This window comes from Bidens hawaiensis, unplaced genomic scaffold, assembly GCF_021521415.1.
Source record: "Bidens hawaiensis isolate Kalapana, Puna unplaced genomic scaffold, B.hawaiensis_p1.1 tig00026057_1, whole genome shotgun sequence".
Taxonomy (NCBI): Eukaryota; Viridiplantae; Streptophyta; class Magnoliopsida; order Asterales; family Asteraceae; genus Bidens; species Bidens hawaiensis.
Window position 1 is genome coordinate 1 of NW_027494198.1, and position 72089 is coordinate 72089.

Below are 72089 nucleotides of genomic sequence, written 5' to 3' on the forward strand. Positions count from 1 at the left end.
AGGCAAGTACTCTGCGCCTCAGCGAGTCGCGCGGCGCGCGCCCAGGCGATTACTCTGCGCCACAGCGGCGCGCTGCGCGCGCCCCAGGCGATTACTCCGCGCCACAGCGGGTCGCGCGCGCCCAGGCAATTACTCTGCGCCTCAGCGGGTCGCGCGCGCGCACGCCCAGGCAATTACTCTGCGCCACAACGGGTCGCGCCGCGCTGCGCACAGGCAATTACTCTGCGCCACAGCGGGTCGCGCGCGCGCCCAGGCGATTACTCTGCGCCTCAGCGGGTCGCGCGCAGCGCGCCCAGGCAACTACTCTGCGCCACAGCGGGTCGCGCGCGCGCCCAGGCAAGTACTCTGCGCCTCAGCGGGTCGCGCGCGCGCGCCCCAGGCACTACTCTGCGCCTCAGCGGGTCGCGCGCGCGCGCCCCAGGCAACTACTCTGCCGCCTCAGCGGGTCGCGCTCGCGCGCGCCCCAGGCAACTACTCTGCGCTCAGCGGGTCGCTGCGTCGCGCGCCCAGGCAATTACTCTGCGCCACAGCGCGCAGCAGTTTTGCATTCGCGCCACCGCATACAAGTTTTCGCATACATGTTTCGCACTTCCTTTTACTAATTTGAGCAATATGACAACATTATATTGACATCAAATAAAAAAGAAAGCGAAGTAAAACATACATGCGTGAGCTCCAAGCTCAAACGCGTTGACGAGTCTTAACTCTAAAACGTCAGGGCCTTAGCCCAAAAATATGAGTCTTAGCTCAAACTTGAAGGCTGGGAATCCTCACAATTTCCCATACGGCTCCGCGCCATAGGCTGGGAATCCTCACAATTTCCCATACGGCTCCGCGCCATACTTAAAGGTTGGGAATCCTCAATTTCCCATACGGCTCCCCGCCATACTTGAAGGTTGGGAATCCTCATAAACCCGTCGGCCACGCGCCAGCTTTTATTATCATTACTTTCATTGCCCGTAAGACGCCCCGCGCGCAGGTTTCCATTATTATTACAGCCCGTAAGACGCCCCGCGCGCAGGTTTACATTATTATTACAACCCGTAAGACGCTTCGCGCACAGGCTACTGTTATTATTACAGCTTGTAAGTCGCCTCACGCGCCAGCTCAGTTATTATTACAGCTCGTAAGTCGCCTCACGCGCCAGCTCAGTTATTATTACAGCTCGTAATTCGCCTCACGCGCCAGCTCAGTTATTATTCTTAGCTCGTAAGACGCCTCTCGCACGCAGGCTTTATTATTTTCAGCTCGTAAGACGCCTCTCGCGCGCAGGCTTTATTATTTTCAGCTCGTAAGACGCCTCTCGCGCGCAGGCTTTATTATTTTCAGCTCGTAAGACGCCTCTCGCGCGCAGGCTTTATTATTTTCAGCTGGTAAGACGCCTCTCGCGCGCAGGCTTTATTATTTTTAGCTCGTAAGACGCCTCTCACGCGCAGGCTTTATTATTCTCATCTCGTAAGACGCCACTTCGCGCGCAGGCTTCATTGCTCAGCTTGTAAGACGCCTCTCGCGCGCATGCTTTATTACCCAGCTTGTAAGACGCCTCTCGCGCGCAGGCTTTATTTCTCAGCTCGTAAGACGCCTCTCGCGCGCAAAGCTTTATTATCCTTATAACTCGACACCACCATTATCTTAAGGATCACAACGCGTCACCATCATGGAGAAAATCTCCCAGACTCAAGACAATAAAGATAAGGCCGAATAAAAGGGAAAAAACCGCCCTAACACCTTATAAAGTCCAACGCTCCACCTAAGCGCTTGCGCGCCCAGGAGCAACGCTGGACTTGGGGGGGCTTGTAGGGGTATGGTATTAAACCCGGTTTACAATCCTAAATTTATTATATTTGGTTTGTTTTATTATGTGGGCTAATACATTTGTTATTGGGCTGAGGAGGTTTGTGGAGGTAGCCCTAATTGGGCTAGGCCCATTAGGGTATCATGATGGTGGCCATGAGACTCTATATAAGGAGGTCTTCACCTCCTTATCATGGGGTCATGCTCAGTAGGTGCCACCACCAGTTTTTGTGTCTGTGAACAAGAGATCTTGAAGATCTCTTAGCGGTCACCTCCACACCCCCAAAACGCTACTGCAGATCGCGAGCAGCCGGAGGAGAGGATCAGCAGACCAGGATGCGGTTCATTCATCTCGAAATCCGTGGAAGCTCCGTCATGAGTCAGGTCAGATTCCATTTCGTGCTTCGACAGCCGGAGATGTCCACACGCCCGAGGTTACATCGGGGTAATTAAAGTGTAGTGTTAGAACTTATGGAAAAATAATAGAATAAAGAAGTAAATGAATCAAGTAGAGAAGCTCATCTCTATAGGTTTGGAAACTCATCTATATTGGTTTCCAACATATGAGTCTTTAAAGATTCTTCTTCACCAATAACTCTTTTTGCATGCATGCATTTTCCTTTGAATTTTCTAGCTTGTATTTTTTCTAGCCTCTTTCAAATAAGGCACATAGCCTATTATATATACAAGAGTTAAGAGTGAGTAAAGTATCACTTAATAAGAAATTTAATAATCTAATAAAAACTAATCAAATGTCATAAAAAGGCTCTACTCAAGAGTTTCATGACTATATGAAGATTTTAATATTAATTATTATAATTAATCTTCGTTCAGAATATTCTATTTTTCCAACATAATCGCCTTAAGAGCCCCAAAGGGACGAATGGAATTGAAATCCCTGGAACAGTTAGTGTTAAAACATATAATCATTTTTTGAGAGTTCAACCGAATTTTAGGGTTTTCGCACGTCACCAAGGTGCGATCTTGATTTCTCGCGTGTCGCTACAAACAAAATATCCGGTCACAATCCTCGCGCGTCGCGAGGCATGACACTTGATTCTTCGTGTCATGCGACGAACCTAGTCATGCCAAATTTATCTAGATTCGTTATGAATCTGGACGCGAATGTTTAACCATACACCCATGCCCCATTTTTAATCTCTTTTCAATCTTTAATCCTACATGTACGCTATTATTCACGTTTAAACACGGAACTAAAATTTCTTCTCGAACTTATTTCATTTCTTGCTTTCTTTCACTTTCTTCCCACGTTCTTTTTCCAGTTTCGTTTATGCTTCAAAATATGAACTTTCACATAAGAAACTTAGCAACATATAATTAAATGTATAATTATCAAATAACAACTAAAAAACGTTATTAAATTTCTGACAATTAAGGAAAATTATAGATAATTTGACGTACATTTTATGACACATTAGAACAATATGAATCATGTTTGTGTATAACCGCTTTCCCTCTCTTGTAGTGTTAGCTATGAGGCAGGGCTGGGTGGTCGACCGATCCTGACCCGACACTCTGACGGGCCAAAACTATTTTTTTAAAACATTATGTATATTTTTTGAAAAAATATGTATTATTAATGTTTAAACCTATTTACTTAACTCACTTAAGACCTAAAATTTTTTTTTCCGCCTTTAGCCTAAAATATTTTAACAATTCTCAAAGACAGGCCTGCTCTATTGCCTCTGGTAACACTAAACATTAAGGCACACTAGCAAATTCAATTATATAACATTTGAGTACAACCAGCTTATATAAGTTTTCACAGATCTCATATAATAGTACAACATTATCATATAACTAAAACTTACTAACTCATTTTTCAGCACAAGCAAACACTACTTTACATATCGATATTCAAGAATTCAAAAAACCCCTAATGTGAAAACCGACAAACAATTGACACCATCACTATCTCTCTTGTTTATCATGGCACTAGAATCCTGAATTCTTTGGGCATTAATACCTCTCAGAACTATCCACTCTTTCCACTTAAATAGTTTTGTAATCCTACTTCTAAATCCATACCTTGTCCGTCATTGAACTAGAACTTAGAATCCTTTGGATAGGAGTACCTTTTTATACGTCTTGTTTCGCTAGGTTATAAAACCCTTTTGTACTTGTGATTAATGTTGTGATTTTTAGAAAAGTGTAGGACTTAACATGTATATTGAAATTATTTTAATATCAAATTCTAACACAAATTAAAGACTAGGGATGAACATCTGGTACCGAGTACCGGTATCATATCAATAGATTCGGTATGGTATTAAGTACAACTTTTTCAGAAACTCGGTATCGGTATCTTCGGGTTCGGCGCTTAACAACACCATATAGGGATGAACATTATGTAATGAGTACCGGTACCATAGCGATATTATACCAAACCAATACAATACCCCAATAGATTCGGTATGGTATTTGATATCCAATTTTTTAGAAATTTAATAATGATATGTTTGATACTGATACAGTACCGATCTTATTGTTAATTTGCATATGAGTATAGGATAGGCAAGAAGCATGGCAATTTTCGGCATAAATTTAGTATTATAAAAAGGACAACTAATATTTATGTCGTCTTCTTGTCTTGTCAACTAGTGGATGATCATTTAGTTGCATAAATTTTTATAATTGTTTAAGAAAAGAGAGGTAATATTGTAATTATATTATAATTATTATTCCTTCGAGGACCAACAAAATCACATCTATTCATAAATAAACGACTAGTAAGGAGCTAAACGCACCCGTACAACAACCATCCAAGAAAACAAATACTAGAGAACAACAACCACATAAACAAACAAACAAAAAAAATAATAATAGAGAACAACCACACAAACAAATATCCAAACAAATTAAGGTTGAACTTACATCAATACTCCCACAAGAGTCGATCTCTATCTACTCTTCACCCACATGCATCCCACGCCTTGACATCTACGAGAAAATAATCAATCGTGTTTCACTATTACAATACAAGATTAAATATAGGTTTACAATCCTACAATTGTGGAATTGATTTATAATAAATAAGGAAAACAATCAAGAAGAAATTTCATCCAAATATAACATTTGATTTAAACGTTTGAGCAGGAGCTTTGTGTATCTTCAATATGCCTCCACAAGATGGATGTTAGAGAGGTAAGATCAGTCTTGGAAAAAAGATTATAAAACTACGGTTTTAGTAACGGTTTTGTAAGAGCTTCAGTAAGCTGATCGTCACCGGAGATGTGTGTGATCCGATATGATGCGTTGTTGAACCTTTTCCCTTACAAAGTGAAAGTCAAGTTCAAGGTGTTTCATTCGTGAGTGGAACACCGGGTTTGCCGAGTAATGTGCAGCACTTAAATTATCACAATATATTGTTGGAGTAACAATAGACTTATAACCAAGTTCAAATAATAATGAGATAATCCATTATACTTCGGTTGTTGTGGAGGCAACGACTCTGAACTCGGATTCAGTGGAGGACTGGGGGAAGGTTGGCTGACGTTTAGACATCCAAGAAACGAGATTAGAACCTAGGTATACTATGTATCTCGTGGTACTACGATAGGTAGACTTGCCACTTGCACAATCGGCATCTATGAAAGCATGGAGATGTAGAGGTGAATTAGGTTTGAAAAATAAATCGTAGTGGAAGGTACCATGAAGGTAACGAAGTAGCCTTTTGAGGGTGGCCCAATGTAAGTTTGTGGGAGAGTGCATGAACTGAGAAAGTTAGTTGACCACAAATGCAACATCGAGTCTAATAAGTGATAAATATTGTAAGGCCCCAACGAAAGTGATATAACACTTAATATATATAAATCCCGTGTACATTTTAATTAATATTTTATTAGTTTTGTTCAGTTTCATGTAAGATTTATATAATACTAACATGTTTTTATATTTTAGGTTCCGCATTTTAATTGTGGTGAAAAGATGACGAAAATTGAGTGAAAACGAGCTGAACCGGAGAACCGGACCATCAGGAAACGTACAGGACCAGTTCAGGAGAGAACCGGGCCGGAGTTGGTCCCCCCCATTACATTGCTGGAGCGCCGCGCGACGGGGAGGTCAAGCTTTCCGCGCGGTGCGGTGGGTCTTGCTTCCAGATTGTTCCACGGATTTTAGGGTTTTGACTTGTAATTTCCTATATAAAGCCCCCTAAACTCAACCTTAAATGTACACTGAAGTTGCCATCCGAATTTGTGGAGTTCAACGCTTAGGATTGCATCTTTTGGTGACTTTAGAGTTGAAGAATCATTCGGTGGTACGCGTATTGGTTGAATACGAAGAACACAGGTTTTATCTTCTGTTTTCTTTCATTTTATTTTATTATCGCCATGAATTGTTATTTGATTGTTTTGTTTAAACTTGAGATGTTAGGCTAAATTGCATGAACTACTTAGGCTTATGATGAACCTACTTTGATGTTTTGATTTGACTTGGGATTATTTATCGTTATGGTTTTTATGATTTAGTAAAAGATTTAATTATATTAAATTGATGCATATGGATGCTTAGGATTGTTTGATGAGTTTTATTCCATAGTTTCCTTGATTATTGTTTGTCATATGATAGGTTGTTATTAGGTCAATTACTTTGTGTTCTTGATTATTTTGTGATTGATTTCATGATAAGATCACAGGAATAATATTGTCAAACAAACCTAAGTGTGCCGCTAACCTAAAATCTGTAAAGTACTAGGTTATTGATAGATCTTTATTATTTAATCTTGCTAGATTTAGTTCTTCGTGAGGAGTCCGTCTAGGTTTGATTATTTATTATTGTCTATTATTATTATTGATAGATCTTTATTATTTAATCTTGCTAAATTGCCTTTGATTTTCGCGCTGTAAGGTAGGATTTCATTATAAAGGAACTAAGTTATAATTAATTAGGTGACCGTAAGAAAACTTGATTTCTAATACTGGTGTGCGTTAAAACTTATTAGAAACCCATAGGTGTTTTCTTGAGAAGGGTTAGGGGTCATTTTCGGGTTTTCTTTTAAGTGTCTATTTTACGATCCAGTCTATAACCAAATATTTTCACGGTTAATCAATAACTAAAATTTAGGGGATTCTAGCCTAGGCAGTTTTTATCATCATCTTATTTAATTAACAAACTCTTGCTTTCGTTTAAATTACTTGTTTCCTTAATCAGTTTTTAATAATAGTCTTAAATTAGTATTTTAAATAAAACCCCCTCAAACAAATATAAATTAATAAGTCGTGTCTGTAGTTAAGTCTAATTAGCTAATAAATGTAAAGTAGAGAGTCTTGCGGGTTCGATATCCGGACTTACTTAGCTTTACTAGAGTCGATCGGTTCACTTGACGGTTAGTAGTTTAGTCGAGTTTTAGAGAATCTAGAGTATTACTTAGTGTTTATTTTTTGTTAATTTAGTTCATAATTATTAAACTACCTTTAGCACATCAAGTTTTTGGCGCCGCTGCCAAGGATTCTTGGCAATTGCGTTATTAGCTTTAATTGGACCTACTTGCTACATTACGTGCTACTTCTTTTGCTTTACGTTTTGTTTGAGACGTTGGAGTCTAATTAAGTCTAGTTTATTTTTAATTGTTGAATTATTTTTTATTTTTAGAATTGTTTTATTAGAATCTACTTACTCGGCCTTGTGCGTTTTGTAGGTATATGCCACATCTTCGTTCGCAAGGACCACCGTTGGATTGCTTTGGACCTATTCCATTGAAGTCTGAGGCAAGTTCGACATCATCATAAAGGCAACCAATCACCATTGATATCTCACAAAATTCATCACCCGCAAGTTCACCACCACCAAGTCCCAGAAACATCCCAATTAACCAAATGGCCAAAAATAATCGAACCGTGTACTAGCAAGGTTTTGAAGGGTTCGATGGAGATCACTCACCCATTGTCACTCCCGAGATTGATAACCCCAACTCATGGCAGATTCCATCCTACATCGTGGCCAACATCATGGCAACCGATCACCATTGATATCTCACAAAATTCATCACCACAAGTTAACCACCACCAAGTCCCAGAAACATCCCAATTAACCAAATGGCCGAAAATAATCGAACCGTGTACAAGCAAGGTTTTGAAGGGTTCGATGGAGATCACTCACTCATTGTCACCCCCGAGATTAATAACCCTAACTCATGGCAGATTCCATCTTACATCATGGCTAACATCACCCAACAACACCAATTCCATGGTCGTGAAGATGAAGATGCACTGGCACAAATCAACAGTCTTACTCATGTGTTCAAAATGTTCAACTTGCAAGGTGCTAATGAGGATGCAATCTTCCTTCACTTGTTCCCGTTTTCACTTTCGGGTCGTGCCACCACTTGGCTCGATTCGCAACCTGCTGGAGCATTCACTACTTGGGAGGCGCTTCGCAATGCATTCATCAAGAAGTACTTTCCACCTGCTAAAGCTTCTCGCCTCCGTGATCAGATCCACTCCTTTCACATGGAGCCGTATGAGCCATACTACCAAGCTTGGGAGCGCTTTTAGAATTTGCTTTCCCGTTGTTCACAACATGGGCTCACACCTTAGGCCCTTGTTGAGAAGTTTTACAATGGGGTTACTTATGAGGCTCAAGCGAGGTTTGATGCCGCTGCTGGGGGTAATTTGATTGATAGAAAGAATGCAATCGAGTGTAACGAGATGTTTGAACCAGGTTACTCTGATTGACAGAAAGAATGCGAAGAAGCCACATAACAGGAATTCCAATCCTATCACCAGTACACCCTCATCTTCTCAAGGTGTGCACCAGGTTACTTTGGATACTGGTGTGGCTGCTGCTTTGGAAAATATTTCCCGAGATTTGAAAGAGTTAAAGGCTAAGGTAGATAAGTGCGAGCTGTATAGGGGTGGCCATGGTACGTTGGAGTGTCCGTTGATGAACAATCAAGAAGTTGATTTCATGGCTGGTCAGAACAAGTTCCAAAATGCTTACAACAACAATCAAAACTGGAAAAACTACAAGAATCAGAACCAGAATCAAGGGCAAGGTAACTCGAATTGGCGTCCGGCCGGTGGACCACCTGGTTTCCAAGCCGCCTATAACCGAAATCAAGGTCAGTATAACAGTGGAGGTTCTAATGGTCAAAGTTTGGGTAGTGGGCAAGATTTGAGTGGTGGTATGGGAAGGTTGGAAGAGATGATGCAGCAAATCCTTACTAGAGATCAAGTTACTCAAAAGACTCTTGCCGATCATGATCTGCTTTTGAAGAATCAACAGTCGTCTCTACTCGACATGCAAAGGTCCATTGGCGATATTGCTCGACGATTGGATGAGAGATCCCGGGACAGTTTTCAAGTTCTACTCAGCAGAATCCGACCGCTCAACTAAAGGCGATTACTACTCGTAGCGGAAGGGTTTTGGGTCCCGAGGTAAGAAGAGGTGAGGTTGAAGCTGAAGATGAGGAGGTGATGGATGAAGAGATCAAGATGGAAGTACCCGGAAAAATGTAGAACACTGCACCAGTTGCACCGCCAGTGGAGAAGAAGCCGGTTGAAGTCCGGCCATCACCTATGATCGATCACTCTTGTGTCCCGTACCCCACTCGCTTCAAATATCAAAAATACACGTGGGTGTACGGGCACTTTCTCGACATGTTCCGAAAATTGAAGATTAATCTCCCGTTCATTGAAGCCCTCTAACACATGCAGAAGCACGTGAAGTTTTTGAAGGACCTGCTGAAGAGGAAGGATAGGTTAGGGGAGGTTTCATCGTTCTCCCTTTGTGGAGATTGTTCGGTGGTGGTGTTGAACCATGTGCCCGAGAAGTTGTCGGATCTTGGAGTGTTTACGATTCCTTGCTTGTTTGGTAGTGATGTGATGAGCCATGCATTGGCGGATTTGGGGCAAAGCATTAATTTGATGCCTTATTCTTTGTACGAGAAGTTGAAGTTGGGCGATCTTACACCGATTCGCATGTTCTTATCTTTGGCAGATCGTTCGGTCAAGTATCCGCAGGGTATTATTGAGAATTTGCTAGTGAAGGTTGATAAGTTTGTGTTCTCTGTGGATTTTGTGATGCTCGACATGGAGGCCGACGAGAAGATTCTTCTTCTTCGTCCATTTTTACGAACCGCAAAGGCGCTTATCGATGTATATGATGGGAAGATCACGCTTCGGGTTGGTGATGAGAATGCTACATATGATGTCGCGAGGTCGATGAGGCATCCGGGTGTTCAAGATGATTTCAGTGGTTCATGCCACTCGGTTTATTTTATTAACTCTTTTATTGCTAGTGTGGATAGTTGTTTTGACTATTTTTGTGGTGCGGATCTCGTGGGAAGTAATGGTTCGGTCGATTGTGATGATTTGGCTGATGTTGAGTCGTGTGAAAATGATTCGGTTTGTGATGAGTTGGTTGAGATTTTGGGATTACCCGAGATTATAAAGGTGAATGAGATAAGTTATGAGAGTGAGGCAGGTTCTGTGGAGAAACCCTCTCCGTTGGAGTTTAAAGTTCTCCCGTCACACTTGGAGTATGTTTATCTCGGTGAGGGCTCAAACTTGCCAGTTATTTTGCCCTCTAAATTAACGGAGGAATAAAAGTCAAAATTGATTGAAGTTTTGAAGTATCATATGGGGGTAATTGCATGGAGACTTTTCGATATTCAAGGTATTAGCTCCGCTTATTGCACACACCAAATTCTAATGGAAGATGAGTACAAACCGGTGGTACAATCACAACGACGTCTTAATCCGAATATGCAAGAGGTGGTAAAGAAGGAGGTGTTGAAGTTGATGGATGCTGGGATGATCTACCCGATTTCCGATTCTCCAGGGGAGAGCCCGACCCAAGTTGTTCCGAAGAAGGGTGGTATAACAGTAGTGATGAACGAGAAGAATGAGCTTATCCCTTCGCGTACGGTTACCGATTGGCGAGTTTGTATTTATTATCAGAGATTGAACGATGCCACCTGGAAGGACCACTTCCCATTGCCGTTTATTGATCAGATGTTGGACCGTTTGGCAGGTTAGCAGTTTTATTGTTTTCTTGATGGTTTTTGGGGATATTTTCAAATCCCCATTGCACCGGCAGACCAAGAGAAGACGGCTTTTACATGTCCCTGTGGCACGTTTGCGTACCGTCGCATGCCGTTTGGACTATGTAAACGCTTCGGCTATGTTTCACCGTTGTATGGTGGCCATCTTTCAAGATATGATGGAAACATCCATGGAGGTGTTTATGGACGATTTTTTGGTTTATGTAATTCTTTCAAACACTGTTTAGCTAATCTTGAGAAGATGTTGAAGAGGTGTATTGAAACGAAGTTGATGCTGAATTGGGAAAAGTGCCATTTTATGTTGACGGAGGGGATCGTGTTGGGTCATAAGATCTCGAGACACTACAAGAAAACGGAGCTTTAGCGACGACAATGTCGTCGCTAATACCCCTATAAATCGTCGGTAAAGGTTTTAGCGACGAAAAATCGCCGCTAAAAGATTGCCGGTAATAAACCGTCGCTGATACCTTGGTGTCGTCGCTAAAGCTCGTAGTATCGTTGCTAAAGATTCTGTGCCACGTCAGATGGATATCGTCGCTAACGGTATGTGCCACGTCACTAACTGACACGTCATCCAGTATTAGTGACGACATAAGTCGTCGCTAAAGCTTGAATTTGTTCAAACGGATACCTTTTTAGCGACAATAGCTGTCGTCGCTAAAAGTCAAAATGTCGTCGCTACATAGTCAAAATGCAGTTTTTCCTGTAATTTCCATTTTTCTACATTCAATAACCTGCATATGTTTTGGTTTTGACATAAAAGAACTAATTTATAAACACACAGCCATTTGTCTATAACATTAAAAACTACACAACATGTCCGCAATCCATAACCCAATTATCTTGTCTAGTTAACATAAAACATAAACAGCTAGTCATCATCCCCATGTTGTCTAGTTAGCATCTAACATCAAACATAAAACATCAAAACCAAAAAACATAAAACATTATAAAACCCCTAATTCATATCATCATCCCCATCGCTATCGCTATCGTCAACACTATCTTCGCCAGCCCGGTTTGATAACTTACTCGAACTCATAAGCTCATGAAAACAATTTCTAAAGGTTGGGTCTTCAAACATCAACCGGATTTGATCCTACAAAATCGATTATACATAATAAGTTAAAACAAAAAATGCTTCACATGTTATACCCGGTTTACCCGATAACATTAACCCATTTACTCGATGATATGCCCGATATACCCGGCATAACTCTCTCTATATAATAATAATAATAATAATAATAATAATAATAATAATAATAATAATAATAATAATAATAATAACGGGATACATGAAACCCGACGGGTAATTACCCGATAAATACCTGACGGGTTTTGGACGGGCTTCAATAATCGGGTATGGCCTTGGGAATACCTAAACCCGTCCCGACCCATTGTCATCCCTATACTCGAGTACAAACATTTTTAAGTGGGTAAAACAAGTGTCAAAATTAACCCATAATTAACTAACTTTAGCATTCTAACATTCATTCATCAAGACTTATCAACAAAATAAGCTAGTTTCACCTGTGTCATTGGCTGACTTGGTGTATTCGCCTCCTTTTCATTAGCCGAACTCGTCGATGTAAATCCCAAAGGAGGTTTGCGCCCAATCCTTCTAATAATCCCGCGTTGGGCACCCATCACCGTTTTAAACACTTCAACGTCATTCAGTTGTGATAGGCCACCTTCTTCGCATGGGGTTTGAGTTTGAATCTCATACTCTCGCTCTAAAGCGTGCTGTATTTCACAAAGTTGAGTTAACAGATTTATAAAATATATATACACACACAAACATATATTGTACTTTAAATAAATACTTACATATTGTTGTTCCGTTTTCTCGTCATAAAAATTCCCGTCTTTATCTGTATTAACATCATGAAACGTCTAAAGTCGGGCCTGATTCTGTTTAACATTAAAAATGAGATTGTAGTTTAATAAATACTTTTATATATGGACGGACAGCATGGTATCTATATATACTACACACACATATCTGATACATATATATATATATACATATATATATATGCATATATATAATATATGTATGTATTTATAATACATATTACCTTTTTGTAGGTAGTGCTAGTGTATGTGCTTGAACCCCCCAGTTCACCTTTCTTTGTTTTTGACGAACCCCTTTGTTTGATTCCGAAATTTTCATATGCTCCTTCGACCTAAAAAACTCGATAGCTTTCAACCAGTTATCGACTTCCATACCCGTGGGGACGTTTCTCCTTGCTTTCTCAATATCATGCACACCACCAAATCGTAAAAAGTGTCTTTTTGCATCGTGTTTTCGACCTTGATATCGGTTTTGGATAACCGCATCGATGCCGCCCTGCAGCTGTCGACTTTCCCTATCTCGCTTAACCGCTTCCAAATCAAACTTTCCCTAGGAATTAAACAAAAGCAATTAGTCATGTAAAAAAACGATTAAATGTGACCATCTAAAAATTACTAAAATAATTCATTTACCTTGAGATACTCTTCCAAAGGCATTCTTCTCTACTGGGGAAACAATATTTCCAAGATTTTTTGTCAAACGCGATAGACTTGCACATATAAATCCCAACCTCCCGCGTGAAGTAATCATTATGATTACCGACCGGTGTGTATGTAGCAATTCTATCAAAAGGAAGATCCGAAGGTCCGCCTTTTTTTTGCAATCTCTTGGGCGAGTTTTAAATTTTTCGCCTTTCCTCTTGTATTTTTTCTTGGAACGACTGCAATTATAAAAATAAATTATTAGTCATGATATTTACAATAATGAACAAATACAATATATAAATAAATAAATTATAGCAATACTTACCATCTTGCTCGTGCAGATCTCGCCCGTTGCCAAAAGGAGGTGGTGGATCCCCAGCGCTATCACCGCCATGCCCAAGGCCCATGACATCAGCTATCATAAAAGCTGAGACAAACACAAACATAAACAAAATCATATCCTATAAAGTTACAAATAATAATTACAAACAGTGTCTCTAAAATACAAATAGAAATTACAAACATTGTCTCTAAGATACAAATCGAAATGACAATAAGCAAAGAGTTACAAAAAGAAATTTCAACAGTTCTTCTACAAATAGAAATTACAATAAGTAAAGAGTTACAAGAAAAAAAATTACAACTATTCTTTTAATCAGACTCTCCATCAGAAAGTTCAATGTCTCTTTCAGACCCCTCGGTGTCATAATCAATATCGTTCTCCTCATAATCAGTCTCAACCTCGGATATTTCGTTGACGATATCCGGCGGCGGATCAACTTCAGTTGCGAGCTCGCCCTCGGTAACATAAGTAGGCATGTTTTGAAAGTATTGGCTGAAATCAATTAAAATTTTACTATTAGATGAAGAGGAGTTGTGAATGACCTCAAGATCTTCGGTTATGTCATTGTCAACACTTTGAACATTCTCGGCGCGACCATCATTTAACGGTATATCCCAAATTTTTCGATGATTAACATTCTCAACGACCCACCGATGGTTATTATTTTGGTTTCCTCGAGAAGGTTCACGGATGTAGAACACTTGCTTGGCTTCTGAGGAAAATATGAGTTGATCTTCTTTGTCCCATTCATGTTCTGTGTTTATACTAGTGATGTTATTCTCACATCTAACACCCCTTTGAGTATCGAACCACTTGCACCGAAATAGGACAGTTGAATACCCATTTCGATAATGCACCTCAATAATTTCTTCTACTTGGCCATAATATTTCTCACTGCCATCTCCCTCCACAAGAACCCCAGAGTTTTGCGTTGTGCTTCACGAGAACGTACCATAAATCTAACACCGTTGACTATGCAAGCAGTGTAAGTAGAGACACTTATTTCCGCACCCATTGAAAGGGCATATAGCTCTGAATGGAGTTCTGGAGAATTTTAAGTTTTCATCAAATAGGCCTAACAAATATAGAGTAGCGCGTGTTATATATGTATCACCTAACAAATATGTGTGATATGTATATTAACTTCTCGAGAAACCACTTTGGAAATTTGGTTTTAACATTATCTTGGGGATGTTCGGATTTGAATTCACTAAATTGATGACAAAAATATACAAGACTTAGGAAAGGAAAAATAATTAACTCATAACAAAAAGTTAAAAGATAGGAAAAATACTTCATATAGTTCCTGACTTCTTGACAGCTATCAAGGACAAACCATTCTATCTTTAGTTTTTCGCTGGGAGAAAGTTGTTTGATCTTTGTTGCGTTAGCCAGACGACATTCAGACTCAAACACCCACAACTTTGTTTTTTCAATGACGACATCCTAGTTTCTGTCGGGTGAGTCTGAACATCTCGAAGGTACATTGAACAAAATGATAGAGCTTCTTCAGCAATATAACCTTCATCTATACAACCTTCTGGCCTTGCCATGTTTCTAACATAGTTTTTTAGTTTTTTCATATATCTTTCAAATGGATACATCCACCTCATACATACCGGACCTCCGCGAATCGCTTCATCGGGTAGATGCAAAACCAAATGAACCATGATGTCAAAAAATGCCGGAGGATAGATCATCTCTAATTTGCACAAGATTGTAAGAATGGAATCCTTCTCTTTTTTCATGTCCTCCACCAATAGTGTTCTAGAGCAAAGTTGCTTAAAGAACATACATAGGTCTATTATCGGTGTATAAGTTTCTTTGGTCAGAAACCCTCTAACACCAATTGGTAGCAAGTGTTGCATAAGAATGTGACAGTCATGAGATTTCAAACCAGAAATGTTAGTATTGTTATCTGTAACTCTTTTGCTGATATTAGACCCAAACCCATCTGGTAGCTTAACATCTTTTATAAATTGACAGAAAAGCTTCCGATCACTGACCTTGAATGAGTATTTTGGATGTGGCTTATAGAACTTATTACCCTTTTTTTTCAACCATTGCGTCTTCCGAATCTTTAGCTTTTCCAAGTCGACCCGTGCATTTGTAGTGTCTTTAGTCTTATCGTTCATTAGAAGAGTACCCAACAAACTGCCGCACACATTTCTCTCAATATGCATTACATCTAAATTGTGCTTCAGATGCAAAGTAGACCAATACTCAAGTTCGAAAAAAATGCTCCGTTTGGACCCGTTCAACTCGAAATCCTCCCGCTTTCTCGTAACACCTCCAAAATCAGCATCATTAAATTGATCGAGTTGAGCTTCTATATCAGCATCACTAAATTGTTTCGTAGGGGCTCTATTCTCGGGTTGCTCGTTAAAGTTCAAACTTGTTCTCCACGGATGGTTAGTATCAAGGAACCGACGATGGCCCACATATACGACTTTATTTGTTACACCTATTGCAGAGTGTCTTCGTTGCAAGTCGGGCATGCTTTGTAGCCCTGTCCACTCCAACCTGATAAACTACTACAAGCTGGAAAGTCGTTTATGGTCCATAAGAACGCTGCCTTCATGGTGAAAAATGTGTTTGTTTCTCTGTCTTTAGTACGTACACCTGACAGCCACAAATGCTTAAGCTCATCCACCAAAGGCCTAAGGAAAACGTCCATGTCCTTCCCGGGTGATTTAGGGCCAGGAATTAACAAAGTCAACATGAATGAAGACTCTTTCATGCATAGCCATAGAGGCAAATTATATGTGGTGAGTACAACCGGCCACGTGCTATGAGCCGAACTCATGTTACCAAATGGATTAAACCATCGGCTGCAAGCCCTAGGCGAACATTTCGAGGTTCACTCGAGAAGTTAGGGTACTTTTTATCAATTTCTTTCCATGTAAATCCATCAACTGGATGACGCATCGTACCCTCCTCTGCTCGCCCGGTACTATGCCAAGTCATATCTTTTGCTGTGTGCCTTGAACAATACAAACGTCGTAGTCTGGGGGTTAAAGGAAAGTATCGTAATACCTTGTGAGGTACCTTCTTTCCTTTTGTGTTTGTATCGACCCAACGACTTTCATTACAAACAGGACAATTTTGCAACGAGTGGTGTTCTTTCCAAAAGAGAGCGCAGTCATTTTTGCACACATCTATCGACTCGTACCCCAAACCAATATTCTTTAATCTCTTTTTGGCTATATAATGCGAAGGGGGAATCGTGTTGCCTTCGGGATGTGAAGATTTCAACAACTCGAGAATCTCATTAAATGAACTATTAGTCCATTTGTTCTTCACCTTGATAAGCATAAGCTTTGCTAAAAAGTCAAGGGAAGAAAACTTAGTACAACCCGGATATAATTCTGTCTCAATTTCCTTTAATAGTTCTTCAAAATCATCACGTACACCCCTAATCTCTGTACCCGAGTTCCGTCGAGGTTGGTATCCTCTTCCGTACGCTCCTCCATAATGTCATTAACAATACCAGCCATATCGTTTCTTGGCAAATCATCATCTACAACTATAGCTGGAGGAACTATTCTTTCACCATGATAGACCCATCTCGTGTACGATGGGCATAAACCAAATGCATACATATGATATTTCATTTTGGTAAAGAATATTAACTGAGTATTGTAACACTTCGCACACGCACATCTAACATTGCCTTTACTATCGACTAGTCCTTCGCATAGTTTGATAAAAGAGTTGAGTCCTTGCTCATACTCAGGTGAGCTACGGTCTGAACTGGTAATCCAGCTTTTATCAACAGGCATGATGCAACTGAAACATAATTTAGATTAGAGTATTCCCAAGGGTAGGCTACTAAACCCACTTTTTGGATACATTATTTCATATATGAATGTGTATTACATGGTTGTTTGTTTAAGAAAACTTCGGCAGCATTTTCCCATAGCACACACACACACACACACACACACACACACACACACCCGACGAGCAAAGAGAAAACATCAACCGAATTTTTCTAAGCAAATAATCATGTAATACACATTCACATCCTAAATGAGATAAAGTATTCAAAAAGCAGTCCCAAAACCGGGACAACCCGAAACTAATTTCTACATTAATTTCGGGCGGGTATTTCGCAGATCGTGAATATTAAGCAAGACATCGTTTAAACGAACAAAAAATGCGGGCTCGGGCTAGGGGTGGGAGTCAGCTACTGCCATTCCATGGTAAAAATATAAATTATTTATAACAATATGAATTATAAAATCTTTACATTATTGTTTTCTTGATTTCGTGCTAGTGGTGACTTATATGTTATGTTGGTTAGAGCCTACCCTTTTGAAGACCCGAAGACCCTCAGAATTTTCGTAAAACAATCGGCATAAGACATTGACTTTCGGGTCAACTTTGATACTTTCAGATCTCGAAAATAAAACAAGTTTAATTAAATATTTTACAAGTAACTTCTGTTTGTTTGCTGTTTTGGTGTTAAAACTGCTCATTAAACTTATCCTAAAAAAATGCCATAATCACAAGCCCGTTTTAGCTATAGTATTATAGAAAAATGTGAGCGTATATAGCTACAGACGATAATGCGAGCTTGGGCTGGGGTTCAGATTAGGCCCGTTTACACACATTGACACCACACATACATACACAGACATAAAGTGCGGGCTCGGGCTCGGGTTCGGATTAGGCTCGTTTATACACCTAGAAACCCACACAAACATACACACAAACACAAAATGCGGGCTCGGGCTCGGGTTCGGATTCGGCTCGTTTACACAAATTGACACCCATATACATACACATATGTATACACATACATGCAATCTCCAAAATTATACCTAAAATGCCCCAATTTCATAGGTATTATACCTAAAACTTCCAGAAATAAAAAGTATTACACCTAAAATTAATATGTATTATACCTAAAAACCTAAAAAATAACATGTATTATACATTAATTGACAGTATGACATAAAATACCCAAGTTTTGTACTTACTTGTAGCCGCGATTCTCGAACGTTAGCTTCGACAGCAGTTGTTGCAGGTGCTCCGATGATGGTTGCAGGTGCTCCGGCAATGGCAGCGATGCGGTGAAAGATTTGGTGTGAGAGAGTGAAATATTAGAGAGTGAAAGATTTGGTGTGAGAATGAGAGGGAAAGAGAAGGATGGAGGGAAATACTCCCGCTATTCAGTCTCTAACCCCAGCCATCTAATGTAACATCCTAAAATATATAATGTTGAATAAAGAAAGTTACGTTTAGTGATTTCGCGTTATTAATTAATTAATATCGAGTAAAGAACGGATCATGGACTTAGATTAATTGAGATGGGTTAAATGAGAATGGGCCTTAGGTCCATGGGCTTTAAGGGATATAAATATCCCCTAAACCAAGCTAAAACCCTAAACCCTCATTTCATTTCCATCATAATCTCTACACACTCCAAACACACATACACACCATAAACGAGCAAGACCCGAGAGAGAGTAAACGTTAGTTGGTATTAGATCTTATTACACGAGATCTAGAGTACATAAGCAAGCTAACCAAGATCGAACGAGCGCTAAAGGTATGTTCTTGACCTTTAAAGTTTACGTAGTATTGAACGTTTTTACTTAAAGGTCCAAGCTTTATAGTATATACGGGATATATATATGACCGAAAACGGTTAGGGAACATAGTGGGTGATGTCGAACCATAACAAGGGTATTAAAATCGCCATAATGCTTGATAAAAAACTAAACCCGTAGCTGAACTGGGTAACTTCGCCTGCAAAAGCTTAACTTCGCCTTCAAAGCTTAACTTCGCCTTCAAGGCTTAACTTCGCCTACGGCCAAGTTCTCCTAACTGGTAACTTCGCCTAAGGCCAAGTTCGCCTAATTGATAACTTCGCCTAAGGCCAAGTTCGCCTAACTGGTAACTTCGCCTAAGGCCAAGTTCGCCTAATTGATAACTTCGCCTAAGGCCAAGTTCGCCTAACTGATAACTTCGCCTAAGGCCAAGTTCGCCTAACTGATAACTTCGCCTAAGGCCAAGTTCGCCTAAGGTTTAACTTCGCCTAAAGTTAAGTTCGCTTAGAAAATAAATTAAAAACCTAATGGAAAATGTGTTAAGACAGTTAATGTAAATAAAAGCTAATGGAAAATGTGTTAAGACAGCTCGACCCCAGCCAGGGGCTCTGCCCCTTGGACCCTGCTTGGGGCTGCCGCCCCTAGACCCCGCTGCCAGGGGCGCTGCCCCCCGGACCCCCGTTCGTTGTGGGTAGTAGTTAAGACTAGAAAGATGATATGAGTAGTGATAGTTAATTGATACGTATACTTGTTATACAGTCAGCCGTGCACAACTGAAGAAAGGGATTACGATTAACGGTGAACGTAACCGTGTTCAGGTGAGTTTCTAGCCCCAATTATGTGTTATGCTTTCAGGGCTGTGTGCATACTCGATATGTTTGTTAATACGCTTATCCTAAGAGATAAGTGTATGCCTTATGTGAATGATGTGATATGTATGAATGATGGCTTGACGGTACGTGAACGATCTTCGGATATTGCACGTACTGTCAGGTTGTAACGCTATCTATAAGGTAAGTATGATATGTATGCTTATGTGTATGAATGTGATAAAGTTAATAAAAGAAGGAAAGGATGGTTGTATGGTTACGAAGAGGGTACCGGGCCCTAATAATACTCGAGGTATGATGTATGGTTGTATGGTAACGAAGAGGGAATCGAACCCTACTAATATTCGAGAACTAGGGAACCGAACCCTACTAATATTCGAGGAAAGAGGGTACCGAGCCCTAATAATACTCGAGGAAAGAGGGTACCGAGCCCTAATAATACTCGAGGAAGGAGGGTACCGAGCCCTAATAATACTCGAGGAAGGAGGGTACCGAGCCCTAATAATACTCGAGGAATGTAGGGCGTAATGCTCTTTATAACGTAAGATATGAAAGTAAGTTAATACAAAAGAAAGTATGAAAGTATGAATGAAAGAATATAAGTTTATGTGTATTGTATAGTGTATGATTAACTAGAACTCACTCAGCGTAGCTGACTTTTAGTATGCACGCAGGTGAGTAGGATGAGGCAGCTCGCTTGAGGAGACACGTGGCACTGAATAAGAGGCTGGCATCGGAAGACTCAAGACGTTTAAGTTTAATGTTTCGTTTATTTTGAAAGACAAAATGATGTTTTAAGACAAGACGTGTTTTGTTATGAAATGTTTTATGAAAGCTTTTATATTCCGCGAATGTTTTAATTAACTCTGATATTTAGAACTGCGTTTATGAGTAAATCCAACACGAAAGTAGGGCTACCGGTAATGGGGCCTTACATCTAATCTTTTTGTTATGAACGGCCAAGATTACAGCCTTTCCTTTTCACACAGATTGTGACATTTAGCGACGAAAATTCATAAGTCGTCGCTAAAAGTGTCGTCACTAATAAGACTTTTTCTTGCAGTGAGAGATGGTATTGAGGTGGATCGGGCAAAGACTGATACTATAAGTAGACTTCCTCCACCGACGAATGTGAAGGAGATTAGGAGTTTCTTGGGTCATGCGGGGTTCTATCAGGGATTTATCAAAGACTTTTCCAAAATTACCCGCCTAATGATCCCACTCCTCGAGAAAGATGTACCGTTTGTTTTTAATGATGAGTGTGTGAAGGTGTTCACGTATTTGAAAGAGAAGCTTGTAAGTGCTCCCATTCGTTGTTCTCCTGATTGGAGCTTGCCGTTTGAGCTCATGTGTGATGCTAGTGACTATGCGGTTGGAGCTGTTTTGCGGCAAAGGCAAGATAAACATTTTCACCCCATCTATTATGCTAGCAAAACGTTGAAAGATGCTCAAGAGAACTGCACCACAACCTAGAAGGAACTTCTAGCAGTTGTTTGCATTTGATAAGTTCCACTCGTATCTCGTACTATCGAAGACCACCGTTTTTACCGATCATGCAGCCTTATGTTTTCTCTTTTAGAAGAAAGAGGTGAAGCCTCGCCTTATACGGTGGATTCTTTTACTTTCCGAATTCGACATTGAGATCAAAGATAAGTGGGATGTGGAAAAAGTAGTGGCCGATCATTTATCCCGTTTAGAGGACCTGAGGAGAGAGGAGTTGCGTGAGGAGGAGATCGGTGATACATTCCCTCATGAGTTAATCGATTTTGTTGCGATGAGAAGCAAGGTATGTCATGGTTCACTGATTTTTCCGATTATTTGGCTACTGGTCATGTGTTGGAGGGTATGACTACGCAACAAAAGAGGAAGTTCTTCCTGGATGTTAATCGGTATGTGTGGGATGACCCGTTTTTGTATAATAACGGTGGTGATCGGATTCTGAGTAGATGTGTGACGAAAGAGGAAGGTGGGATATTCTCAAGCATGTTCATGAAGGGTTGACTAGAGGTCATCATGGTTCGCATGCTACCGCGCAGAAGGTGTTTGATAGTGGGTTCTATTGGCCGATGGTTGTTAAAGATGCTGAAGAGTTTGTGAAGATTTGTGATGCGTGCCAAAGAACAGGTAATATTTCTTCCAATAATGAGATGCCTCAAAACCCTATACAAATTCTTTAAATCTTTGATGTTTGGGGCGTCGACTTCATGGGAACGTTCCCCACGTCGCACGGTCATAAGTATATCTTAATGACGATTGATTATGTGTCGAAGTGGGTGGAAGCCCAAGCGTTGGCTACCAATGATGCATGGGTTGTTGCGAAGTTTCTTAAAAAGTTGCTTACTCGTTTCGGTACTCCGAGAGCTATTATGGGCACCCATTTTTGTAATACCGTCATGGAAAAAGCGTTATCTCGTTATGGGGTTACTCATCGTACCTCTATGGCCTATCACCCTCAAACGAATGGTCAAGCCGAGAATGTAAAGCGAGGGGTGAAGAGGATTTTGGAGAAGACGGTTGGGGTTAGTTGGAAAAATTGGTCGGATAGATGATGCGTTGTGGTGTAACATCCGTATTTTGAGATATATAAATAAAAGAGAAGTTTATTATTAACTGTGTGTCGTTAGTTTAATTGTGTGCGTGTTTATGTTTGGATAAGGTTTGGTTGGAAAAGGGAGTGGGTGGTGGGGCCTTTAGACCCCATATATATACCCCAACCTCTTCTCCATTCCATTTCTTTCCACCATCACACACACTCAAGAACACACACACACTTTCTCTCTATCACCCGAATCCAATCCCGAGCCAAAAGAAGGAAGAACCTCGTGTGTAAACTTTATTAAACACCAAGGAACACGTCCAGATCTTCGGGTTTGTCCAGATCTGAACCGAACCTAGAGCAAAAGGTAAGCTTCGGCCAAAGGGTTAAGTTTTATGGTTAGAATCGCATGCAAGCCGATATAATGATAGATCGGGTGGTGAAATGTAAGAAAAACATAAAATTGGTGAGTTTTAACCTCATGGGTGTGTTTTAGAACAAAAAGGTGTTATCCGGACCTTGAAAACACATGTATACAAAGTTGGTAAAACCCAAAACCCATAAAAAGAGTAGAATCGGGTCCTAAGGAAGAACCTCAGAGGAAAATGGCCTTAAAATGGTAAAAACGAAGTAAAAAGGGTTTTTTCGCATGAAAAAGGGCTTCACATTGCATGTCATGCGAAATCTAAGAATTTTGCATCGCACGCCATGAGAAGCGAAATAAGCATGCGAAGGGAAATGACCATGCGAAGCGAAACCTTCCCATGCGAAGCGAAATTCCATGCGAATTTCCAAGTGAAATTCCATGCGAAATGGCCATGCAAAATTTCATGAAATTCATTTTCTGATGCATTTTTGTTAAAGGACTGTTAATGACTAGTAAGGAGCTAAACGCACTCAGCGTAGCTGACTTTTAGTATGCATGCAAACAAATAGGTTGAGGCAGCTGGCTTGAGGAGGGACACACGGCATGAACTGAAGAGACTGGCATCCACGATGAAGAGTCATGACTGTTTTAATTAATGTTTATGAAAAGACAATTTGTATGTTAAGACAAAAAAAATGAATGTTTTGTAATATGATGTTTGAAGTTTTAAATTATTCCGCGAAGTTTTAATTAACTCTGATATTTAGAACCGTGTTTATGAGTAAATCCAACACCAAAGTAGGGCTTCCGGGAATGGGGCCTTACATGTGGGCATTCCGAACCGCGTACAAGACTCCGTTGGCGTACTACACCGTTTATGGTAAGTCTTGTCATCTTTCGGTTGAATTGGATCATCGTGCTTATTGGGCTTTGAATACGTTGAATGTCGTTCTTACCGAGGCCGCGAGGAAAAGGTACTTTCAGATTCATGAGTTGGAGGAGCTTCAGGATACGGCATATTCTTGATTGTAGCTCTACATGATCGACGGTTAAAAGGCGGAAAGGAGTTCAAGAAAGGTGATAAGGTATTATTATTTAACTCTCTTTTGAAGTTGTTTGTAGGAAAGCTGAGAACAAAGTGGACGGCACCGTACTTGGTGAAAGATGTTTTCCCGTATGGAGTAGTAGAGTTGGAAAATCCGGACAATGGAACATCTTGGAAGGTAAACGGTCATCGCTTAAAGCCTTATCTTGGAGGACCGGAAGAATCAATCGAGATGGAGGAAATTCATCTTGATCCATCGCAGTGAATCATCACATGTGGATCTTGAGTGAAAACTCAAGTGTAGTGTTATATTTTCTTTTGTATTTTTATTTTATTTTTTATTTTTATTTTAATTTTTGTCTTGGCGTCACTAACCATGTTTTGTAGTTTTCGTTTTTGTTTTTGAGTTGTTTCAAGAGATCATTACCGACATCAAGAGAAGAATCACCGAGGTAAGGGGAGGCTCCAGGTAAGTTTTTACACGTAACCTTAATTATATGAAGGTGCCGGAACGCCGGGCGACCGGGGGGTCAGTGCCCGCTGCGTGGCGCGATGGGGTGATCTGCCAGAATATTTTTTTATATTATTATTTAATTTATTATAATCATTCATCTTCCCCAAATTTCAAGTCCTCTTTCACCCTTCTTCCAAACCCATGAAACCCTACCTATCCCACCACCAAATCCACCATTTTTCATCATTTTTTCACCAAATCAAACCTTAAAATCATCAATATAACACCAGATAACCATAACCCACCATTAATTTCCATCCAACCTTCACCATTCAAGCCACACTCACCACTTTGCATTAAAAATTTTTACCTCTTATTTCTTGCATTTTAAAGCTCTAAGGCATAATTTCTTGTCACCATTTGTACTTGTTTTTGTATACTTCGTCTTGTTTTGTAAGTTTTGTTGCTAGTTTCGTGTAAACTAGTTTGTTGGGTTTGTGAGGAATTGTTAGTTTGTTGAAGTAATTTGGTGAGTTTTGATGACCGGGTTGGGTTTAGTTAAAATATATGTTTTGTTTTCCGGGTTGTGTCGGTTTGAATTTATTTGTTGAATGTCGGTTGCGGGTGGTTTGGTTTAGTTTTCCAAAGTTGTTAGTTGGTTGCGGTTCGTTTGGCTTGGGTATTACTAAGTGAAATTTTGTTTGAGATTGTTTGTGAATTGTTGAGGATTGGTACTTTGAGTGTTGAAATCTTATTTTAAAAAAAAATTCTTAATTGTGGTTTTCCGTTGATTTATGACTCAATGTTCGTTTTTTATGACACTTACACTTAATTGGGACAATTAATGTGTCGGGTGGGGGTATTGTACATTGAGTCTTTGTTGTTTTGTCGGTTAGTTTGTTTAACTTTATTTTTGAATTTTTGATTATCCGTTGAACCTTATTAGCTAAAAAAGGCCGCTCGTTCGTACTCAAGATGTCAGGTGAAGGATCATCACATGGGGCGAAAAAGCGAAGATGTTGTCCGACACCGTGCCCACAAGATGATGAGCCGGAAGTGGAGGTTGTGGTTGGAAGAAAAAAAAAGAGGGTTATTAATTACAAAGAAGGAGCGGTACCGTTGAGGCGAAAAAGTAGGGATATGAGCGATTGTACGTTACTTTGGTTTGCGGAAAATTCTAAACAGTATGAGAAGTTGGATGATCTTATCGGTTCGGATATGCTTATCTTTAAAACGATTAATTGGGATACTTTGGATGAGATTGGGCAAAGGGGTCGGATTGAAGAGTTGTTGGGCCCAAAGTTTAGGGCGATGTTGTGTTTAAGGGAATATCAGTATAAAGAATTGACGCTTGAGTTTTTGTGTACGTTTCGATTCAAAGAAGGTAATTTTGATCAACCGAACGTGGTTGCATTTGCGTTGGGACGGAAGACATATGAAATGACGATTGCCGAGTTTGGAGTCGCGAGTGGTTTTATACAGAAGATGAAGTTAATTCGGTCGAGTTTCATACGAGTTTACGAGGGGCATTTAGAAATTCGAAGCCTATGAGTTTGACCGGCATAGATTTGGCCACTTTTTGGGGGAAGATTGCGGTTTCTCCTTTTTCGGGTAGTATGGTGGCGTCGGAAATTCGCAACCCGTTTTTGAGGTACATTCATAAAATTTTGAGTACTACTTTGGTTGGGTGCGCGTTGGGTGAGAATAAAGTGAATTGGTTGGATTTGTTCTGTTTATTGGTAATGGTTGAACAAAGGCCTGTGAATGTGGCAAGCGTTTTGGCGTGGTCGTTTCATCGGATGAGATGAGGAGGTACACAAAAGAGATCAAAGTTAGATATGGGCCCTTATGTTATGTTGTTGGTGAAGAATTTGGGCATTTTTTAGAAATATATACTGGAATATTTAAAGCAAGGGCCGGTGGTTGAGTTTATTGGTGTGAGAGAGTTGAGGTTGTCTGGGATTTTAAAGCCCTTTGATCCATTAGAATGGGAATGTGCTCGCTTGGGTCCTACAGAGCTTCCATCCCCTGATTCTGAGGTTGCCGCAACGGTGCTAGCTAAGCTGCCTACCCGACATTAGAGGCCGTTACAAGGACAAGAGAGACTGGGCTGACAGTTTCCAGTTTAAGAGCCCCACCCTGAGGTACTTACTTTGGATTCTTTATATGACAGGATGGAGTCGGGATTCAACTATATGCGGGGTTACGTGAATGAGCAGTGTGATGGGATTAGACAGCTGATGAGAGAAAGTCAACAGAGGCATGATGATACTATGAGGCATTTGATGATAGGCTTGCATATTGATCTGCCTGATTATTTGAGGCAGCCGCCTGCACCAGGACCTAGTGGGCTGAGTGGGGCGAGTTTGCCGGGTGGTTCGGGAGGTTATGGTTTTGGGCGTGGTTATGGTGCGCCGTTCTATGGGCTAGGTTCTTGTGAGTTTGAGGAAGCTTAACCGTATCAGACATTTGAGCAGAGTGAGGAGGATGATGAAGATTAAGTGTGGGGACGTCCTTGCAAGCTTGGGGAGTTGTACCTTTTATTGTTTTATTTTTTCTTTCTTTTATGCTTTTTTTTTTGTTATCGTTGGTCTGTATAATTATTATCTGACATTGTATGGTTGGTAGGATAGGTTGGTGTGATGTTTTCCAAGACATCTAAGTAGACTTTGTTTTCTAGAAATTCGATTGTGTTATCACTTAGGTATGTTGAGTGGAGAGGATGTGTCCGTTCAAGAGACGAGAGAATGAGATAAATAACCATGGTGAGTGGTCGGTGAGGAGAGCATTCATGGCTACATGACTGGCACTTTGACAGTCTTCCATACTACCAGCTAAGTCTTTTCTTTTTTACTTTGTTTTTTATATTTTCAGTTTTTTAATTATAGCTTTGTTTTGTTTTTATTTATTTTTGTATTTTTAGGTTTTGTTTTTTTTCTCAAAATTTTGAGTCGTGTTTCCGTCCCTGAATTGAGGACAATGCAAATTTTTAGAGTGTGGGGATAGGAACACATGTTTTTAATTTGTTTTGTTTCTTTATTAAAAAAAAAAGTTCTGAAAAATGTCATTTGATTTTGTTTCTTTTTGCATTTAAATGGGAGATGAGGATACTTATCGAGAATCATTTTTTTTAAACTACTAATAATAAAATATAATTAAAGAACACACACTTAACTTGGGATGTGTCGGTAGGCTCAGCATTGAGAATGAACAGGCAGTTTGATAGTTGGTTTTAAACGATAAAATATGTTTTTTAGTGGGATACATGTTACGTCTATATAAATACGAGATAAAAGGTCGGGCCATACTCATGCCTCATTTTTAGTTTGATTGTAGAAAGTTATAAATTTTATAGAAATATGAGTACGTTATCATACGATTTTTGGGTAGGTTTAACGTTAGAGTATCCCGTGTAGCCGGTGATATAAACTTACAACTTGCACTTCTAGTTTTACCGATTAACACTTCATTGGTGTATGGTTTTATAGCCTTAAATCCTAAATTTACAACTTGCACTTCTAGTTATACAGTTGTTCATTTGGGTTTCTTTGGATATTTAAATAAATAAAAGCTTTTAAGCATAAACCTGCAGTTTACAGCAATCATTATACTCACTTACATAAATTACAATGAAGTAAAATCTTGATGATCCAGTGATCATCGCGCTGTTAGTCATATGTGGTCCTCTTACTTGCGTCCCGTACCATTAAGAACATGATCAACTAGAGACACGACATATGTAAACCGAAAGATGGAAACTTGTAAAATCACGGGTGATAATGGATCCGAGGTATTGCTTGATAACGGGGGTATGTCATGTAGTGGGGAACACTACTAAAATCTTTAAAGTGCTAGGTTATTGATAAAGCTTTATTATTTAATCTTGCTAGATTTAGTTCTTCGTGATGATTCCGTCTAGGTTTAATTATTTATTATTGTCAATTAAATCAATTAAATATATTAAATTGCCTTTGATTTCCGCGCTGTAAGGTCGGATTTCATTATAAAGTGTAATATTTTGGGTTTTACCGTTTTCGTATTGCTTTCATTTTTCATTGTATGAACATTATTTGGATCTTTCTCGTTAATAATGTTATGCAACTATTAGTGAAATAATTATTTTTATCTTAGTTTATAATTCCTTAACTTTCATTTGTGCCAAATAGCCCTTAGAAACTCTTAAAATCGCTTAAAATGGCTTAAAAATGCATTTTTGGAACTACAGGGACTAAAACTGCCAAAAATGAAAGTCTGGTGGAATCCCAACTTTCTCACGGCGCGAATGATCCAGTCCCCATACTTAGCACGGCGTGGAGATATCACCAGATCAGCCAAATTAGTTCGTGATTCTCGTTTAATGCTAAATCTTTCCTAAATCAACCCTAAATCACGAAGTTTGAGCCACAAGTTATTGTATTTAGTGTAATGATGTCAAGGTTCATACTCAGTAATTTGGTTAATAGATTGATCATTTAAAGACCCGATTTCGTCTTTAATTGTGTGATTCGGTTACCAAAATCGACCCATTTCTTGTTCAACAAGTTGGTTTAACCCCTATATAAAACACATTATAACTCCAAACTCTAATGGTTACTGCAACTAAGCTTTCTCAGCTGTCACATACCCTCAACCGACGGTTTCTTGCTCGTTTTTGCTCATTTAAGTGAAGATTTATAGCTGTAGTTTGACTTTAAACTTTTGACCTTGATTTCTTGTTCACTCAAGCATGTCCCGGGTAAGTTGTTAACTGATCAAACGTTCATGAATACTCACTTGTTGATAAACCTCTTTCAATTTATGAGATTGAGGGGTATTGGAGGGTTAATTTGAGTCAAACCCGTTTAAGGGCAAAATAGTCAATAAATTTACTTTACGTTTTCTCATACCTCTTGTCAGGACCGTAAATCTGGTGCAAACCTTAAGTAGGTTGACAAGAACACACAGATCTAATAACCTAAAGGCCTATTGAATATTCCGACGGAATCAGAATATTCAATAGATAGGAACGAAGGTAAGAGATAATAACAACGAAACAATAAAATATAGTTGGTAAGAACAATATCAAAGACAAAGATTCACCGCATTTAATATATCATTCAATGAAACAGTGAAAGGAATGTCTAGGGTTTCGTGACGGCGGCGGTGGCTGTACGAGGAGACAAAGGGAATATTCGTTAGAATGTTTTTCTCTCATATTCCGTTCCTATCCACTCACTCCTAAAATGGAAACCTAGGACGCTATTTATAGTCCCTGACATTCCTTCTAGAATCCCCTAATTATTACATAATTAATGACAGATAAAATACAAGTGTAATAGTCTTCGAGCATGATATGTATCTTGCTCGACCAGACTTGATATGCAGTGCATGCTCGACGATGGACTTCGAGCACACTTTAGTTAGAATAATTTCTGATAGAAATTATTCTCCTTTAACATGATTCATCGTTCTTGACTAATCCTTGCTTTGCTCGAATTTGTCCATCAAGCAAGCATATTCTTCTTGATGTCTTCAATCCTGCCTTAACTTATTGAGCAATCTTCAGCATGCTCGGATGTGAAGCTTGCTCGGAAATGAACCATGCTCGAAGTCTATACTTTAAACATATGACATCTTCTTATTGGATCCATGCTCGTAACCAATGTGCTCGGATTACTTGGCTAAAACCTGAATGATCAAGTCGTTTGCTCGATTGGCAATCCGTACTCGATAGAAGAACACCCTTGCTCGGAGAAGTGTAGCTTACTCGAAGAAGAATTCACTAAAATATCTCTGGAAGACCATGCTCGATGATCCAAGCTTGCTCGCAGTCCTTACTTAGCTTATTTCTTGAGGAGGTTGAGAAGATTCCAATCTTCCTTTGTAGATATCCGACTCAACAACTCTGATCGGTTTCAACATTCGGTCCAGAAGACTTTTCTTCTCTTAACGAAATTTTAAGGCTTCTAACCAAAACCCGACTTCTGACTCACTGTTCGGATTCTGGTCAGACTCGACTCGCTTAAACATTAAAATTAACATAACTTGAGTTCTACTGATCCGTTTGGATCGATTCCAACGGCATTGAGTTCGTTTTACTTATACTTTCATATCTCTAAGTTTCAGGTTCTGTTGGTTTTCATCGTTTGGCACGTTAATCGGACAAAGTCTTATTATATTCTTAATATTTCATTAACTCGCTTATTATTAAGGTGAGTTTTGTCATTCCACCGTTTTACTTATTTTCAAATGTTTTGCGGGCGTATGCGTACTATATATTTTTTTATTATATATATCTTAACATTAGCAAACGTTGTATTGTGTGTGAATTGCTGAACATATTTTCTATTTGCTTACTTGGTTATTTTACGCATTTGGAGAGGTGCAACATATTCTCATATAGTACGATCATACGACCGTCTTGTTTGACCGGCGCCCGATTTGCTTGGAAGTAGTTCACTTTACACTTATTTGCTCATTGGTTTGGTTACATTTACCGCTATACTTACGTTTTGCTATATTTCATGTTATTATACATCATTGCAAAACTAATGGCATGCTCACTTAGCATTATTGTTGACAAACCAATTATATTTTATACACATATGCAGGTTATCGCTTGAACTGAAGATTTGGAGTATTGAATTGTTAGATGAGACCATAGGCTTTATCAAGACCAATTTATTTAAGATTTTAAGTTGGATTATTTCTTTTATTATTATGGATTATTGTTTGGATGATTTGCTATTTTTGGATATTATGCTTTGATTGGAATAAAATTTATTATTAGATATTGTCACATTTGATGATAGTTAACTTGAGCTATGAGCAATCATGCTCACGCCCCGGCAATTCCGCCTTAGGTTGGGGTGTGACAGATTGGTATCAGAGCCGAAGGTTTTGGATAGGTGGTTAGAAATTGTCCTAGTCATATGTTAGGAACCCTATACATGCCTATCTGAATGACTTTATGTGCTCTTTAATTGTTTATAGCTTGTTTAGGTTATTCTTTATCATATCTCTTATTTTAGGTAATTATTTAGCATATCTTTTCATTTTAGGTAATTAGTTGTATTTTTATTTTACGTAATTATTTACTATATCTTTTATTTTAGAAAATTATCTTTTATTTTTAGTAATTATTTCATACACCAAATCTGAGGCTATGCCTCACCTTCAAAATTATTTTATAAAATCTTTAAAAATCTTTTAAAAATTCAGTAGATTGCCTTTCTATTTTTGGGAAATTCCTTAAGAATTCCCAACATTTGTTTTTACTCTCCCTCCTTAGGGCATGGGAGTATGTCAGGTTCTGTTAGTAACTTTAGGGTACTAGAGAATTGTGAGTTGGGCCTTGGCAAAATAGTTTCGAGAATCAAAGGTAAGACGCTATACCTTACCTGGAGGATAACCCGGCCGCAGTACTTGAGTTCCTAGGCCAAAGCTGAACAATATATTGTAAAGCCCCGAACCCCGGGAACCCCACAGTTGGTATTCATACAAAACACTTAAGAAAATGATTTAAACTTGAAAACGGTTTCTTCCATTAAAACAAACATCTCAGAGTATAATTCAGCGAAAAACATAAATACGGGAATTTTGCCCAAAATCCGGGAATTTTGCCCAAAATCAACATAGTTACCTTTAAATAAAAACTTTTAAAAATAAATGTTTAATAGTAAAACTTCAATTCCCGTATGCCCTTCACCGTCCAAGTAGCTTCGTGCACGTCCAAGCGATAAGGCATCCTCTCCTAACCTGAAACTCACACTAACATGCACACAAAGTCAGCTTGAGCTGAGTGAGTTCAAGTTTTAAGTAAATAACATCAGTAGTAACAGTTAAGATAGTCGAAACAAAAGTTTTGAATAGTAAAAGGGTACATCCATCAAATCATCATTACCGAGAACTAAACATTCTCATACATACATATACAAAATGCATATGTAAACATCCTTTCAATTACATCTCTATATATATCGCAGTATATATATATATATATATATATATATATATATATATATATATATATATATATATATATATAACATCCACATATAACATCAGGGTCGAGCAAACGTACAACCCAAACACGTAACATCTGTGCATGCAAACACAAAGTAGTCGTACACAACATCAGTAGTCGAAACGACTACAACATCGCCAGATATTGGCCAAACAATAATGTATATACATACATACATACATACATACATACATACATACATATATATATATATATATATATATATATATATATATATATATATATATTTTTAACATCCCAAGGCCTACCATATGCTAGCAAGCCTATATAAATTCGATTAAAAGCATTTCCTCATATAAGAAAACACTTAGGTGTGCATGCTAGCCCAAAAGTAAAAAGAGTAAAAAGGGCATCATGAACTCACCTGAAATCAATCGAACACCTGCAACGAGCTAGGAAATTCCTAAGTGCACTATCACAAGCAAGGGCCTGTAAATTATACACAACACGTTACTAGACTAGGCCGTAAGAACACTCTTGCCTAATGGGCCGTTCAAGCCCAACACTTTGGCCCAAGGCCCAACAACTTGGCCCAAGGCCCAACACTTGGCCCGAGGCCCAACAACTTGGCCCAAGGCCCAACCCTTGGCCCGAGGCCCAACAACTTGGCCCAAGGCCCAAAAACTTGGCCCAAGGCCCAAAAACTTGGCCCGAGGCCCAACACTTGGCCCAAGGCCAAACCATTTGGCCCAAGGCCCAACAACTTGGCCCAAGGCCCAAGGACAATCAAATCGGGTCGAATGCGCGTGTAATAAACCTTAAAACCATTTATTAACGAATCAGCCCCGAATGGACCAAATTCCATTTTAAATCTTTTCATTCATCAAGATTATGTCACCCGAGTTGATAGGGTTGACGGTTCCTTTTTACAACTCTTACTTTAACGTTTAAAGAAAATTTGCGCACCGCCGACTCGATTGACGAAGCACTAACCACAACAGCCCCGAGCATCAAAAAAATAATTTTCCCACAGCCCTTAAACCCCCTAGGGCTGTACAAACTGATTCGGTCGGTCACCCGATCAATTAACGCATCAAACTCAATAATTTGAAATTCTACACACCCTAGTTTTCGAACTAAATTCGATTGACCGACCTAAACAACTCCAATGACCACGAAATTTTAATATGATGTAAATGCCATACTTGGGGATCTTTCTACACCGGAAACTCTAATTTTTATCCACAGGAAGTGGGTCAATTACACCTTGGCCGAAATCTGTCCAACGAAAACTTTCGGCAAAATTGAGCATCAAAACGATTAGGGTGAGCAAAAAGAGTGTTGGGGGTTTGTAGTACATACCTTGAACTACTTCTAGGAGCTTGGAATCGATCAAAAACTCGAAGCACGGAAGGGAGGGGGTGGCTAGAAGGGGCCGATCGCAGTAGCAGTAGTTAGGGTTTATGTTTTTTTGTTTAATGTTATATCATAAAACATTTTCATTCTAGCCCCAAGAATTTAATAATAATGCAACTTGGAAGAAATGTTAAGTGATTAGACGTACCGGGATGACGTAAAGGCCTCCGAGAAACGTCGAATAAATCCTGAGAATTATACATACTCTACAAGCTTTAATTCTTGAACCCGGAATTAACGGGCGTTAGATATATCATACAACCGGACCCTAAGTGAATCAAACATGATCGATCAAACGGTTGCATTCCTTTTATAAACCGAATTCACGATGATTCGTGGCTAAATTCGGAAACTTTCCAAAATTGCGTTTTTATTATTTTTAAATGTTTAGTTGGGGGAAAAATCCATGAAAACCCATAGGCACTCCAACTATTCATTTCAAAACCCATTTTGATTAGATATTTTGTTTGAGATATCACCGTGGTGGTTCACGAGATTTTCCGACTAACCATTTTTATTGATTTGATAATTCGATAATTAGTTGGGTCAGTTAAATGTCATGTAGCACTCATGGTTTGACCAACTCCATTGATTTGATAATTCATTAATTAGTTGGGTCAGTTAAACGCCATGTAGCGCTCGTGGGCTGACCAACTCAAATTGCTTGTTAATCGTTATATAATTGGGCCAACAAAATGCCATGGAATGCTCATGGGAAGCCCAATTCTCAATATATAAGTCCTGTTATGTATTTGGGGTCTTTTAAACTACCATGGAACGCTCATGGGAGGCCAAATTCCCGAAGCTTAATTTTATGATTTATTTGTGCCATGAAAAGCTCATGGGAGGCCAACTCACTTGATTTAATTCGTTACTTATTTTGGGTTTCTGAGCTACCATGGGAAACCCATGGAAAGCCCAACCCAACAACATTTTACATTTAAATTTAAAATAAACATTTTATCAACTATCCCAAAAGTTAAGCACATTATTTTAAATCACGACTTTCCCTCAAGTTATGACAAGTCACCAAACGTCGCACTTCGTCTGTTCATGACTGCCGTTTGGCTGCCCGCATCACGAAGGAGTTAACTGCCGCTTTGCCCGAGGTTGTGGCTCAACTCCAAAACATCAATTCGAATGGATCCGTTACTTCGGCTACACCCACCAACAAGTACCACTACAAGAATTTCACAAATGGTAAGCCACCTCCCTATCTCGGCGAGGAGAATGCTACTAAGCTCCTCCATTAGTTCGAGAGGATGGAAAACATCTTCATCCACTGTGAGTGTCCGGACGACAAACGGAAGCCCTCGAGCGTTTTCGAGGAACGAGCCCTTACTTGGTGAACTCGTTCAAGGACCTCCAAGTTATTGAGGAAGTATTAGCCATGCCTTGGGAGGAGCTTAAGGAAGCTATGAAGAGAGAGTTTTGTCCCGAGCATGAACTACAAAGGCTCGAGAATGAATTTTGGGAACTTAAGCAAATCGGTGGCGATAACTCAACCTACTCGAACTGATTCAAGGAACTAAGCCGGGTGGTACCTCATCTTGTAACCCCTTTGTCTTGCGGTATCCGCAAGTATATCCGTGGACTCCCTACTATCTTCCGTGATGCGGTTGTCAGTTGAGACCCCCTCACGATTGAGGAAGCCATAGCCCTCGCTTCTTCCTTGACTGATGATCATGTTCGTGATGGTACCCTAACCCGAAAGGACTCAAGCCTACTGCCGAGAAGTCGAAAGCCAAATCCTCCGCTGATGCCAAAGCCGACCCTAAGCCTGCCCAAAACAACGACTCTAAACGTTACCACAAGAACAAGAACAACCAAAAACGCAATACCCAACACCAAAACTATGCTGTGAACCAACCCAACAACCAAACCCTAAACCAAAATGCACCCACTGTGCTCAATATGTAACTGTCATCATTCCGCATCCACCACTTGCCATCTTTTCACTTCGTGTAACCGTTATAGGCATCTTGCTAATACTTGCCGTGTACCTCCAAATGCATGAGCCGCTCCACAACAACCCGCATCATCTGCTCCTAGAGCTACTAATAACCCTAAAGCTCAAGCCAGTGTTGCAAATACTCGTGCTTGCTACAATTGTGGAGATCCTAGTCACCTCTACAATATGTGCCCATTGCTAGCCCATGCCAATCAAGCCCATGCCAATCAAGCCGATGTGATGCCATACTATGCTCATCAAGCTCAAGTTATGCCAGCACCATACTATACTAGCCAAGCCTATCAAGTTCAAACTTACCAATCCTCGATCCCTCAAAGCTTGTCACCTCAAACTTATACTCCTCAAGCTCCACAACTTATGGCTCCGCCGACCGCAACTGCTTAAGTCCCTGCTATTCAAGCCCCCTGACCAATCAAGCCGCACCAACCCCTCAAGGTTGGAATGGTTGTGCCTTCATGATGAATATGAGCCAAGCCCAGAGTTCAAGTGATGTGGTGAATGATACGTTCTCTATCAATAACCATTCTGCTTCTGTGTTATTCGATACTGGTGCCGATAAGAGTTTTATCTCGTTAGACTTTGCATACATTATTGATAAGCCTTGAGATAGGTTCTCTAAGCCTTTTACCGTAGAAGTAGCTAATGGGAATCCGATTACTATCGATTGGGTTATTCGGGATTGTGTCATAGTTCTTAATAAGGTCACGTTCCGTATAGATCTTACTCCGATGCAAATGGGGAGTTTTGATGTCATAGTTGGGATGGATTGGTTAACTTTGAATCACGTTGAGGTCATTTGTTTTGATAAGTTCCTTCGTATACCTCTTCAAGATGGTCGTATTCTTAAAGTATTCGGTAGTACGCCTCTTATAAGCTTAATCTCATGCCGTGCTTTCAAGCTCAACGCTGTTTGATTAAGAAGTACATTTCCTTTTTGGTGCTTGTGGTGGAGAGAGATAAGGAGAAGAAGAAGATTCAAGATATCCCTATTGTGTGCGATTTTCCCGACGTCTTTCTTGATGACGTTGTTAGACTGCCTCCAATTCGCCAAGTCGAGTTTCGTGTTGTCCTCGTACCCGGAGCGAATCCCGTTGCTAAAGCACCCTATCGCCTTGCACCGTCTGAAATGCAAGAGCTTTCGAGCCAATTGCAAGAAATCTCCGATAAGGGTTTCATTTGCCCGAGTTCTTCTCCTTGGGGCGCACCTGCTTTATTTGTAAAGAAGAAGGATGGATCATTTCGCATGTTCATCGACTATCGTGAACTCAACAAGCTTACCGTCAAGAACCGTTACCCGATCCCTCATATCGATGATCTTTTCGATCAACTTCAAGGAGCCGCTTGCTTCTCGAAGATCGATCTCCGTTCGGGTTATCATCAACTTCGCGTTAATGAAGATGACATACCCAAGTCTGCTTTCCTTACTCGATATGGGCGTTACGAATTTTGTGTTATGCCTTTTGGGCTAACCAATGCACCCACGGTTTTCATGGACCTCATGAACCGTGTGTGTAAACCCTACTTGGACAAATTCGTAATTGTTTTCATCGATGACATTTTGATCTACTCGAAATCCGAAAACGATCACAAAGAGCATCTACATGCTATCATTGACCTCTTACGGAAGGAATAATTGTATGCCAAATTTTTGAAGTGTGAGTTTTGGCTTAAAGAAGTTCAATTTTTGGGCCATATTGTTAACGACAAAGGTATCCATGTTGATCCCGAAAAGATTGAAGCCGTCAAGAATTGGAAGACACCGAAGTCTCCTACCAAAGTTCGTTCTTTTCTTGGATTAGCGGGATATTACCGTCGTTTCATTCGTAACTTCTCGAAGACTGCATTGCCCCTCACCTCTCTTACACATAAGGGTAAATCTTACGAGTGGGGGTCAAAGCAAGAGGAAGCGTTTCAAACTCTTAAGGACTTGCTTTGCAATGCTCCTTGATATAACGTTTATTATACATTAATCCCGTGCACATTTTATTTAGTATTTTATTAATTTAGTTCGGTTTCTCATAAGGTTTGTATACTACTAACATGGTTTAATGTTTTAGGTTTCGGGTTTTAATTCCGGTGAAAAGAGGGCGAAAAACGAGCAAAAACAAGCCGAACCGGAGAACTGATACATCAGGAAACAAACCGGACCGAATAAGGAGTGAACTGGACCAGACCAGAATGGACCAGCCCCTAGGTCGGAGCGCCGTGCGGCCAAGAGGGAGACGGCCGTCGCGCGGCACGGCGAGCTCAGCTTCCATATTCTTTTGTTTTTGGCCGACTTAACCTATTTTTGGACCCCTGTTGCCTATAAAAAAACCCCTAAACTCACCATTAAGCATACCTTGAAGCCAGACGAATTTGGTGGGTTCCGAGGAGTCCGAGACGAGTTTCCGGCAGCTTTGGAGTCGAAGAATCAGCTGGTGCTGTGCGTATTAATTGAAGGCGAAGAACATGGGTTTTATCTTTTGTTTCTTTCGTTTTCATTATTTTATCGCCATGAATTCCTGTTTGTTTGTTTTTCTTAAACCTAAGATGCTAGGCTAAATTTCATGAACTATCCAGGCTTATGATGAACTTATTTTGATGTTTTGATTTGACTTTGGGATTGTTTATCGTTATGGTTTTTATGATCTAGTAAAAGATTTATCTATAATTAATTGATGCATATGGACACTTAGAATTGTTTGATGAGTTTTATTCCATAGTTTTCCTTAATTATTGTTTGTTATATGATAGGATTGCTATTAGGTCAATTACTTCGTGTTTTTAATTATTTTATGATTGATGTCATGATAAGATCATAGGAGTAATATTGTCAAATAAATCTAAGTGTGCTGCTAACCTAAAATCTGTAAAGTGCTAGGTTATTGATAAGTCTTTACTATTTAATCTTGCTAGATTTAGTTCTTCGTAAGGAGTCCGTCTAGGGTTGTGTATTTATTATTTTTTGTCAAATCAATTAAGTATAGTAAATTGCCTTTTATTTCCGCACTGTAAGGTAGAATTTCGTATAAAGGAACTAAATTATAAACAATTGGGTGACCGTAAGCGAACTTGATTTCTAATACTGGTGTGCATTAAAACCTGCTAGAAATCCATAGGTTTCTCTTAAGAAGGGTCAGGGGTCCTGTTCGGGTTTTCTTATATGTTTCTATTTTACGATCCCAGTCCATAACTAAATATTTTCCCGAGTCAATTCATTACTGAAATTTAAGGGAGTCTAGCCTAGGTAGTTTTCTCATAATCATCTTATTTTCATAACAAACTTTGCTTTCATTTAAATTACTTGTTTTCTTAATTAGTTTTTAATTATAGTATTAAATTAGTATTTTAATTAAAAATCCCCCAAACAAATATAAATTAATATGTCGGTCAGTAGCTTTACTAGAGTCGATCGGTTCACTTGCCGGTTAGTAGTTTAGTCGATTTTTTGAGAGTCTAGAGTATTACTTAGTATTTATTTTTAGTTAATTTAGTTAATAATTATTAAACTACTTCAAGCACATCACTCCTATTCTTGCTCTTCCCGAAGGTGTTGAAGATTTCATTGTATTCTGTGATGCTTCTAACTAAGGCCTAGGTTAAGTTCTTATGCAACGAGGCAAGGTTATCGCGTTTGCTTCGAGACAACTCAAGGTTCACGAAAAGAATTATACGAGGCATGATCTCGAGCTTGGTGCCGTAGTATTTGCCTTGAATATTTGGAGACACTATCTCTATGGTACCAAATGTGTAGTATTTACCAATCATAAGAGTCTCCAAGACATATTTGATCAAAAGGAACTCAAAATGAGACAACGTCGTTGGGCCGAGTTTCTTAGTGACTATGATTGTGAAATTCGCTACCATCCCGGTAAAGCGAATGTCGTGGCCGACACTCTTAGCCGTAAGAAACAAGTCAAATCCGTGTTGCTTACTTGTGTTTTGAAGAGCGTGTTCTTAAAGCGCAACACGAATCCGTCACCGAAGACAATATGTATGACGAGATGTCGTGTGGTGTGGAATCTCAATTGGAAACCAAGCCCAATGTTCTAATTTATTTCCTTAATCTTTTTTGGATTCCTGATCATGATGACCTTCGTACATTCATTATGGACGAAGCTCATAAGTCACGATATTCCGTACATCCCGGTGCTGATAAAATGTACGCTGACCTTCGTTCCATCTTTTGGTGGCCCGAAATGAAGAAAGACATTGCTCGATACGTTGTGAAATTTCTTACTTGTTCTAAAGTCAAAGTCGAGCATCATCGACCTTATGGTTTGCTCGAGCAACCTCCTGTTCCCAAATGTAAGTGAAAAGATATTGCTATGGACTTTATCACTAAGCTTCCTTCTACCCGAAAGCAACATGATAGTATTTGGGTAATCATCGATCGTTTGACAAAGTCTACTCATTTCATTTTCATCAAGGAAACGTATTCGGTTGATCTATTGGCAAATATTTACGTTGAAAGGATTGTTTGTCATCACGGAACTTCGCTAACCATTATCTCCGATAGAGATGGTCGTTTCACTTCTCGTTTTTGGAAGTCTCTCCAATACTCTTTGGGAACTTGTTTGGATCTTTGTATTGCTTATCATCCGCAATCTGATGGTCAATCTGAGCATACGATTCAAACCCTGGAAGATATGCTTCGCTCATGTGTCCTCGATTTTGGGGGCAATTGGGATATTCATCTACCGCTTATTGAGTTTTCGTATAAAAAGAGCTTTGACTCTAGCATTTGTATGGCACCTTTCGAAGCTCTTTATGGCCGCAAATGTTGTTCTCCTATTTGTCGGAATAAAGTTGGAGAATCTCAAGTTACTGGTCCGGAGTTAGTTCAAGAAACGATCGATCGTATTGCTCAAATCCGCCAAAATTTACTCGCTGCTCGTAGTTGTCAAAAGAGTTATGCATATAAGCGTTGGAAGCCTCTTGAGTTTAATGTTGGCGATCGTGTTTTATTTAAAGTATCTCTGTGGAAAGGTGTGGTGATATTTGGAAAGAAAGGAAAGTTATCTCCTCGTTTCACTGGTCCTTTTGAAATTCTTGAGCATATTGGTCCTGTTGCTTATAGACTTGAACTTCCATCTGAACTCTCAAATGTTCATCAGTATTTGATGTTTCTAATTTGAAGAAGTGTCTTGCCAAGGGTAATTTTCAAATATCTCTCGATGAAGTTCGTATTGATGAGACCATGCATTTCGTTGAGAGACCTGTTGAGATCATGGATCATAAAGATAAAGTTACGAAGCATAGTTGTATACCGTTAGTCAAGGTGCGTTAGGAATCGAAGCAAGGAGCTGAGTTTACTTGGGAATGTGAAGATCAAATGAAGGAGAAGTATCCTCATCTGTTCGCTACAACTATTCTCTAATTTTGGGACGAAATTCCTAAAAGTAGGGGATACTGCAACATTTTGGGTTTTACCGTTTTCATATTTTTTTCATTTTTCATTGTACGAACATTATTCAGATATTTCTCGTTAATAAAGTTATGAAATTATTAGTGAAATAATTACTTTTATCTTAGTTTATAATTCCTTAACTTTCATTTGTGCCAAAATAGCCCTTAGAAACTCTTAAAATCGCTTAAATTGGCTTAAAAATGCATTTTTCGAACTTCAGGGACTAAAACTGCCAAAAATGAAAGTCTGGTGGAAACCCAAACTTCGCGTGGTGTGAAGGATTGAGTCCCCAAATTTAGCGCGGCGCGGAGATGTCACCAGATAAGCCACAAGTTAATGTATTTAGTGTGTAATGATGTCTAGGTTCATACTCAGTAATTTGGTTAATATATCGATGATTTAAAGACCCAATTTCGTCTTTAATTGTGTGATTTGGTTACCAAAATCGGCCCGTTTCTTGTCCAAAAAATTGGTTCAACCCATATATAAACATATTATAACTTCAAACTCTAATGGTTATTGCAACTAAGCATTCTCGGCCGTCACATACCCTCAACCAATGATTTATTGTTCGGTTTTGCTCTTTTACGTGAAGATTTTTAGCTGCAGTTTGACTTTTAGCCCTCGTTTAACCTTTGACCTTGATTTCTTGTTCACTCAAGCATATCCCGGGTAAGTTGTTAACTGATCAAACGTTCATCAATACTCACTTGTCGATAACCCTAATTTAATTTTTGAGATTGAGGGGTAATTGCGGGTCAATTTGAGTCAAACCCGTTTAAGGGCAAAATAGTCAATAACTTTGACTTTACGTTTTCTCATACTTCTGAAACCTTTCAACGTTCAGACTAGAAAACTTTTCTTCTCGTAACAAAATTATAAGGCTTCTGACCAAAACCCAACTTCCGACTCGCTGTTTGGATTCTGGTCAGACTCGTCTCACTTAAACATTAAAATTAACATAACTTGAGTTCTACTCATCCGTTTAGATTGATTCCAGCGGCATTAAGTTCGTTTTTCCTTATACTTTCATATCTCTAAGTTTCAGGTTTTGTTGGTTTTCATCATTTGGCGCGTTAATCGGATGAAGTCTTATTATATTCTTTATATTTCATTAACTCGCTTATTATTAAGGTGAGTTTTATCATTCCCCCGTTTTACTTATTTTCAAACGTTTTGGGGGCGTATGCGTACTATATATTTTCGTATTATATATATATATATATCTTAACATTAGCAAACATTGTATTGTGTGTGAATTTTTAAACATATTTGCTATTTGCTTACTTGGTTATTTTACGCATTCGGAGAGGTCCAACATATTCTCATATAGTATGATCATACGACCGTCTTGTTTGACCAGCACCCGATTCTCTTGGCAATGGTTCACTTGACACTTATTTGCTCATTGGTTTGGTTACATTTACCGCTTTACTTATGTTTTTCTATATTTTATATTATTATATACCATTGCAAAACTAATGGCATGCTCACTCAATATTATTGTTGACAAACCTATTATATTTTATACGCATATGCAGGTTATCACTTGAACTGACGATTTGGAGTATTGGATTGCTATCAAGAACAATTTATTTAAGAATTTAAGTTGGATTATTTCTTTTATTATTATGGATTATTGTTTGGATGATTTGATATTTTTGGATATTATGTTTTGATTGGAATAAAATTTATTATTAGATATTATCACATATATTGTATGGTAGTTACCTCGAGCTATGAGCAATCATGCTCACGCTCCAGTATTTCCGCCTTAGGTTGGGGTGTTACATAAAGGAACTATAAGGAAAGTTGATTTTTAATACTGGTGTGCGTTAAAACTTATTAGAAACCCATTGGTGTTAACTCAAGCATATCCTAGGTAAGTTGTTAACTGATCAAACGTTCATGAATACTCACTTGTTGATAAACCTCATTCAATTTATGAGATTAAGGGGTATTGGCGGGTCAATTCGAGTCAAACCCGTTTAAGGGCAAAATAGTCAATAACTTTTAATTTACGTTTTCTCATACATCTTGTCAGGACTATAAATCTGGCGCAAACCTTAAGTAGGTTGACAAGAACACACAGATCTAATAACCTAAAGTCCTATTGAATATTTCGGCGGAATCAGAATGTTCAACAGATGGGAACGAAGGTATGAGTTAATAACAACGAAACAATAAAATATAGTCGGTAAGAACAATATTAAAGACAAAGATTCACCGCATTTAATATATCATTCAATGAAACAGTGAAAGGAATGTCTAGGGTTTCGTAACGACGTCGGCAGCTGTACGAGGAGACAAAGGGAATATTCATTAGAATGTTTTTCTCTCGTATTCCGTTCTTATCCACTCACTCCTAAAATGGAAACCTAGGACGCTATTTATAGCCTCTGACATTCCTTCTAGAATCCCCTAATTATTACATAATGAATGACAGATAGAATACAAGTGTAAAAGTATTCGAGCACGGTATGTATCTTGCTCGAGCAGACTTGATATGCAGTGCATACTTGACGATGGATTTCGAGCACACTTTACTTAGAATAATTTCTGATAGAAATTATTCTCCTCTAACATGCTTCATCCTTCTTGACTAATCCTTGCTTTGCTCGAATTGGCCCATTGAGCAAGCATATTCTTCTTGATGTCTTCAATCATGCCTTAACTTATTGAGCAATCTTCAGCATGCTCGAATGTGAAGCTTGCTCGGAACTAAACCATGCTCGAAGTCTATACTTTGAACATACGACATCTTCTTATTGCATCCATGCTCGTCACCAATGTGCTCGGACCACTTGTGCTCGGATTACTTGGCTAAATCCTGATTAATCAAGTCGTTTGCTCGATTGGCAATTCGTACTCGATAGAAGAACACCCTTGCTCGGAGAAGTGTAGCTTACTCGAAGCCTTCAACACTTAGAAGAATTAAACAAAATAACTCTGGATGACCATGCTCGAGGTAGTAAACCATTCTCGATGATCCAAGCTTGCTCGTAGTCCATACTTAGCTGATTCCTTGAGGAGGTTGAGAAGATTCCAATCTTCCTTTGTAGATAACCGAATCAACAATCTACCCCTAGATTGGAACAAGCTCAGATGCACTAAAACATACCTGCATATAGTTACACATGTATCAAAATTCTAATATAGTTAATTTAAGCTCAAATATCATTACATTACACATGGGAATTTTGCCACTTAGGCATTACACATCAAATTCATACATGTCAAATTGAAATCAAAATACATAAACCAAAAAATACGAAGATAAGCAGGATAAAATCAAATTGTCCATTAGCTTCATCCTTGCTATCCTTTGGCCTGGCCCCTTTCAGTTTGCTTTCTCGTTTCCAGTCTCACGGTGGTAGCCCTTTGCTTGAACATGTCTAGCTCCACGCCATCATCAGAATCAAGAGGAAACTTTGCATTAATAATGTCTTGTAAATCTTGGATGTGTATGAAGTGTTGATCCTCATCATACTCAACCACTGCAATAGTTCCTCCTGATGCGTTTGTTAGTGACACAGAGCCATTATTTCGGTTGTAGGTGAGATGAGCTATTCTGCCATTTCGTTGGACTTGTGAATTTAGCTCTTTCATCTCCCTTCTCATGGCAAAGCACTCTTTTAAAGTTATCCTTTTTCTACTAGAGCTGCTTGCCTGATGAGTTTTACTTTTCTTGGAATCCCATAAGGAGAGTTCTGATGTACGCACTTCATTTATTCTTTTTCTTCTCCTTTCCCTCTCTGCTTCACTATGGGCTTCTCTTCTTCTTTGTATGAGAAATGGAAATCCCTTTTAAGATTGTTCTTTCAAGAACTTTGAAAGGTCATTCCTTTGTTGACCAGCCAGTTGATTTCTTTGTTGATTATCATGTAGATCTAACTAGGCCATCCTTTGCAGTTGTTCTTTGGAAAAATTTCTCAGATCATCTCTAAAGATTATCAGAGTCTCTTCATTGTCTTCAGTAACAACTATCAAGGTCTTTGATCGTCTATCAAAGTAAAGATGTGTGGGCAGGTTCAAATTCTTTGTAGGTTCAGGCCTCTCAATCTCTGACCTTATAGTAACTCGGCTAGATCTTATCTGAGGATTTTTCTTTGCATGTTCTTTCTCTATTCTTCAAACCATTGTCTGATAATATCATCAGTCTGCATGAGTAATTTCCCCATATTTGCACCTCTTTTGTGCAGAATGCTGATCAATTCTGCCTTCTCCTCCTCTTGTTTTCTCAATTTTCCAGCCAATAATTTTCTTTCAGTTTCCAGATATAGCCTTTGCTCTCTATGATATATTTCAAGTAATTGATCATGAGGCATGCTATCAAATTCGGCCTCAGTCATCCCCTTTCTCATCACAATATCTTTCAGTGTTTGCACTCTTTAGGGATCATTAAACCATTCTATTACTTCTGCCTCTTTCTTCTCGGCATCTTCCCTCTCCTTTTGCAACTGCATCTTTAATTTTCTCTCCTTTTCATAGTCTGTAGCGCACTTCTGATCTTTTTGGGAGTCCTTGATCATTTGCACTTTCTTCTTTAATTCTTCAAGGGACAGGTCAATTAGAGAGTTGTAATTGTATCCATGTAATTGCAAGAACTTGATGTCCTTGTGTTTGCTCTTCAATATCTCATACTCTCTTTGATCCCGGGCTTCCTTTTCAATTCTTTTCTGACTTGTTTTGGCCTCTTTAAACACCTTCTCTTCCTTATCCTTTCTCTTGCTTACCTTTTCTACATAATTTGCTACACCATCCACGATAGCATTCTTGTACATTTTTTTCAAACGTGTCAAATGATTGTAGATTTAGAAAGGTAGGTCTATGTCTGGCTTTCAACAGAAATTCTATCTTCATTTTCTTTGTCCTCAGCCTTCTTTGCCTCTATCCTTCAGCCTCTTGTGCAATACTTTCTTTGGACATCCTCTGTAGGTATTTCAAATCATATTTGAGGCTTAAAAGGTAGGCTCTATCTTCATTTTCTTTGTCCTCAGCCTTCTTTGCCCTTTCTTCCTCTTCATCAATCTCCATATGTTCGTCCAGATTGTGTAGAGTTCCAATCATGGGTTCTTCAGTTTGAATCATTTGTGGCTCTTCAACAATCTTGGACTGTTTTTCTCTTCTAGTATAGACTTTCCTCACATACTTTTGTCTCTTTTGTCACAGATATTATTAGGGTCTGGTCCCTTATGTCTCAGATATTATTAGGGTCTGGTCCCTTCTGTCTCAGATATTACCAGGGTCTGGTTCCTTCTATCTCAGATATTATCAGGGTCTGGTCCCTTATGTCTCAGATATTACAAGGGTCTGGCCCCTTCTGTCTCAGATATTATCAGGGTCTGGTCCCTTCTGTCTCCAATAACCATACCTGTCACGTCACTCGTTTCATACATTCATTTTCATTCATGCATAATTTACATATCTTCTGGTCATGGATATACGTATATGTACATATTCATTCGTATCAACATTCCATAATAACATTCAATACTTAGTCGTACATATAACATACACATATCATACACTTACCATTTAAGTTAAGTGCATTAACAACTATCACAAAGGAGTATGCACACAGCCCCAAAAACATAACGGATAAAGGGGCTAGAAACTCACCTGAAGTCGGTTTCTCTCGCCATTAATAGTTATGCCCTTCTTTAGCTATTCACGGCTAACTGTATAACGCATTATGAGTGTCAAATATCCATTACTACTACTTCTTATATCTAAGTCAATGACACCCTCAACTAACGGAGGTTCGGGGGCAGCGCCCCTGGTAGTGGGGTCTAGGGGCGGCAGCCCCTAGCAGGGTCCAAGGGGCAGCGCCCCTGGCTGGGGTTGAGCTACCCCTTGGAAGAATTTTGCTTCGCATGCATGGAATTTCGCTTCGCATGCTTTTTTGCTTCACATGGAACTGTTTCGCTTCGCATGAGCGAAGCAAAATGCCTGTTTCGCTTCTCATGGCTGAGCGAAGCGAAATGCCTGTTTCACTTCTCATCGGTGAGCGAAGCGGAATGCCTGTTTCGCTTCTCATGGCTGAGCGAAGCGAAATGGCGAAGCGAAATGCCTACCTTTCTTCCCTTTTACCATTTTTAAGCCATTTTACTTTGTGGCTCTTCCTCAGGACCTGATTTTTACTCCTTCCCAACTTTTGACACATTCTGACCCCATGCACCTGATCCTGAACCCATCTCTCAAAGTCGAAACACCACCTTTTTATCACAAAGTGCACTCGAGAGGCTATAACTTACCAAGTTTATATTTTTCTTACATTTTTACAACCCGATCTATCATTATATCTGTTTGCATGACGATTCTAACCATAAAACTTAGCCATTTAAACCGAAACCCACCTTTTGCTTCGGGTTCGAGTTCAGATCTAGACAATACGTAGATTTGGACGTGATTCTTGTTGCTTGACGATGTTAAACACGAGATTCCACCCTTCTTTGGCTTGGATTTTAAATCCGAGTGCTAGAGAGAAAGTATGTCTGTGTTTCTTGAGTGTGTGTGTGTTTATGTGTTTGGATGAGAAAGGAAAAGAAAAGGAAGAAGTGGTTTATAGATGGGGTTTCATGGGTCCTACCACCCATTCCCAATTCCTACTTCCCAAACACTTAACACGAGACTACTTTAACGACACACACTATTAACAAAACTTTCTGTTATTTATTTAACAAAAGTTGGATGTTACAAGGTTTTTGATATCACATTAACTTAAAATGCTTAATGTGCGTGGGGGCTTGATAGGCTGGTGGCTGGGTTTAAGTGGACAACAGTATCGGCAATCACGGTTTTTATGTTTATCTGAGCTTTAAGATAACTTTATATGTTTTTAAGACTATATTTCTCCGATGCTGATCCCATTGTAATTAGACTTTTTCAGGGACGAAAAAAGATAAGTGTGGGGATATTTGATATAAGGCTAAATATATATAAATCCCTTGTATATGTTATTTATTATTTTATTAGTTTATGTTCGGTTTTTATTAGAATTTGTATACTACTGACATATTTGAATAATGTAGATTCTGAGACTTGTTCATGGTTAAAAAGGGCGAAAAAAGAGCTAAACAAGCCAAATCGGTGAACCAGACACCATCATAATTGAACCGGACCGCATCAAGAAACGAACCGGACCGGTCAGCCCCCTCATCCAGAGTGCCACGCGACTGGGAGGCCAAATCTCGCCGCGCGGTGTGCCGGGCATCCCGTTTCGCGTATTTTCTTCGTTTTTATCAGTTTTGGGCCAAGGAAACCTATTTAAACACCCCTTAACTTAATCCTGAGCATACCTTGTGAACCAGAGCCGAATTTGGAGTTTCTTGGAGCTTAGGATTGCAATATTTGGTGGGTTTGAAGGCTAGGAATCAGCCGGCGAAGTGCTTATCATCCAAGAACGAAGACCACGGGTTTTATCACCTTTAATCTTCCGTTCTTATTTATTTTCGTCATGATTTCGTCTATGATTGTTTTGTTTGATTTTAAGATGCTAGGATAAACATTATAGACTGCCTAGGCTTATGATGAACCTTTGTTGACGTTTGATTTTGACTTGGGATTTATTTATTGTTATGGTTTTTATGAACTAGTTAAAAGGTTTAATTATATTAAATTGATGCATATGGATATTTAGGATTGTTTGATTAATTATTATTATTCTGTAGTTACCTTGATTATTGTTTGTCATTATGATAGGTCGCTATTAGGTCAATTACTTTGTGTTGTTGATTACTTTATGATTGATATGCATTAAGATCATAGGAATAATATTAGTTAATCAAATAAACCTAAGTGTGCTGCTAACCTAAATAGCTGTAAGGTGCTAGGTTATTGATAGGTCTTTGTTGATCAGGATTGCTAGATTTAGTTCTTTGTAAGGAGTCCATCTAGGTTTGATCGGTTAACTTTGTCTATCGAGTCAATTGAATATATTAGACTGCCTTTGATTTCTGCGCTGTAAGGTAGGATTTCATATAAAAGAATTAGTTTGTAATCAATTAGGTGACGATAAGGAAACTTGATTTTTAATACTGGTGTGCGTTAAAACTTATTAGAAATCCATAGGTGTCTCTTGAGAAGGGTCAGGGGTCCTGTTCGGGTTTTCTCTTAAGCGTCTATTTTACCGTCCCAGTTCCATAACTAAGTTTTATCCCGGGTTAATTGATAACTGAAATTTAGGGGATTCTAGCCTAGGTAGTTATCTTGTCATCATTTGAATTAAGTCCAGGGTTAAGTCTTATTTAAGTCTTTAGTTTTATTAATTAGTTTAATTTTAGTTTTTAAGTAAAACCCCCTAATAATAATAGATAAATAGTCTTGTCTGTAGTTAAGTCTAAATTTAGCTAGTTAACGTAATTTAAAGAGTCATGTGGGTTCAATATCCAGACTTACTTAGATATACTAGAGTCGATCGGTTCACTTGCCGGTTAGTAGTTTAGTTAAGTTTAAGAGTCTAGAATTTATTACTTAGTGTCTAGATTAGCGTGTTTTTATATAGCTACTTTTAGCACATCAATCACCTCTAGAGCATTGGAGGTCCCCACATCAGCTTCTTCTTCACTGGCCTCATCCTATTGTTCATTTAAGCATTTTAGTGCATCTGCTTCTTGACTGATATTCTCCCCCTATTTTGGTGCATCTGAGGTCTTCTCAACCTCAGCCTGCTCCAGGGTTTGTATCCTGATTAAGGCTTGCTGCAGAGCTTGCTCTAGGGCCATGTTCTTCTGCTCTAGAAAAGCATTTTTCTCATTCAACATCATATTTTCAAGTTCTAGGTTAGCATTTTCATCAATGAGAGTATAGACATTTGGACTTGAAGGTGGTGTCTCCTGATTGGGTGGAAGGTCAGGTTCAGAGAGTGGTTCTGGTGAAGAGGATTCAGGTGATGGCACATTGTAAGAGACATTTTATCTTGAGTAGGTTCATGAACAGAGGAGGATGGTGGTGTAGGAATATGAGTTTGTTGAATAGATTGAGCAGGTGGTGATGCAGGTGGTGAGAAATGAATTGGTTCATGGATAGGTGAGATTGGTGGTGTTGGGAGTGTTGTGTCTTGTGTGGGTTCGGGACTTGAAAATATTGGTTCCGTGGTGGCTGGAGATGAGGAAATATTATCACGAGCAGGTTCATTCACTTCAACATCATGCCCATAGTATCAACATTTTGAACCTCATGTTCAATTGGTTCAATAATAGGCTCATTATTAGCACCATCATTGTCATCACCCTGATCATTATCATCATCAGTGTAATTTCACAGATTTGGTGTCCGCAGCTGTTCAAATAGGCTAGGGGTAGTTTAGTCTTTACACTTAATGTATAAAGGCTCATTCGCTAAGCATGTTTAGCGAATGAAACCTCATTCATTAGAGACTAGGCTATTCGTTAATGTAAGAGCCCATTCGTTACTACAGTGTAACGAATGGTGGCTCATTCGTTAAGGTATACCCATTCGCTAAGAGTGTTTAGCGAATGGGTCTATGGAAAGACCAAATTCGTTAGGAATGTTAACGAATGAGAAGGCTCATTCTTTACTACAGTGTAACGAATGAGCCCAGCCTATAAATAGGCCTTCCATACTGTTATTGCATAGAGATCTGTGACATATTTATCCCTGTAAGTTATTCTAAAGTCAGAGTTCTGATTATTTCCGTGATTCCTCTCGTTACTCTGCCCGATTATCCTCTCAACACACACAGTACACACACTAACGTATATCTAGCCTAATTGTATAACGAATTTTCTCTGTAACTTATCCTCCATTAATGTATGAACACAAGCTTAACGTATCGATTTACGACTAGATTCCTGGCTCGTAATAACGTATTTACAATCAGGTCCATCATCATGTCCACCTTCATCTTCATTGTGTCCAGGAGTAAGGGGTACATCAATCACTCCAATTTCAGAAACATGCAACCAAGGGAGAATGTTCTGTTGTACATTTTCATTAAATTTACTCCTTGCCTCCTTGATTCTTTGACAAATATTCGGATCCTGCAGTCTAAGAACTTCTCCTGTCAATTGTAGATTTTGCAGAGACCGATTGATGAGTATCTGAAGAAATCTTGGATACATGAGAAATCTATGAGCTACTCCTTTTTCAGCATTCGACACTAAACCATTTTAAAAAAAATCGTGAATAATTAAATGGTTACTGATATAATATAGCTATGGTCATCGTAGCAAGCTCCCTGCTAAACAAAGTCCAAGTTCTTTTTCTCGGAGATAAGGACTGGATAACAAGATGTATCAAGAATCTGTATATCAGGGGAAAGCTTCCCTTCTGAAACTGTCCTTCATTCACACCTCCTTGATATCCCATTGTCTCTTGAAATATTCTCAGAAGTCTTGGGACTGAATATAGAGACAACACCTCCTGATTGTCATTAAGTTGTAGTGCTTCTCTGATTGATGCTTCAGTCACTTCAATATCTTGATTTAAAACGGATGCTTCGATTCTTTTTCCATTTATGTGATTAACATAAGTAGCAGAACCCCAGAAATCGGTGATGTGATTCCTGTATATGGTTGGGTTTTCTGTAAGTGCCACCTGTAGATTGGAGTAATTTAGAAAGTTGATCATAGATTCCAACTCCCTATTTTCATCGTTTACTTCCAACAGGGCGCACATATTGTGCTTAGACTCGAACTTCATTGCCATCAGATTTGCAAAACAAGAAAATAATCAGTACTCATAAATGCATAATCAATGGCAGTGAGTAGTTTAAGAAGAAAAGCATCTTCAGTAACCTGTTCCGTAGTCGTTTGCGAACCTACACACATCAAGTAAATAATCAGTAAACATTCAATAGAAACCCTAATTTCAAACCCCGGGGATACGATAACGATAATAGATATCTTACCAAGGTCGAAACAGAGCTAATGGCTATGTTCGAAAAAGTATTGAGCACAAATAAGATTCCTGAGTGAGCAGGGGTTACACGAGCAAGAGAGTTTTCTAATTAGGTTGAAAGAGGGAAATGAAATGTGTGAAAAAGTTTCTAAGTCCCCCTTTTATACTTAACGTTTGGTCAGTACAGTCCTGATTTGTCTTCTAGTGCACTACAGTTGTCATTTAATTCAAATTAAAGTACCTCCCTTGCTCGAGCATACAGCTAAACAAACAGGTGTCTCCAACTGTACTCGAGTACTTATCCCAATTCATACTCGACGTACTTTTAAAGGAAAATGGTAAGTAATTTGAAAAATGTTCATTTATGATTTGCTCGAAAGATAGTGTATACTCGGATATTGTGCTTAAATATACTCGTGCTCGATACCTTAGCCAAATTTCACACATGCTAGAGTATAGGATCATATTCGAGAGTGTCTTCAACTTACCCAATATAATTCAAATAGACATGCTAGCAAGCTATTGATGTTTAGCATACCCGAAAGTACATAAAACAAATTTTCAATCAGAACACCCAACCCTTATGCTCAAATTACTTAAAGAAATATTCAGTCAATCATTCATACTCAAAACATATTCAAAACATCAACTCAACTCTACTCGAACATACTTAACAGATTATTCTGTGAACGCCTATGCTCGTAGAGTGTATGTATGCTCGTCAACACTTAGAAAAATCTATCATGTGCTCGAAATGCAACCTTTTATTTCAGTAACTGAAATTGTGCTCGGATAACTTAGAGCACATATCTTTGTGCTCGAAGAACATGATCTATGCTTGAAAGACTTAAAAACAAATTTAACATCACATCACTTTGCTCGATGAGCAACAAAAACAGTGTGAACCATAGAATCATGCTCGAAAACACTTCAACCATTTCAGAACTTAGAATTAAAATACAGAAACGTTTTTCTAACACTTTAGACATGTTCACACAAAAACTTTGCTTAAATCACTAAGATTCATCATTTAAGACACTATTCCAGACTCAAGCATAATTTTAAGGTGAATAAGAGATCAAAATTCAGTTGATAGGTCACTTCAAAACAATTTTATAGAGAGATCTCAACATGGGATCAGATTGTTTAATAACTTTCACAAAACTTCATGGTCGGCCTTATTATGACTTAAGTCAGGTTGACAGTAGGTATTGACACTTAGCATGATTATCATTGCTTTCTGTGATATACTTAAAGTTCAATTAATGCATAAGTTTAGAATGGTCAACACAATGGATTTCAGGGTGTCTCTCTCAAGGCTTATTTAGCTTTCTCCAAGACACCCCAATTTGACTTCAACCCCTTGATGCCTTGGTAAAAATAGTTTTAGAATTTGAGCAGATATATTTATAGATCAGACTTCAAGGTTGAACGTTGGACTTACAAGCCATCCGGACTTACATGCCTTACATTCAGGGTGTTTAGGACTTATTTGTATGCCTCACCCCTGTAGTTCCCTTGATGCCCCTTTTAGTCTGAAAATATTTAAATTTATTATATTTATAATACATTACTTGAAGTTTTTTTTTATTTTATTTTTTATAAGCTAGTATGTATATTGATCTTTTATTTCTGCTCAGATATGAAGATAAACAAATCTTTTTGGGTGACCAAAACATCAAAATGCTCATGTATGACTGGATAATTACCTTTCTGCCCATCATTCGGAGATATGTGTAAGTGAAAATACCTTAATCTTCAAATGTATCACCACTTCAGGCTTAGAATGATCATTATATTTGTATCATATTGGCAATTACACTCATGAGAAGATACCATACAAATTGTCAATGACTGAACAGAAACCTTTTAAGCCTATAATCCATGTGTTAGGAAATTAAACAATGTACTATCATTTCCCAAAAGGTTGGATACTATCTCTATATCAAAAAGACATTTTAAGCTTCTTCTAAGCTTGTTACTGAATAATCTTATCATTTCTCATATGAGTTCACCAAAAAATGTCTGTCAAGTCAAAAATCATATCAATTGTTTCAAAAATCACTTTCTTTGAAAAATTCATTTCGCACCTGATTTTGAAAAGCAATTTGTCATTCAAGAATCATATGACTTACAAACAACACTTAAGATTCACATAATCAACAAATTCATACAGTCTTGAATCATCTTTCACTCGAGCACACAGGAATCCATCGAGCAAACTTAGAATCTATCATTTCAATGCATGTGCTCGAAATACTTCATGAAAGTTCAAGACTTAACATTATGCTCGAGCAACAGACATTTGCTTGAAATACTTAGAAAGGTTTTCAAGACGTATGTCCATGCTTGAACAGTAGAAACATGTCACATGTGCTCGAAATACTTAAGACAAGTATTCAAGTATTATTGTTTGTGCTCGAAAAGCAGCAAAAACAATATCAAGCACATATCCATACTCGAAGCACTTAAATCACTCAAAATAGATCAAGTATGCAAATATTCTAGTACTAGAGACATGAACAACAAATATATGTTATATTTCACACAAACAAATCACCAAGCATGATTCATTCACTCAAAATGGTCAGTTTAACATCTAGCAACAAATGATGCATTCAATCACAGTGAGCAGAAGATAGATAGTCAGTAAGCATCTCACTTAAGCACACATTATCAATTAGATCTCATCAGCATTTATCATTCCTAGGCATTTTAATAGAAAATGAAACCTGGTTTTGTCTAATGGTTTAGTGAACAGGTCAGCCAAGTTATCAGTTGTATCTACCCTTTTCATTTCTATTAAGCCTTTTTCACTACAGTCTCTAATGAAGTGATGCCTAATTTCAATGTGCTTAGTCTTAGAGTGGTGAACAGGATTTTTGACAATGAACATGGCAGCAGTATTATCAATTAAAATAGGAGTTAGTAAGAAATTTAGACCATAATCCAGCAGTTGATTTTGGATCCACAGAACCTGTGCACAGCAAGCAGATGCAGCAATGTACTCAGCTTCAGCAGTTGAGATGGACACTGTAGTCTGCTTCTTGAATTACCAAGACACTAGCCTGTTTCCAAGAAACTGGCATCCTCCTAAAGTTGACTTCCTACTCATGTTGCAACCATCATAGTCACTGTCTGCGTAGGCCATCAAGTCAAAAGAGGGATTCTTTGGATACCATATTCCTAAATCTGGTTTCCCTTTAAGATATCTGAATATCCTATTTACTGCCAACATGTGGGAGACCTTGGGGTTAGCTTGAAATTATGCACATACACACACAACAAACATAATATCTAGCCTAGATGTTGTTAGATACATTAATGATCCTATCTTGGCCCTATACTCATGCTGGTCCACTAGCTCCCCCTTTTCATCAAGTACCATCTTCTCATGTGTGTCCATTGGTGTGGACACTGTCTTGTAATCTTGGTACTTGAATTGGTTTAGTATTTCTTGAACATACTCTGATTGATTTATGAAGATTCCATCAGCCTTCTGCTGTACTTGTAGTCCAAGGAAGAAGTTCATTTCTCCCATAGAACTCATTTTGTATTTTGACTTCTTTACACATCTGTTCATTTGTTGAACCAAATATGATGTCAGCAACATACACTTGTACAAGCAGTAGATCTTTCTTCCATCTTTTATAAAACAATGTCTTGTCAGTAGATCCACGGCAGAAACCATTATCCAATAGGTGATTTGATAGCTCATCATATCAAGCTCTAGGAGCTTGATGTAATCCATACAGTGCTTTACTTAGCTTGTACACCTTGTTTGGATGGATTGGATCTTCAAATCCAGGTGGTTGAGTCACATAGACTTCTTCATCAATCTTCCCATTCAGAAATGCCGACTTGACATCCAATTGATAGACTTTAATGTTCATGGATGCTGCATATGCTAAGAAGATTCTGATGGCTTCTAATCTTGAAACAGGGGCAAAGACTTCTTCAAAGTCTACTCTTGCTTCTTGTAAGCACCCTAGAGCCATCAGCCTTGATTTGTTCATGATAACTAATCCTCTTTCATTCTTCTTGTTCCTGAATACCTACTTGGTGCCAATTGCATACTTTCCTCTGGGTTTGTCAACGAAATCCCAAACATGCAAGTCTCTGAATTGAGCCAACTCCTCCTGCATGGCTTCCACCTAGCTGTTATCTTTTAAGGCTTGGTTGATGTTCTTTGGCTCAACTTGGGATAGAAAACAAGCATAGAGACATATGTTTGCCTTTTCAGAAAAACTTCTTGTCACTCTTTCATGTAAGTCACCAATAACGTTCTCTGCAGAATGATTTCTTTCAATAGAGGTAGTCTGGATAATTTGATTTGCTGTTACTCCTGATTCAAGATTTGTCATATCCACATCAGTAGGTTCATTCTAAGGTACTTCTTCAGATTCAGTAGTCAGTTAGTTTAGAGTGTTTCAAGATGAGGATGCTTCATTTAATCTAATCTGAAGAGAATCAAACAACGACTGGAATCTCTCTTCAAATCTGTCTGTCTCTTCAGGTTGACTCTGCGTTGGTTCACTTTCCATTTCACTTGGACCTTCATTGGATACTTCAATTGCAGCTTCATGATCACAGATTTCTATTTCATTTGGTCTTCTGTTGCTTCTCTCAAAGGTGAATCCTTTCTTTCCTGATGCAACAGATGACCACGGCTTGTCCAGATCAATCTGCTTTTGCTTTCCTTTCTCTTCAATATTTGTTCTGAACATGCTGTCATCCATGTCTTCATTGTAGATTTTGAATGATTTAATCATCTTTTCCAGATCAAACAACCATTTGGGTCCTTTTACATTGTTAGTGATTTTCATTGAAAATTATATCTGAGGACTCAATAACCACCATGTGCTCTTTAACATACGCTCTATAAGCCTTTGATTGAGTTGAATATCCCACAAAGAAACATTCCAGAGATTTGGATTGAAACTTGTTTAGATAATCCTTTGTATTCAGCAGTGAGCAATTGTAAGACCTCGAATCCCGGGAATCCCACAGTTGGTAATCATGACCAAAATTCATAAAAATTTAAAACCAAAGGCAAGTTCATTTTATTAAAACCGTTTCAGAGTATAAGATCAGTGGAAATCATAAGTGTCAAAAACAAATTCTCAATACCGGGAAGTATGCCCAAAACCAATTTAAATGCGTTTAAGAATAATTAAAAGTAAACAGTCTTCATTATTAATGTCCCCGACTAGATATTCCTTCAACTGACCAAGTAGTCACGAGCACGTCCAAGCGGTAATCATCCTCTTCTTAACCTGAAACTCAAACTAACATACACACAAAGTCAGCTAAAGCTGAGTGAGTTCAAGTTTTATTAAATTACATAAACAAATCATTCCAACATTGTAATTATAAAATCGTAAAGGAATAATAGGCAAATGCACATACAATAAGTACATCTAGATATAAGGACCAATTAACAAAATCGCAGTCTAACACACGTACGGCCTAAGTACATACTACGGGATTTTAAAAACCCGTTATAATAGTGATAATGCCACACGAGCGTCCCCCCCCACGGGATTTAAAATCCCGTCACCGGATTTTAGAACTCGAGTCATATAGTTTAGCCCGACCAAGATCACCATGCATACAAGGAACCAATTAAAATAGTGAACAGGCCACACTAGCCTCCCCCCCACGGGATTTAAGAACCCGCCACCAGATTTAAGAACTCGCCACGGGATTTAAGAACCCGATCGTATAGTTTGGCCCGGCGTAGTTCATTATTCACACCATACCAAAGTAGCACTACTAATTATAGGCCGTAAAGTATTATAAACATAACACACACACACACACACACACATATATATATATATATTGATGAATGTTTTATTGATGAACGTGCCACACTAGCCTCCCCCCCCACGGGATTTAAGAACCCGAGTCGTATAGTTTGGCCCGGCCCAGTTTATTATTCACACCATAACAAAGTAGCACTACTAATCATAGGCCGTAAAGTATTATAAACATACACACACACAACACACACACACACACACATATATATATATCATCCCAATGTACTCAATAATTATGGAAATCCACGAGAATTCATTTACACAGTTTAACGGGTTAAATCAGTTAGGTGTGTATGCTAGCCCAAAACGTGAAAAGAGTCAAAAGGGCATCATGAACTCACCTGAAACGAGGCACCAAGTGACCACGAGCCAGAGAACCCCTAAGTATTCCCACAATTCACACGCCTGTCGGATTATACATAGTAATTACAAACGATACCGAAAGGACTCGTTTATCCTACGAGGCGTTCTGATAAGATTCAAGTTACCTAAAGCCTCGACCTCACCAAGTTCAATTATAACAGCCCCCGGGGCCTTATATTTACCAAAATCCCCCATAAGTAACCCCGAAAATAAGGAATTCCCAAATTGCCCCCGGAAGTGCTAGGTGAGACTAATATGCGCGTTTAAGAGTTGTTTAAGCTCTTAACATCCAGCTCAGCCCCGTGTGCACCCAATTTGATACATTCACAGCCTACTAGCCCACACGACACTACACGAGTTGGATGGGTCGGTAACTCGCAAGCACAACGCATCAACTATTCAATAAACGCGAATTTGCGTTGTACCGACCCGTTTGAGTAACCGACAACCAATTCAGCCCCAATACTTAAAAAAATCAGTTTCTTACTGCCAACAAATTATACCGAGGCTACAACATTCGAATTGGTTGTTAATTCCCTCAAACAACGCGCTAGACACCCCAATTCACAAACTAGTCAACCGAATTCTAGTTTTCACTTCATCAACAATTGAACAACCAAACGAATGCCAAAGTTCATGATATTAAATTATGATGTAGAAGACATACCTAGGAAGATGACGGAGTAAAAACCTTAACCAAAACAGCCCCGAAAGTGATTGAATGGATAGCCACCCGGTAAGCCTAAAACAAGCGATTTATGATCAATACGCGAAATATAAAGATGGTTTAAGGTGTAAAATACTAGTGTGGGTGTACCACCAACCTTGAATTGAAGTTTTATGCTTGGAATTGGCTGCAAAAAAAGAAAAACGAAGCCCCTTGGCTGCTAGTCCCTCATTTATGAAAGGTGAGACAACTTGAGTGAAAAGTTAATAGATTTTACTTACAGGAATGACGTGAAGGCCCCCCGGGTAATGTTGGATGAATCCCGAAAGATGTACATACTCTACATAACTTCCATCCTTTAAAAGAAAGTAACGGGCGTTACAAGTCCACCCTTTTACAAGTGGATTCGTCCCCGAATCCCAATGCGACAGAAACAATTGCGGGTATAGTTTCATCATTTCATCCTCGGATTCCCAAGTGGCCTCGGAGCCCTTACGATGCCTCCACTGCACCTTCACCTGCCTGACCACCTTATTTCTCAGACGCCTTTCCTGACAATCAAGAATCGCGATAGGTTCCTCAATGTAATTCAACTTACTATCGAGCTCAATATCACCAAGGGGCACATGGGCCCCCTCATCTGCTAGAAGTTTCCTCAAATGAGTGGAAAGTAGGATGAATCCCAGCGAGCTCGTCGGTAAAATCCAGTCTATAGGCCACCTCCCCGACACGTGACAAGATACGAAACGGACCTATGAACCTAGGACTAAGCTTCCCCCTCTTACGAAAACGAATAATACCCTTCCAAGGAGAAACTTTTAACATAACCCGATCACCGGCCTTAAACACAATAGGTCTCCGCCTTTTATCCGCATAGGACTTTTGACGATCCTGAGCAGCCTTCATAAAAGCCCTAATCTTATCGAGCTTCTAAGTCGTAGCTTCAACCACCTCCAAACTACCTAACTGTTTCTGACCGATGGAGCCCTAACAGACTGGAGCCCTACACCTACGCCCATACAACATCTCAAACGGCGGCATCCCAATAGTGGCGTGGTAACTGTTATTATAAGAAAACTCGACCAACGGTAAATGACGATCCCAACTACCACCAAAATCGATAACACAAGCCCGCAACATATCCTCAAGAGTCTGTATGGTCCTCTCGGATTGACCATCCGTCTGCGGGTGATAAGCGGTACTAATGAGGAGTTTGGTACACATCTCCTCATGAAATGTCTTCCAAAACCTGGAGGTAAAAAGCGTATCCCTATCCGAAATAGTAGATACAGGCACCCCGTGCCTAGAAACAATCTTACTAATAAACACATCGGCTAACTGCTCGGAATTATAAGTCTCGCAAATCGGCAAGAAGTGAGCGCTCTTAGTCAATCTATCCACGATTACCCAAATGGTGTCATAACTACCCTTAGGAGTATGAGGCAGTTTAGTCACAAAATCCATCGTAAGATGCTCCCACTTCCACTCAGGTATTTCCAGGGGTTGAAGTTTCCCGAAAGGCTTCTGGTGCTCAGACTTAACCTGCAAACATGTCAAACATTTACTCACATATTGAGCCACCTCGTACTTCATCACGAGCCACCAGTAATTCTTCTTTAGGTCTTGGAACATTTTAGTCGCGCCCGGATGAATAGAGTAGCGCGACTTGTGTGCTTCATCAAGGATCTTACTCCTAAAACCCCCATACCTGAGTACCCATAGACGACCATCTTTATACTTCACCCCTTCACCAACGTCCTCCAACAACTTTTCCTAACCCCAAATACGCTCTGACATAATCCATTCAACTTGTAAGGCCTCATTCTACACGCTGGCTATCTGTTTTAAAATATCGGGTTTGAGAATAAGCTGGTAAGATTTCACACTAATGGATTTCGGTCTCTCTTTCCGGCTCAATGCGTCGACTACCACGTTAGCCTTACCGGGATGGTACATAATCTCCAGATTGTAATCCTTAATCAATTCTAACCACCGACGCTGCCGCATATTCAGTTACTTTTGCTCGAAGAAATACTTTAGACTCTTATGATCGGTATAGACGACACAAGGGATACCATACAAATAATGCCTCCACAACTTAAGTGCAAACACAACCGCCGCCAATTCTAGATCATGGATAGGATAATTCGCCTCATGAGGCTTTAACTATCGCAAGTCATAAGCTATGACTTGACCCCGCTGCATAAGAACACACCCAAGCCCCTGGTAAGAAGCATCAGAATAGACAACCAGATCATCGGTGCCATTGGCAAAGCTAAAATCGGAGCATGGATCAACTTGTTCTTTAAATCGAGAAAAGCCTCCTCTTTCTCAGTACCCCAAACAAACTTAACGCTCTTCTTAGTGAACTTGGTCAACAACGAAGCGATTTTCGATAAGTCGGGAATGAAACGGCGGTAATACCCCGCCAAGTCCAGAAAACTACAAATTTCAGACGGAGACTTAATGGATTCCCAATTGTTCACGGCTTCCACTTTTGCAAGGTCTACTAAAATATCACTCGGGTTGATAACGTGACCCAAGAATTGAACCTCGCGTGACCAAAAAGAGCACTTAGAAAATTTCGCTACAAATTATTCTTTCGCGGTGCCTCCAAAACTTCTGTGAGATGACGAGCATGATCGGTTTCACCCCGGGAATAAACAACAATGTCGTCGATGAACACAATAACAGAACGATCGAGCATGATCGGTTTCACCTGGTTCATAAGATCCATGAACGCAGCCGGTGCTTTGGTCAAACCAAAAGACATCACAAGAAATTCATAATGTCCATAACGAGTGCAGAAGGTAGTCTTTGGAATATCCTCCTCACGAATTTTCAACTGATGATACCTGGACCTAAGGTCGATCTTCGAGAACCAACTAGCTCCTTGGAGCTGATCAAATAAGTCGTCGATTCTTGGTAGGGGGTACCGGTTTTTCACAGTGAGTTTATTCAATTCACGGTAGTCGATGCACAACCGTATGCTATCGTCCTTCTTTTTGACGAAAAAGACCGAGGCACCCTAAGGCGAGATGCGCGGTCGAATGATGTCCTTGTCGAGAAAGTCTTCCAATTGAGTCATAAGTTATTTCATTTCGTTTGGTGCTAGATGATAAGTAGCTCGAGCAACGGGTTTGGCACTCGGCACAAGGTCTATCTGGAACTCGACCTTGCGATCCGGTGGCACATCTGACAAATCATCAGGGAGCACATCCGGGTAATCCCGAACAATAGGAACATCACTGACGGTAGCCACCTTGGTTTTTACGTTTATAGCATACGCAAGATACGCCCTGCAACCTCGCTGCGTAAGTTTTCTCGCCTTAAGCATGGATATGATATGTGGCGTCCCACCATTCCAATAACCGAAAATAGTGATGGGGGTCCCATCCGGGGCCCTTAAACACACCAGTTTCTGACCACATATAATCTGAGCATCTACACTCGCGAGCCAGTCCATCCCAAGCACCACATCGAAACATCCAAGCGGCATCAAGAACAGCCGTACCGGAAATTTATGTCAAGACAACTCGATAAAAGAACCCTGAATAGCCATAGACACAAAAACGGACTTTCCTACGGCGACCTCAACCTCAAACACATCGTCTACACGCTCGGGTAATTTAGTTAACGCGGAACAGAAAGCGGTAGACACGAAGCTCCTATTAGCACCCGAATGAAACAAGACCGAAGCCTGTAATTCATCAAGTAAAAAGGTACCTGAGATAACATTACACTATTGCTTAGCTAAACAGTTACACATACATTACCGCGAGAATGAGGAATTACAAACGTGAGATAATAAAAGACGAAAGTGGAAAAGTACCTGAAACAACGTCTGCATCGTCCTTGGCTTCTCTCTTGGAGATATTGAAAGCCCTCGCCTTGACCTTCGGTTTTTCTTCCATTTTCCCCCTAGAGGATGTCCCCTGATCGGACCCCCCCCCCCCCCGCCTTACTGGTAGGACAATTGGAGGCTAAGTGCCCCGCCCCCTTACATCATAAACATGTCAAACTCGGAAACTCATAATGGGCGTGTCCTGTCTTCGCACATCTAAAGCAAGGGCCAGTCCCAAGCCTACACTCCACCTTATGCGGTTTCTCGCACTTCTTGCATCTATCCATCGTCCCATCCCACCTATAACCCGGAGTATCAGTTTTCACTCTCTTTCCAGCCGAATTAAAGTTATTTCCCCCGGACCGTTTACCATTAGCATTCGAGTTCCAAGTCTTCCTAGTCTCAGACGGCAATACCTTCTCTCTCTGAACATACAATGTGCCCGCTAAGGTAACCACCGAATGGAACGAGCTCATGTTGGTAGTCACCACACCCCTACGAATATCCACCGGAAGACCCTTCACATATTTTTTAATCCTCTTGGCTTCAGGAGTAACCAGATCGGGACATAAACGAGCCATCTTATTAAACTTTGTGGTATACTCCCGATGCGTCATACTGCCCGCCTCCAAGGTCAAGAAATCCTGTTCAATCTTATCCAATTCGTGTGGAGGACAAAACTTATCAAGAACCAACTTCTTCAACTCCTCCCAAGTCATCCTCCTAACAGAACGATCACCCATAGCCTGAGTCAGATTATTCCACCAACACAGCGCCTCGGAACGAAACGAGGCAGTAGCATAAGTCACCATATCTTCCCCTTTACACTTACTAACCCTCAATACGGCTTCTATCTCTCTCAACCACTGATGTGCTGCCAATGCATCCTTAGTACCATCGAATGTCGGAGCGTCACACTTTTTGAAATCCCCATACGAACAACCCCGGGTAGACACACTAATCGCACGAACCTCATCTTCATCCTCACTCGGCACAAACACCTCGTCCTCGACCTGCGTCTCTTTACCCCTCCCTTCCTTATCCGAACTCTTACCAACCAATGATTCCTCCATGGCCCTAACAGCCTCAGCAACGATCTCGGGAATGGCGCTATGGAGAACCTGAAAAACCTCGTCCACGATGGCCGCGCGCATAGAAGGGTCTAAGGCGGGGTTATCCCCCTACTAATGAATCGGGGTTTCTTCCTGCTCTGGGGCTGGCTTTTCTCTCTCGACCTCGGCACGTGGCTTATGACCACGTCCATGAATACTAGGACGACCTCTCTTAGCTGCACGAGTATTAACCATGGCTTATCCCTAAAAAAACAGAATATTAACACGGTCAAGTACAAGTAGCATTTAGAACATGTAAGGTAAGGGTAAACTACTAATGACGTTGATCAAGTGTAATTAGTTGTTTACTTTACCCGCCCATCCTAAACACCCCCTGCCCCTAACCATATTAGCGTTCTATCTAGCACTTAAGCAATTACTAACAAAATGGAAATTTTAAACTCATAAGAATGACTAAACCATTAAAAATTACCTCTTAGCGTGCAGCTACTCGCGGTTGGCATTTCTAGTCTTTTCTTTTACAGTTCGAGTCCAAACATTCGAGAATGCTCGAATCCCTCGAACCATGGCTCTGATACCAACTTGTAAGATCCCGAATCCCGGGAATCCCACAGTTGGTAATCATGACCAAAATTCATAAAATTTTAAAACCAAAGGCAAGTTCATTTTATTAAAACCGTTTCAGAGTATAAGATCAGTGGAATCATAAGCGTCAAAAACAAATTCCCAAAACCAGGAAGTATGCCCAAAACCAATTTAAATGCGTTTAAGAATAATTGAAAGTAAACAGTCTTCATTATTAATGTCCCCGACTAGATATGCCTTCAACTGACCAAGTAGTCTCGAGTACGTCCAAGCGGTAATCATCCTCTTCTTAACCTAAAACTCAAACTAACATACCCACAAAGTGAGCTAAAGCTGAGTGAGTTCAAGTTTTATTAAATTACATAAACAAATCATTCCAACATTGTAAGTATAAAATCGTATAGGAATAATAGGCAAATGCGCATACAATAAGTTCATCTAGATATAATGACCAATTAACAAAATCGCGGTCTAACACACGTACGGCCTAAGTACATACTACGGGATTTTAAAAACCCGTTATAATAGTGATAATGCCATACGAGCCTCCCCCCACGCGATTTAAGAACCCGCCATGGGATTTAAGAACCCGAGTCGTATAGTTTGCCCAACGAAGATCACCATGCATACATGGAACCAATTACAATAGTGAACAGGCCACACTAGCCTCCCCCCCACGGGATTTAAGAACCCGTCATGGGATTTAAGAACCCGTGTGGTATATTTTGGCCTGGCCTAGTTCACCATGCACACAAGGAACCACTTTTACTGATGAACGTGCCACACTAGCCTCCCTCCCACGGGATTTAAGAACCTGAGTCGTATAGTTTGGCCCGGCCCAAATCATCATTCATACCATAATAAAGTAGCACTACTAATCATAGGCCGTTAAGTATTATAAACATACACACACACACACACATATATATATATCATCCCAATGTACTCAATAATAAAGTTAACCCACAAGAATTCATTTAAACAGTGTAACGGGTGAAATCAGTTGGGTGTGTATGCTAGCCCAAAACGTGAAAAGAGTCAAAAGGGCACCATGAACTCACCTGACATGAGGCACCAAGTCACCACGAGCTAGAGAACCCCTAAGTATTCCCACAATTCACACGCCTGTCGGATTATACACAGTAATTACTAAATACAGAAAGGACTCGTTTATCCTATGAGGCGTTCTGATATTATTCGAGTTACCTAAAGCCTTGACCTCACCAAGTTCAACTAGTAGTTTGCCCGTCCGGTGGATGGGAATGTCAACGCATTAATATGACGACTACATTTATTCAGTAACATATATGACAGTTTGGTTATTTTCCAATACATTTTGGGAGGTTTGGGTTCACTGGAGTAACAAATAGAATTGCTTTACTTCGTACCATATTTATATATTTATGTGTTGTAAAAAAGGGTAGCACAATCTATGGAAGACTGGTTTCATAAAAGTATCATATCAAAAACCACTATACCTAGCCATCTGACTAACCAAAAGTCAAAATTTTAGATAAAGGGCTACTCATAAGTCTATTCTATTTACATTTTAAGCAATAACATTATTCGTTTAAAAAAGTCAAAATATGGGAGATGTTCATAAAAGGATTATTACTTACATGTATTACTTATAAATATATGGCAACACATGTTCTCTACTAATTAAATCGTTGGGGCTACCGATTTAATTCCAATTGTCATGATATTGATTTGTGGTACGATCCCCAAATGAGTGGTGGAAATTGTGGTATCATCACTATTACATCTAGTGTAGGAATGACATAATTCGTGTCCTTCCTCATTATCAATATTAGAATAAAAAATAATCGCCGCCCAATACAACATTAAGAAAACAAATATATACTGATGATGTCATAATAGATGAGACTAATGGAATGGGTAGTTCCCAAGCCGCTTCGTTTGCCATTTTCCATTCATCAGTTGTAATCCTTGTAAGAAAGCCATCGACTTCATCCTCTCTTGGATGTACGGGCCACGTCAAAGAAAGATATGCTTAGCATAAGGTCTGCAACAAAACCCTTCGCCCAATTTCAAAAATAAAGCTTGCATACCTTTAAAACTCCAAGCAACTTCAGGCTTGAAGTACCTAAATTTAAAGAGTATTAACATTAGTATGATTAGAAAACAATTAACTGTTCATATACATACAAAAAACTTGAACCAATTTGACCTATCACTCAATCCTCTTGCTACCCGTTTTACCACGTCTAGTAACTGGTAAAACATTTAAACAGGTCGATTTGGATAATACATTAGCTTCTGAATGCATAAAAGAACCTAAACCAATTTATTTGAGAAATAACACTATCATTGTAATATACAGCTTCTTAATGATATATGACAATTAAGACATTAGTTATTTATAAACTGAAAAAAGGTGTTTTATTAGTCAGCCCACTCGACACGATCCATTGAACCCAAACTAAGAAAGTACATGTTTGAACAGTTTCCCATTTACGGTGCTTACCTTTAAAGTGACCAGCCCTTAGAAGCCATATATAGATTTAACATGATAGCACACCCAACATTAGCATATTGATGCTCCCCTTCAAGCCCAAGATGTAACCTGTTACACACATAAAAACTTTATTAGTTGTATAGCTATAGTCTTCCAAAACTATAAAATTCAAACATAACAAAAATGTTCACCCTAACAGACTTATTAAATGACTGAAAAATTAGCAAACGTAAAATTAGTCATTTTAGCAAAAATCAACTAAAATAAAATAATTAAATGACATAAATGACAGGGTTCAAGTGTTGTGCAATGGGTCTGTTGGTTCTCTTGAAAATATCAATTATTCAAGAGAACATATCATTCTGCAGATAATATAATCATGCAAGAAAACCTGTGAGTAACTCAACAATAAATGAGAGTAAAAAGTGAATAAGCGATACAATGAAAATATGGAAATCACCATGATATGACATTATGACGTCTTCTTACACGTGTTTGGTACTAACCATCCAATTGTAGGCAAGAGCGTAGCCCTGTGCGAAATAAAAACCCAACTGACATTAGTGAATTATTACATGATAAATTACATTAAAAAAAAGATTACGCATACAGAAAAACATTACTAAATATCAACTTATTATAAAAGGTATGGGGAAAATTCCAAAAATGGCCCTCTTTTAGAAAGAGATTCAAATTTTATCCTCTAAACTTAATAATTTCAAAAATGTCCCCATTCTAACTCATCTTTGACCATGCGTTAGGAGACAAAATTGGAATCTCTATTCAAAATAGGGTCATTTTGAGAATTTTCCCAAAGGTATAACCCTTTTTCCAAAAGAAATAACAATTACGTAGTGAAAATATACTATAGTTCGAAACCACAGCAGAAAAAAAAACTAACCAATGTTTCTTCCACACAAACATTAATCTAATACACATAAGATAAAGAGAATATAGAGACTAAAGAGAAACCTGTTCAGAGCAATTATTCATTTGCTGTCAATAAGATCAGTTAAGTAAAGTAGAGTAGAGTTGTACGCCTGCGTATTGTAACCAACGCCGACTAAAGCCTGAATCAATGGGATCGCCGGTTGGTTATATGTTTTCTAATGGGAATGCTGGCAGGTGTTATTGAAATAATTTTTTTTTGAATTTTAAATGTAAACATAACTAATATATGTAAAAGGTTTAAAGACATGGAATGCTGTTAATAAAATGAGAGTGCCTTTAGGTGATTGAGGACCCTTTAGAACTTTGAAGAAAGATCAATGGAATCTGAACATATCGAAAGGCAATTGCTGTATTAAGAATTAAAATTATGAAAGGTATAACACATGTATTATATATCATATGCAACAAATGGACGAATGGAAAAAAAGGAAATAAACAAAATCTAGATAAATACATAAAGAAGAAAACACAACATATTCATAGGAACAATTCAGTCATTATTGGTGGAATTATGGACTGGTTCGGGTCAGTCAATACGGCCAACCGGGTTATGACCCATGAGAGTTACCCCGTGAGGTAACGAACCATTAACCCGCTTAAGTTAGTTAACCGGGTTTGACACTTTAATGAGATAAAAATTACATCGAGGGGGCTTTGGAGTAAGAAATTGACTTGTTGGCCCATTAGGTTTATAACTAATGAGATTAGTTAAACCTAATAGGAGGCTATATAAATATATGATGTTTTAATAACCTGACAACTAATCCTAACAAGTCTATCTAATCCTTCCTCCATCCAACAGCCGGCCACCTGCTTCATCGCCGCCATCACTACCGGCGCCTGACCAGCCACCGTCGCCTGTCCGCCATCGCCTGCCGGTGCCACCGCTGCCTGTCCGCCGCTTGTCCGTTGCCTGCCGCCGCCGCCTACAGCCGCTGCCATACACCACCACCGCTGCCGTTGCCGTCGTGAACCGCCACCGTTGGTCGTTGATCTCGTTGTGTCACCTAGCTCGGTTCGTTAGCCTTCGGTGTCTCAACCGGCTATTTAGTAACCGAGGTAAACTTAAATATATTGTTAGTTTATAATTATATATTTAATGTTTTGACTCGTACTCGTATTTTCTGTAACCGGATCCTGTCGGGTTTAGTTTTCGGTGCTGATTAATTATATATTTCGCTGCGTATAATTATTAATTAATATGATTAATTATTATTTGTCACGTTTATTGAAACGGATTTAATAAACAAAATTTTAACTGATCACCACTAAAACCCAACAGTGGTATCAGAGCCTTGGTTACAACATACGAGTCGAATCCGGTATTTTTACCGGTTCTACATCATAAACTTCAAGGTCGTTGATGTTTTTGATCTAGATAAAATATTAGGCAATTCTAGTTTGGTCAAAATTTTATTTATTTTATTTGACCAAAATATTGCCCGACTTATTTTTCGTTGAATATGTAAATATGGCCCGACCTTGTTTGCTTGAATGATTTTATTTTGGCCATATGGATGGTTCAAAAGTTGTATTTAGTTTTCGGTTTTATTTTATGGTTTTTGGCCACCTTTATGGTTCAAAATTGTAATAGATGGGATTTAGTTTTTCATTACTTGTATTAGTGCAATTTTGTAATGAAAAAGACCTGAAGAAAACCGAGGACGAGGTCATGGAGTTCTTGAAGTCAGTGGGAGTTACCAAATATGATGGGATGCACCAAGAGTCCATCCTTGTGGTTATTTTGTGTTGTGACCCCTTGACCCGATTGATCTTGCTAATAGGCTTTAGCAAGATCAATCACTAATCTTGGCCATTTAAGATTTAAATATTCTGTTTGCTATTTTGGTTGCTTGCTTGATTATAATGGGATTATAATACCACCAACCTAATACCAAATATATTAAAATAAATTAACCAATCAAGTTTTGAAAAATTAAACTAAATTTAATTTTCCATGACTAATAATTTAATAGGTAAAACTATTAACATAAAAATGGTTGGTATTATAGCGACAAAGTTAGTTTTAATAGGTTATTTAAAACTAAGTGTCCTGAGAGATGAAAGGGTTCATCAGGTTGTCTCGATCAATAAAGTAAAACTGGACTTTTACTCTATTCGATTAATATTTAAAATTAATCCCAATTTAAATCAATAGTCTATGCCATCCTACTATAAGTCACACTTGAGGCATACTACGAAACTTCAAGTGTTTGGAGCTACAGCACCGCACTTGATTTATAGCCTATCCCTACAATATGAAAGGGTTTCGTTGACACATCCGGCTCTTTCACAAGTGACTATACTAGGGCGACTATTACTTTACTCTCTTGTTACGTGCTACAGCTGTCTGGAGACTAAGGTGGGCATAGATGAGGCTAAACATATCTACTTAGGCAAATGTTATCTTAATAGGCCTCATAAACGAGAGTTGTGCTCTATTCGCAATTGGCAATCGTTGTCTGTCTACCTAACTAATTACTAATGTTATGTGCTACAGCTACCATTAGTAATTGGAAGCCAGATTCTCAAGTTCCTATTTACTAATGTTATTGGGTCATTAATAATAGGATTAAAACATCAAAAATACTAACAAAATTTACTTTTGCTTAATTGAACAGATGTCTACTGACAATAACTCCTCATTCACCCTCAAGGCTATCCTTGAGAAAGAAAAGTTGAATGGCACCAACTTTCTTGAGTGGCACGGCAACTTGGGACTTGTTCTCAAGATGGCAAAGAAGCACTATATTCTCGATGGACTTGTTCCAACCGAGCCTGAAAACAATACTGCTGATGCCAGGAGGGTTCTTGACAAACATATGGACGACTCTGCTGAAGTCGCCTGTATCATGCTAGCCACCATGTCTTACGAGCTTGCTAAAGGCTTGGAAGATTTTGATGACTATGAGATGCTTGAGCAACTCAAGGGCATGTTCCAGAAACAAGCCTGTCAAGAACGCTGTGACACCATGAAGCAGCTCATCAGCTGCAGAATGGAACAGGGATCACCTGTTAGTGCGCATGTCGTCAAGATGAAAGGGTACATCGAACAACAAAGGAAGCTTGATTATCCCCTGTCAGATGAAATGGCAGCGGATTTCATCCTGAACTCTCTTCCCAGCTCTTACGACCAGTTCTTAAAGAATTTCAATATGAATGGCTGGGTGAAGACAGTGCCAGAGCTTCATGGAATGCTCAAGACGACTGAGATGAATATTCCCGCTAAAAACAATCAAGTTCTTATGGTTCGATCTGCTGGTGTCGTCAAGCCTAAACCCAAGAACCGGGGTCATAACGGGAAAGGCAAAAAGAAGGTTACTGTTGTTGCCAGGTCTACTACCAACACTAACAAAGGTGTTGCAAAGGTACCACCGCCGCCTCCTGAGGAGCGCCAGTGCTACAAGTGCAACAAAATGGGACACTGGAAACGTAACTGTCCCGACTACTTTGCTGAGTTGAAAAGGCAGAGTACCAATGGTCAAAGCTCCTCTAAAGGTATTTCTATTTATGTTATTAAACTTTTCACTGTCTCTAGCAACACATGGGTATTTAATACCGGATGTGGTTACCACTTCGTTAATGTATTGCAGGAGCCTGAAAACTGGAAGAAACTGAAACAAGGCAGCATGGAAATCATCGTTGGTGATGGGAAGAGAGTCCCAGTTCTTGCAACTGGCACATATCGTTTTGCTTGTCCGCCTGGCCTTGTAGTTACTTTGGATAACTATTTGTTTGCACCTGATTTGACCAGAAACATTATTTCTGTTTCTTTACTATTTGAACAAGGATTTAAGTACGTTTTTAATAGTATTGCTATTTCTGCCTACTTGAATGATATTTCTATTTTGAGGCTAAACCTCGAAATGATATTTATGAGGTTGACGTTCAAATAAACAATAATGTATATAATCTTTATAAATGTATCAGATCTGGCATCAATGATACATTGCTATAGCATTGCCGACTTGGCCGCATAAGCAAGGCACGAGTTAAGAAACTCCAATCCGAAGGGATTCTTGAATCCACAGGATCGGACTCTTTTGATGACTGCGAATCCTGCTTAGCTAGCAAACTCGCCAAAGGCTCCTTCACTCATAAGAATGAACGAGCAAAGGATCTGCTGGGAATCATAGATACTGATGTATGCGGTCCTTTCAGAACCATATCTAGGAATCATGAAAGATACTTCGTTTCTTTTCTTGACAATTACATTCGATATGCCTATGTGTATCTCAT

General features: G+C 39.2%; 4 protein-coding genes across 4 annotated transcripts; 3 read left to right on the plus strand and 1 right to left on the minus strand.

Annotated features, from left to right (window-relative positions):
- Positions 1-9464: 9464 nt before the first annotated feature.
- On the plus strand, positions 9465-10361 carry LOC143572844 (uncharacterized). The gene has a single exon (XM_077057892.1). It carries the CDS (start codon positions 9465-9467, stop codon positions 10359-10361), a length of 897 nt encoding a protein of 298 aa, XP_076914007.1.
- A 33-nt stretch (positions 10362-10394) lies between these two features.
- On the plus strand, positions 10395-11046 carry LOC143572845 (uncharacterized). Its single transcript, XM_077057893.1, has 2 exons — positions 10395-10697; positions 10789-11046. The coding sequence occupies exons 1-2, from the start codon at positions 10395-10397 to the stop codon at positions 11044-11046; spliced, it is 561 nt and encodes a 186-aa protein (XP_076914008.1).
- A 5420-nt stretch (positions 11047-16466) lies between these two features.
- LOC143572846 (uncharacterized) lies at positions 16467-17446 on the minus strand. The gene is made up of 2 exons (XM_077057894.1): positions 17093-17446; positions 16467-17009 (listed from the first exon to the last, which is right to left on the minus strand). The coding sequence occupies exons 1-2, from the start codon at positions 17444-17446 to the stop codon at positions 16467-16469; spliced, it is 897 nt and encodes a 298-aa protein (XP_076914009.1).
- A 3818-nt stretch (positions 17447-21264) lies between these two features.
- Positions 21265-22229, plus strand: LOC143572847 (uncharacterized). The gene is made up of 3 exons (XM_077057895.1): positions 21265-21432; positions 21632-21838; positions 21999-22229. The coding sequence occupies exons 1-3, from the start codon at positions 21265-21267 to the stop codon at positions 22227-22229; spliced, it is 606 nt and encodes a 201-aa protein (XP_076914010.1).
- Positions 22230-72089: the final 49860 nt, after the last annotated feature.

Bases quoted from the DNA above. Each gene is read 5' to 3' on its own strand.
- LOC143572844 (XM_077057892.1), top strand. From the start codon at position 9,465: ATGCAGAAGCACGTGAAGTTTTTGAAGGACCTGCTGAAGAGGAAGGAT.
- LOC143572847 (XM_077057895.1), top strand. From the start codon at position 21,265: ATGATCCCACTCCTCGAGAAAGATGTACCGTTTGTTTTTAATGATGAG. The intron at 21,433-21,631 runs GTTTTGCGGCAA...TTTCTCTTTTAG, and splicing joins GTGACTATGCGGTTGGAGCT to AAGAAAGAGGTGAAGCCTCG. The intron at 21,839-21,998 runs GTATGTCATGGT...GATTCTGAGTAG, and splicing joins TTGTTGCGATGAGAAGCAAG to ATGTGTGACGAAAGAGGAAG.
- LOC143572845 (XM_077057893.1), top strand. From the start codon at position 10,395: ATGGGGGTAATTGCATGGAGACTTTTCGATATTCAAGGTATTAGCTCC. The intron at 10,698-10,788 runs GTTTGTATTTAT...ACCGTTTGGCAG, and splicing joins GTACGGTTACCGATTGGCGA to GTTAGCAGTTTTATTGTTTT.
- LOC143572846 (XM_077057894.1), bottom strand. From the start codon at position 17,446: ATGCCTGTTGATAAAAGCTGGATTACCAGTTCAGACCGTAGCTCACCT. The intron at 17,010-17,092 runs GTACAGAGATTA...GGTTGTACTAAG, and splicing joins CCAACCTCGACGGAACTCGG to TTTTCTTCCCTTGACTTTTT.